General features: G+C 43.7%; 1 protein-coding gene across 1 annotated transcript; it reads right to left on the reverse strand.

Annotated features, from left to right (window-relative positions):
• Positions 1-727: 727 nt before the first annotated feature.
• LOC137561523 (amiloride-sensitive sodium channel subunit beta-like) lies at positions 728-59,855 on the reverse strand. Its single transcript, XM_068272831.1, has 10 exons — positions 59,509-59,855; positions 54,526-54,650; positions 41,891-42,054; positions 35,521-35,625; positions 31,029-31,149; positions 30,872-30,944; positions 24,809-24,866; positions 20,123-20,181; positions 10,510-10,585; positions 728-1,277 (listed from the first exon to the last, which is right to left on the reverse strand). Exons 1-10 carry the CDS (start codon positions 59,853-59,855, stop codon positions 942-944), a joined length of 1,464 nt encoding a protein of 487 aa, XP_068128932.1. The 3' UTR covers positions 728-941.
• Between the last annotated feature and the right edge of the window lie 12,234 nt (positions 59,856-72,089).

The raw sequence follows: 72,089 nt of genomic DNA on the forward strand, positions 1-72,089 counted from the left end.
CTGAAGTAAACAAATGAAAAAATATGCATATGAGTGCAAATTTTAATGTGAAAAAAATGCATGCAAAAAAGTTTTTCTCAATGATGTGAACCTTGCCTTACACAAACTACTTTCAGATGACGCTAATTGAAATCTACGCCCTGTTTTGATGCTGATCTGGCTGGCAGGGCGTAGATTTCAACTCACCACCGCTGTGCGCATCCGCCGGTTTCCTGCTTTCTCCCCGCCGTCTCCAATCGCAGCTCACTCACCCTGCCAGTATCTATGACTGCAGAGCCCTGTGAGCCGGTCAGGAGCCACTTTCATTGGCTTATGGCCGTGTCGATCAACGTAAGCAACTCCCATTGGCTTACATTGAAAGACAGGGTCAGAAGCCAATGAAAGCGGCTCCTGACCAGCTCACAGGAACTCTGCCATCATAGAGACAGCAGACTGGGTGGCCCAGGTTTCCGGCGTGCGGCAGTGACGACGGTTGCAGCGGAAATGTGTGGCGATTCATCAGAATTCTGCATTTTGTGTACCAGCAGTCTCTGGTCCTTAAGTAGGCAGAGACCGCTGGTACTTAAGTGGTTAAAACATACAAACTTTTATGAAGACAAAACAGTTGCTTGCTATTTAATTATCCATTATTCTTATTTTTTTCCCCTTATGATAACAGTAAAGATGCCACTTTTTTAAAATAACTGTTTACTTAATATTTTCCAGTATAATAACCAATATATAGTACTTAGTCTTAGACGACAAGAGCATTTGTCAGTTGATCTGAAAGATCCATGCATACATAAAACAAAATACAGCTTGAAAACCTAAATTATGGAACTTTGCACAAAACTCAAGCTACTGCCAGTATAAAGGCGAAAGTGTTTTGAAAGTTGCCACCTTGTGTTTCCAAAATGTAATCGCTATAAGACCGACCGTGAGGCAAAACAATCCGGAAAGCACTAGACATTATATAAGTAGTAATTTAACGTTTCATAGCTCTGATAGGGGTTGTGCAGGCTTTGATTATCTGTGGTGTGGTTCTTGAGAAGGCTGGAGACATCATCATTGGGATCCCACATAAGGTAGCTATCAGCAGAGAACGTTGGAGAGCATGGATCTGGCTCTGTGTTTGGTAAGGCATACGGGTTCTCTGGTGACTCTTCTTTTTTTGGTATGCGACCAATGACAAAGGTCACTAAATTCAGTATTAGCTCTAGGAATTCAGCCACTGTGCAGACAGACACTCCAATCCAGAGGCCCACAAGACCTCCTATGCTAGAAAACAGGTCCACAAGCTATAGGGCAGATAAATGCATGTGATGAAGCCATGAACATATAAATAAACACATCAAAAGTACAATAAAATCAACATTTTATGTAGAGTCTTGTTTTTGTTAAATACTTCCTCTAAGAACACAATTTCCACTGCTATTATAGTTAAAAAAAAGAGAAAAAGTTTACAAACAAGATAGTCGAATAAATAACAGAAGTCCAGACTAATAGAAGTCAAGACCCTTTTCAGAAGTGAATAGCTTATTGCGATTTACAGCCACTTTCTCTAAATCCATCCAGGACACAGGTCTTCCATCTCTGAATGAAGTGATAATAAACCTTTCCTGTTTGAGTGGTCATTATGTCAGATAACATGATGAAAAAACTATGCACATCAAGCTAAACATTTCAGTAATTCCTGTCTCAAAGAACATGCAGCAGTAGTCTAGCAAGGGAAAAAAAATCTGACAAGATTAGCTTCATGCTTGTTTCAGGTGTGTGATTCAGAGACTACCGATGCAGGACTGCCTGGCAACTGGTATTGTTTAAAAGGAAAAAATAATATGGCAGCCTACATATGCTTCTTGCTTCAGTTTGCCTTCAAACTCTTAAAATAAGCAAGTTAATGAAAACAGGTTATTCTGATTTCAAGTGTTGTATAACTAATCCACAGTATAATTTTGCACAATCGTACTTAAAAATAGTTAATGATATGCTAATGACCCTGAGCTGATAATCATATGTGTATTTAATGCAGCTTGGACTTTATTTGTCAATATGATAATAAAAAGCTATCTTTATCTGGCTTCCATTTTCCATGCACTTCACTACACTAATCCATCAAACAATCTGGACCCTACAGCCCTCTCTAACTACCATTCAGTGTCACTTATTCCCTTTACTTCCAATCTGCTGGTACCACACATCAAATCAGAAAAGGTCTAATAACGTCTTGTTAGACCCCCTCAACTCTGGCTTCTGATCTCACCATTCCACAGAAACAGTCCTCACTAAAGTTACAAATGGCCTCTTTATTGCAAAATCCAAAGGCCAATTTTCTGTACTAATACTCCTCAACCTTTTCTCTCCCTTCGACACGGTCACTCATTCTCTACTTTTCCAGACCCTCTCGTCACTGGGTGTCAAGGGCCAGCAGATTTTTGAATTTGCACCTACATGAGTAAAATGGAAATTAAGATATTTCCTCCTCTGTCTCTGCTCTTCCACCTATAGTTAATGTAGAAAACACCACAATAACCTCACCACCTAAAATTCGCTGTCTGTAGGTAACTCTGGACTCTGAACTCTCATTTAAACTGCATATTAACACATTAACAACATCCTACTACTTCCATCTTAAAAATCTCAAGAATTTTTCCCTTCCTTCCATAAGAAGCTACTAAAATGCTTGTACATGCTCTAATCATTTCCTGTCTTGACTAATGTATCACCCTTCTCCGTAGTCTACCAAAAACAAATTGGCATCTCTCCAATCTCATCCACCTCTCTTCCAGGTCTCCTGATGCTGTCCATCTCTGCCAATCCCTCCATTGGTTGCCACCCAAAGCATCCAGTCCAAACTCCTAACATGATCATACAAATCTCTACATAAGCTATCCCCTACGTACATATCTTCATTAATCCCCTAATAGCATCCCTCCAGGAACCTTTGCTCTTGTTACTTTTGTTGTCCAGCTTGGTTATCTCCTCTCACTCTCACATCCAGGACTTCTCATAAGTGTCATCTCTGCTTTGAAACTCTCTCCCATGGCCTCTCCTTCATGCTCCAAGCCGGAAAATTTTCAAACACCCTCAAGACACCTCATCAGACAACCTTATAACTTGTTATAGCTAGTATTTGAGGCTCACTGGCTCATCTACTAACCCTTTCATCTACTGCCCTAGTGTCTCCACCCCACTACCCTCTAGATTGTGAGCTCTCAAGGACAGGGGCCTCTCCCTAGTGTTTTCTGTTTCTGTTGACCTTCACCAAATGAACATGTACCAGTATTGATGATGTTTTCAAACTTGTACACTTGTTGTACATATTTGTACTTGTGTTGCAAGATGTCCTGATTGTACAGTGTGTTGAACCATTCATGCCTCATTATTGTATGTTTTTTGTACTATGTAGAGCTCTATGGAAGATGTTGATGCCACATAAAAACAAATAATAATCATTTAATAAGTGACTGTAGCAAATAGTTTCCAGTTTTAAACAAGCCTGCAACCCTGAACACGTTCCACTGCCCTATCTGAAAACCTTCCATGGTCCTAAGTAGTTAGGATGCAACAAACTTTACATAAGTGTTTTAGATCTTGTCCTTAATGTATTACTGCTGTTAAAAAATCTCTTGGCCAGGATCCAAGAATTTTAGGAGCAGTCATTCCTCACTTTCTTCAGAAGCTGCTTCCTGACTACTGCTGCTGACTGCACGGATAGATATGGAAGCAGAGCAGACACCATGCTTATGGGTTTGATCCAATTAGCAAAACTGTCAACAATATTTGGGTTTTCTCCACTCACCTTTACAATTCATCCCCAGCTAAAAAAAAAAAAAAAAAGCTATTCAAAAGTAGAGGGGTAGTTGGCAACTATGTGTGACATAGAAAGCTGTTGTGATTTTTTGGGTCAATGTATTTCCATGAAAGTTGTCTTGTGATTTGTTTTAACTCATTATACTCACAAATTATAGTGGATTTGTAAAATAAAACAGTTAGGCTTATTGTGGAACAATTTGTAATTGCAATGCATCTGTTTAGATCCAGAACAAGCAAATGCTATATGTATTATAAAGTACTACTAGACACGGTACAGAGGTCCACGTAATGGATTTGGGGCTTGATTCACAAAGCGGTGCTAACCTACTTAGCATGTCTAAAGTCTTTAGACGTGCTAACCAGGGTGCTAAGTAGGTTAGCACCGGATTTCTCAATCAGGTCGCGCGCAAAGTTTTGCGCGCGCAAATTCTTATGCGCACGCTAAGTCCCATAGGCTTTAATGGGCACTCTGTGCAGTGCGCGCGTAAAGTTTTCCGCGCATAAAGTTTTCCGCGCGAAAAGCTCATTTAGACGTGCTAAGGGGGTTTTCACAGGCGTGCTAACAGTTAGCACCGTTTTGTGAATCAAGCCCCTGGTGTTTTCTTTTAGTAGTATTTTACAGTTGCAGACTTAAAGAGACTCTGAAGCGAGAATAAATCTCGCTTCAGAGCTCATAGTTAGCAGGGGCACGTGTGCCCCTGCTAAACCGCCGCATACGCGCCGCTAAACGGGGGTCCCTTCACCCCCAAACCCCCCACTGCGACACTTGGTCGCAGGCTTGGTCGCTCCTGGAGGCAGGGCTAATGGCTGCAGCCCTGCCTCCATTCGCGTCTATCAGCCGCGCATCGCCGCCTCTCCCCCGCCCCTCTCAGTGAAGGAAGACAGAGGGGCAGGGCAGAGGCAGAGATACGCGCTGACAGATGCACGTGGGGCAGGGCTGCGGCGGTTAGCCCTGCCCCAACCAGGAAGCGCTCCCCCGCATTACAGAGGGGATTTGGGGGGACAGGGACCCTCGTTAAGCCGCGGGATAGCGGCGGCTTAGCAGGGGCACACCTGCCCCTGCTATATATGAGGTCTGAAGCGAGATTTATTCTTGCTTCAGACTCTCTTTAAAGAGGAACTCCAGTGACAATAATGTACTAAAAAAAGTGTTTCATTTTTACAATAATTATGTATAAATGATTTAATCAGTGTTTGCCCATTGTAAAATCTTTCCTCTCCCTTATTTACATTCAGACATTCATCACATGGTGACATTTTTATTGCTGGCAGGTGATGTCACTGGAAGGAGATGCTGCTTGCTTTTTTGACAGTTTGAAACAGCTGTTATTTCCCAAAATGCAACAAGTCTCCCATAGTGCGATGTCAGGACCTCAGAGCTGTGAGGTGCTGACATCACACTGTGGGAGGGGTTTCACCACTAAATCAGCCATACTGAGCCCCCTGATGATTGGTTTGAGAAAAGGAGTAGGTTTCTTATGGGAAAGGCGGTATCAGCTACTGATTGGGATGAAGTTCAATTCTTGGTTATGGTTTATCTTTAAAGCTGTTGAGTCATTGCACCCAGATAACATTGTTAAGCTGCTTTGTGCCCCTGCATATTAGATTTAAAGCGGTATTGTCACCATAAAAATCAGATTTCAACAGCAACTGGTCTGATAAAGATGCTAATCCTGCATTCAAAACTTGCAAAACTTTTTCTGCTGTTATGGTTTGTAGTTATCACATACTTTAGGAGCACTGGCCCTGCCAAACAGTGCCAAAGAGTTGAATGCTGTGAGTTCTTTTTATCTATAATATATTCCTCCCATTTATTTCCCTTCCTAGCTGCTTATCAGAAACACTGTCTGATTACTTGTGCTTACAAGCAAAACTGAGGTGACTCAGTGATTGGATGTGTAAATTAAAAAAAGACAGTGCAGTTGTTAGTATACATCATGCTCAGCAGCCACCTGTACTGCCAGTGTGTAATGATCTGCTCTGCTGTCTGCACAGGCAGACAGCTTTTTGACCATTTTGTAGCTCTGAGCACTGCGGGTCCCTGGAAAAGAGACCTGTCTCCACTCTGCAAGCTGCAGAGTTGCTGTTCTGGGGAGGAATTTGCATCCACTTGTCATGCAAATTGCTTAGCTGCTTCCTCTGATGGCTTGCAGTATAAAAACCATTCCCTCCCAGAATTCCTTGCTGGTCATGATGGTTTGTTCCTGCTAACTTGCCTGGAAGTCTCAGCCCTCTGCTCATAGTAGGCTATTATTGCTAGCTTAGAGTAGTTACCCTTAGGGAGTGCTCCTTGCATTCCTTCTAGCGTAGTCAGGTTGTATTATCTGTTTTGCCTTGTTCTGTCTATTTGTTGCGATTGTCTTGTCGCCAGCGGCGGTCGACAGGAAATCGTTCTGTCTGTTTGGATCGCATTCGCCCTGGCGGTAGTGGCGGTGGTTCCTTATGTATTCTGCCTTAGGGGTGCAAGAGCAGCGGTTGCTACTGGTAGCCCCATCTGTTTGTCTGTCTGGATTGCATTCGCCCTAGCGGTAGTGGCGGTGGTTCCTTCTGTACTCTGTCTGGGAGTGTAGGCCAGAGCTGTGGCTGCTACTGGTTACTCCTTCGGTCTGTCTTGTCTGGAACGAACGCTTGCTGTAGGCTCGGTGAGGTAACCGTTTAGCAAGCATTCACGTTCTCTATTCATTTTCGTGTTACATTGGTTAGTTAGGGTTGTCGTGTTTTGTCTCTGTTGCGATTTTCGTGCAGAGACCGCGCCATTAGCGTGCTTTGTCGCTGTTGCGCTTTTCGTGCGGCGACCGCGCTTAGAGAGTGCGTTTGTTATTTTCCTTGCCGTTCTGATCATTATTACTTGCTGTGTCTTTCTTGCTACACTTGTGCTCTGTCTTACTCGGTCTTGTGTCACTGTTGGCAATCGCCACCCTTGCGATTGCGTTCCCACTTGATTTCCGCTGTTTTGTGTTCACCGTCGCTGGGTGGCGACTAGATTGGTGGACACACATACATTCTGTCTCTGTGCTCACTTTCTCTCTACAGGTGCATTGCACCCAAGCTGGGTTCTGTCATTTTTATACGCTTGTGGAGGACCTCCGCAGTATCAGGGCACATCTTGTGCACTGACCACGGAGATAATTCCGCAATCGATACACAGTGCTCTACCTCCTCCAGTCAGATCAGTGCAGAGGTGTAGCTATGGTGGGGCAAGGAGGGACATATGTCCCCAGCCACAGCACTGTGAGGATGCTCAGCATGGCCATTGCACCCCCACCTGTTTAAGAAGCGGCTCGCTGGCCGCCCAAAGTGCTCCGGCTTCCCTCCCTCCCTCCCTCTGCTGAGTAGTGCGGAAACTTTAACAGCAGAAGACTCAGACATTCCGGCAATGACGTTGTCTCTCCTCAGCAACGTGTCCAACGTCCTCTCCTTGGTAACAGCGACATCATGTGACAAGTGACTCCATTGTTACCAAGGAGAGGACGCTGGGCATGCTCACACCCATTTTTTGCATAGCGGTGGTCTCAAAAACTGTCCTTATCCCCGGGCGCTGAAAACCCTAACTACGTCTCTGGATCAATGTCCCTCTATGGCTTTGGTCCCCACCCAAGCTGGCATAGCAAACTGGTGGAATACAAAAGCAATGACATGCCAGGAGAGAGCACATTTATCAGACAGGAGGAGGGGGGGACGTGCCTGCAGAAGAAATAAGCTAAAAACTGACCATGCTCTGCAGCTGTGTACATTCTGCATTCAGGCAAGCCTAGGTATTCTTGATAGATTCTTGAGGCGCATGGAAACACATGGACTTTGTGTTTTACATCTAGGTTTTGTAAACTGGAAATGCCCAGTCTTGTCAGTTGAGTTGACGTATAAATTCATTTTTAATAAAGACATAAGGGAAAGAGGGGTTTCTCAACTAGTTATGCCAAAGATGTTTTTCAGGGGATTTATGTGAGTCATATGTTGTATAAATTAATATACAATACAACACAAGTAGAGCAAAGGAATACCTCACAGATGTAGGGTACAAATATGTATACGTGCACACATATTCAAAAATACAATACACATAGCAGAAGTGGCTGTAAATAGTTGCGGTGGGTGAAAAGGATGAGGAGCCTTACGGCAGCCTCCGTAGAAGCGCACTAGCGCGAAACTGCTGTAAGGCTCCTCACCCACCGCATCTACTTACAGCCACCTCCGCTATGTGTTTTGTATTTTTGAATATGTATGCATGTATGCAGCACCCTGTCATTTTATGGAATTTGGAATAAAGCAACCGACAGCAGCACCGGCGCTTTTCTTCTCTTTCTGCACATAAATCTATAAGTGTATGGCCACCTTTAGGCTCCCTGCACACTGCAAATCCGTTTTCCGATTCCGATTCCGTTTCCGATTCCGATTCCGTTTTCGATTTTCCTTGAATACATTCAACAGAAAAACGGATCAAAAAACGCAGCATGCAGTTAAGATTAAAAATCTGAATCGGAATCGGATGTAAAAACAGATTAAAGCGGAATCGGAATCTGAAATGCATGCAGTGTGCAAGAGGCCTTAGAGTTGGTGGAAACCTTGACTGTATTGTGCAAAGCTTTGTACCTGTGGAAAGGAGTGGCAGGATTTGCTGGCACTTATTCAGCCGTATTGTACTGTATTGGAAAGCTCTGTAATGTGTTACCAGGCTACCAGCACATGTGTACACAGAGTACCAGATTCCAGGTAATAAATGTTGAGTACCAAATCTCTGTAGAGTTTCAGATCTCAACAAATAATATTCATAAACCAGGTAAAGCACGGTAAGTTTATGAGGCAAGACAGCATTTTCTATACATGTGTTTTTAATTCGTGTTACTATAAAGTGGATCCGAGACAAACTTTTGCTGACTTCATTTTTCTGCCCCTTACATATAGTTTATTGGGCATTCTACCCCCCCCCCCCACATGCTTTTTTAAATGTAATTACCTAATTGCATGTAAATGAATGTATCCACGCCCCAGCTCCTCCAGCACCTAGGCATTCTAATTCACATGCTGCAAGTGCTCATGGGAGCTCAGCCTGGGGAGGAGGCGGCTTTTGCTGAAGCATGCATGAGATTGCAGAGGCAAGAGGGAGGAGAGGGGAGTGGAGTTCTCACAGGCTGAGGGGAGGAGATGCAGAGCAGCTTGCATGTATAATGATGACAAGCACAATATGGCTGCTCTGATTTTATCACAGGAAGAAATAATCATATACTGCTGAAGCTGTTTGCAGCTATCTTTACTGTGTAAACCCTCTAAACTTTAGATAAGATATATAGACAAGTTACTTGCTATAGTTCGTTTTTCATCTCTTTCATATGATTTGTGTAATTCAAACAAAACAGCTGTTCTGGCATACCCTGTTCTTTTAAATTCATGTACATTAAAGCCATCCTGACGTAAAAATAAACTGATAATGTTGTATTTTAAGTCCAGATCCTAAACAGTACTTTCCAGGAATATCATAGTCCTTTTTGTATTTAGAAGTTAATATCTACATTTAATGTTTTGAGCTATTCAGCTCCCATACAGACAAATCTTGAACTACTAAACATGTTATTTGTTCCTTGTACTTTTCTCAGCCACACAGATCTTTACAACCTCTAATTGGTTACCAGCAAGAGTTAGGGTACAGCGGACTGCAGAAAATCTGTAATTTAGAACCCTGACAGTGAGGGGAAAAAGTAGGAAAACATCCTAGTTCTAAGTTTCATTAGGACTGTAGATACACATGTTTATATTATAGGAAGCTAACCCCTAGGCCAACTTTCATGTTTTGTTTCCTATCCTTGTGCAATAGTCCTATTGCTATCCTTGTGCAATAGGGCCCCTCCCATTTCATGTGCAGTTCTCTCTTCTTTGTGTAACAGCAATGCACAGCAGCCAGTCTCTTTCATGCCCAGATGTATCTATAGAAGTGATTATTATGAGCACAGGACCAATATAGAGAGCTAATACTGTAGTTGAGAGATAGCCCTTCGGGGCCCCTCTGGCCCAAGGGCCCCGATGCGGTCGCTACCTCTGCATCCCCTTTTGCTACGCCCCTGGGAAGATGCCAAGACCCCAGTATAGTGTAATATGTACTGTAAATTGGGTATAAAATGTAAGTATAGGTAGGTTATACTCACAAACAAGGGTTACCGTCCAGGTAACCACTATGAAGGCAGGTGAGGAGATTAGACCTGTCCCCACTCAGGATTAAGAAGTCGCTCTCTGTAGATCGTGAATTCCCCTCCACCAGGGGTGGAAACAACTGCAATAGCAGTACAGAGGCGCCAACAGGGTAAAAACAATATTTCTTTAAAATGGATAAAATGAAGTAGGTAGCGGTGGACTTACCCCTCCAAAACAGACAAAAAAAATTGCAGTTTTAAGCAAAATCTGTTTATTTACATACTCCGAACAAGGTGCAACACGTTTCGAGGGTATATCCTACTTCCTCAGGCAATACATAGGAGCATATCACCAATGCGGTCCGGTACGTAGCCTGGGGCCTCTGTCTTTCATGCCCAGCTCCCTTCAGTAGCATTTCTCCTCTATTTGTTGCTCCCCATTTTCAGCCTCCTTTTTTCATGTCCAGCCACGCCTAGAGCAGCTGCCGCCCAAGGTCTGGGCCTTACTAGCCTATCCAAAAAATCCAGCCCTGCCACTAAGGTGAGCGGAGTATTCCTCATATGTGTCTTATGCAGAGCTCAATCATCTTACCTGCATAGATGGCACTTCTTCTATCAGTTCATAATTTAGCTGCTGGTAATACACCACAACCTTTACCACATTGTCCCTAAGGGAGAAAAACAATTATTTAGCATAGTTTCTAGATAATTAAATTCAGGTCATACTACATTTCGTTTGTTAATAGTATGTGTGACACTAACTTTAACTATTTGACCTTGATTGGGCTCACTAGTACAAACACATTCCTACCAGGGGAGCCTAAAAAATACCTTTAGTGTCTGGGAAATGTGCCAGATGTCATTTAGGAGCACATGGAGAGGTCATGTGATGTTTTTGCTCACTCCACAGAAAAAAAACAAAAACAAAAAACTTGCTTAGGGATTCACCTTGACAGCAGTAAAGATGACAAATTTAAGAATGTAAATCAGGGTAAGGTACGAGTTCACAATAGACAAACATTGACTAAATACTTTATAAATGAATATTGAAGCAATTTTATTAATTAGGTTATATATAGTAAAGTCACTGTTTAATGTATGCTCTAAGGCTGGCATCTAATGTTGATGTTGGCGTATGATAAATGGAAGTACTTATGATGACTCAGGAGTAGAAAAGCTGGGGACACTTGCTGAGCTAAGCTTTATGATAGTAACGTAAAAGTTATTGCAATATCTATTTAATTAAAGCAAACCTGACAGGGGCCTGTGCTGTGAGGAAAACACGTTGCTTATTATGAGGAGGAGAGTCAGATGAGCAGGTGAGCAGACACTAACAATAGTGAGGAGGTGGAAGAGACCAGTGGTGTAGCTACAGATCTCTGGACCCCAATGCAGAATTTTTACCTGACTGAGGGCCTGGGTGGGCTAAGGGAACAAACAGGCACTCACAGTGTGTAGTGCGTAGTATGTGTAGTGGAAAAGGCTCTGTATGATAAGGGGGGGGGGGTGAAAAAACAGGGCAATGTGTCCTGTCTTCTGACCTGGCAGCAGCTGAGGAGACGAGGGGGCTTAAAGCTGTACTTACGGGAGGTCTGGGGATGGAGCCCGACACTGTCAGCTTGCAAATATGCTCACACATGCTCACAATCTGATCCCTACCATAGTCATATGTCTATGAATGGTGTTTGTATCATGTTCTAGGTCCAATTTTTTAGGGGTAAGCAAATTAACTTATATGTTTGTTTTGGAATGTGGGAGGAAACCAGAGGGCCCAGAAGAAACCCACACAGACATGGGGAGAACATACAAACTCTGTGCAGATAGTGCCCTGGTTGGGATTCAAACCGAGGAACCAGCAATGCAAAGAGAGAGCGCTAACCACTACGCCACCGTGCTACTTACAATGTTACAGGAGGAGAGGAGACAAGGCTCGATATAAGGGGCGATGCCATAACTTAACCAGGAAGCTTACAGGCTGCCATGACCGGTCACCAGCAAGAGGGGAGGAGGCACAATCATGGTTGCTTATGCATCATGATAGAAGCGAAGCTCACTGTACTGGGGCATCCACCGGGGGAGCCTACACCATTGGGAGGGACCCTTCCCTCAGAAGGCTTAACCTGATTATTAGACATTTTAAAATGGACATTATGGGCAAATTATACATTGGCAAATATGGGGAGGCTGGTGGCTAATATTAAAATAAAAATTTCATCTATAGCACGTAATAAACATGCAATATCAGTGATGTGGCTACAGAGCAATGCTTCGCAGTACAAATTTTACACCCACCCCCGCCCCCTTCCTCTCACAGAACTGCATGTATAATCATCGCATGACGCAGACCTCCAAAACCAGCTTTCCAAGGACAGTTACTGGATGAGAGAGAGGTATAAGCGGAGGTGAAAGGTTAGTTAATGATTACCACTATTCAAAGCACATATAGAGGTGATCATTACTACTACAGCACCAATAGAGAGCTAGTGCAGTAAGTGGGCCCTCAGGTTCAGAGGGCCCAATCCAGTCACAACCTCTGCTCTGCATACACTATTGCTATGCCACTGTTCAACATGTATAGAAAAACATTTCTTTAATTTGGTTAAGAAAGGAGGTAAAAACTACATTTTAAGGTGCTCACCAACGGCACAATTTTTAGCAAAGAATCATCCTAACGATCAGGTAAATGTGATTGACAGAAAATAAGCCTCATTGATGTCCCATATCGTCTGAACAGTACTAAAGGTGGCCGCACACGATACAATAAAATTATCCGATTTTACAGCAATACGATAAAAACAATCATTTGTACAAAAAAAAATTTTTTTTATTTTTATTCGAATAAAAATCCCGATCGGATTTCCAGGTTTTTTATTTTTTTTGTCTTGATAGGGAGTGGCGGAAATTTATCAGCAATTCTTTGCAATATAGTATGGTAGATTGACTATTTCGTAATGTAGAGACGCAACCAATTTTCCAACCATTTTTTTTTTCAAAATTGGGAAAATGTTGAACACCTGTGTGGTACATTTTTCAAATGTTACAATCAGTCAGAAAAACTGATTGTAAAACTTGAATTAAAAATAAATGTACAAAGTTGTATGGTGTGTGGCTACCTTAATGGTGATTGGTAAATCACAATTTAGTTGACCATTTTGATTTACGAGATTGCTTGGGCCATTCGTTGCTGAAAAGTGTACCGTTAGTGGGCACCTATAAGGTGGCCATTAACGATACGATTCTTCGGACGATCAATTATCCGATTCAATTGTAATATCAATCACATCAATCTGTTTTTTGGATAGACACCATTGAATAGCAGCTATGCTTCTGTTAGTGGGCCTGAATTATCGTTTCTGATCGATCGATAGTCCAAAGAATTGCATCGTTAATGGTCACCTTAAGACCATGTACAGACAACTGTTGTACTGTACATTTACAGTTAACATATAATTGCACAAGCAGCTGTAATATAATTATAAGCAGTGTTCTCTACTGCCGCTTGCCTCTCGGCCACATATGATAGATCTACTGCTTCTATTCTAACAAACGTTTGTGTCTCTGTCACCTCAATGTCCCTCTGTTCTATCAACAACTGTCATTTGTCAGTACACAACCTTCTGCATGAGGAGGACTGAGGCTTTCTTGCTATATGACTCCAGTGCAGACAAGATTAATAGTGGCTGGTTATAATAAAAGCCCAATGGAAACATGTATTGTACAATAAATTCATTTCTCAGCCGTTTGTTTCTCTGTCCTTGCCAGATGCCTTTATAAATAAATGTTATTTATCCAAAACACCCCATGGGGAGACAGTCCATAAATCTATCAGCGATTACATTATCCTGTATTTCTCCTGTAAGTGTGCAGCTTACGCTGGTGTCTTTTATTAAATATTTGCTATCCTTGGGGGATTTAGAGGTCACGGTTAACTCATTTCCATATTTTATTGAATTCTGCAGGAGCCTGTTCTTGTTTGTGCTTTGCAGTAAAATAAAAGACCCATGAAGGTATATGTGCAATGTTTTATTTACAATTCTCTTTTTCCTGGAGATCAGGAGGTTTGTAAATGTAAATGAGTAAGATCAGTGTATTGTGAATAACTGCATTATATGTATATTTCTACATGTCATGATCAATGCAGCCTATGTAGCACAGCATGCTTGGATATTGCATGGCTACTAACTAGCCCTATATGCAGGCCTGGATTTACATTCACAGGAGCCTATAGGCACAAATGTCCTGGCACCCTCGACTTCACCCTCCATGAACCTACAAACCCCCTCCGAAGCACAATGCAAGTGTGCTGGCTGTCCCAGCTGTCACTTCTTCCTTACTTTCCTTGCCCATCATAGGTAGCTACAGGTGTCCTTTAGCATTAGGTAGCTAGTGGTGCAGAGGTGCCTCCAAGTATTAGGTAGCCGGAGGTACCCTCAATATGAAGTAGCTAGAGGTGTCCCTGACTTAAGGAAGATCTTATCAGTGGAATGCTGAGAGTCGGGCGAGTGATCTCTCATCTACACTCACTTCAGGGCTCTGCATAGGGAAGAAGGGATGGAGGCACTAGGGTGGGAGTGGGAGCCACCTTTTAATCATCAGGCGCCTGTAGCCACATGCCTACAGTGCCTTATGGTAAATCTGGCCTGCCTATATGTCAGGTGAAATGATGCATGCCACCTTAGATGGAATAATATTTGCTTTTCAATATGCCCTTTTATGTACTGATGCCTAAATATCCTATTGGCATACACCTGACTATACCCCCTTCCCATCTCTTGCTCCTCCTCCACCCAGAACTGTATCCCCTCCGCATTTCGCCCTCCTCCTCCCCTTATCCGAGCCCTATACCTGCGTCTATGCCATTAGCAGCTCATTATACTCTCTTATTTACTGTGTTACTCATTACCTAACTTCTGCTTATTGACCATACCGTCAGCTAAATTTTTTGTTGTTAGCCATATGCTCTGATGTGACTCTCTATGACCTTTAAGGTCATATACATAAGCTCACTTCTCTGTGCGATTTGCTGACAGGAATATTCATAGACGATTTACTGCCAATACTCTTGCTTGTATTGAATGTTGTGTTTGTCTAACTTGAAAATTTCTTGATAAATTCAACGAGTAATGATGCATGCCAGCCACTTCCTCATGCAGGCCATGTCAACATGAATGCTAAAATCTTGGAGGATGGGTTAATGCGGGACAACTATCAGAATCCAAAAAACCTTCGTGGACCCCTTGCAAGGCACACTTTTGGGCTCCTCTTGGACCCTCTTTGCATGATGTAAAGTAAAATATTAGGCCTCTACATTTTGGGCTTTGTACTACTTGTACCCCTTTGATGGCAGCCCTTAGGGGTAGATGTTTCCCATGCAGTTTTCCACACAAACATCTGGCCTAATTTTAAAACTGTATAATTACCATAATCATTCTTGCTATTTTCACAATATTGATGGGTACCGTATTACACTTGAACAATAATTTCCTGCCTCTATCCACCCGATGGGGTATTAATCCACATAGCAGAATGCACTTATGTCAAAGCAGGTAATTTGGGCGTTGAAGGCTTTGGAGGAGTCAGCCATTGACACCCATGTTAATAGCTGTGATTAGCAGCTACAGGTGAAACTCGAAAAAATTGGAATATCGTCCATTTATTTCAGTAATTCAACTTAAAGAGAACCAGAGACGAAGCACCTCATGTATTTTATTACATTTATCAGTGGGAACATGACAGTAAACACCTACCCTGCTTTTAGTTTCATTCTTCTCTGCTTAATCTGTCCTGTTATCAGCTGTGATTAGAATCCCCGACTAAGCATTCAGTCTAGGTTTGACCTGGAATCATTATAGCTGAGTCAGTCTTCTGTGGAGTCTTTTCAAGCCCAAGCCTGCCCCCTCCTGGCTCAGCTTTCCTGCTTTGCATACTCAGAGCTGATGACATGGGAGGGGCTGCTCCTGCAGAAAGAAGCTCTGAAACAGACAAGTGTGGCTGTGTGATCGGTGTGCACTGTGCAGCCAGTCATCATTATTATCTACTGTATGCAGTCTCATTTCTATGAGAGGCACTTCCTACAGGCAGCCACACAGCATGCCAGAATAATAAAGTTAAAAGCACACAGATGAAAGCCTGCAGCAGCGCTGCTTGACTAGTTTCATAGAGTCTAGACAGCACATCCAGAACAGCTCATAACCAGGAAGTAGAAGGGATATGAGCCAGCGGCTATATTGGATTTTTCCTGGAACAATAATGGATAAAAAAAACACTCAAAAAGGCACACCAGAGTGGCGAAATTATCAGGTAGTGCATTTATTCTTTACAAGATATCGACTGATATGTTTATTTTGTGTGATTCGTTAATCTCTGGTTCCCTTTAAGAGGTGAAACTAATATATGAAATACAGGGTGGGCCATTTATATGGATACACCTTAAAGAAATGGGAATGGTTGGTGATATTAACTTTCTGTTTGTGGCACATTAGTATATGTGAGGGGGAAAACTTTTCAAGATGCGTGTTGACCATGGCGGCCATTTTGAAGTCGGCTATTTTTAATCCAACTTTAGTTTTTTTCAATAGGAAGAGGGTCAGGTGACACATCAAACTTATTGGGAAGTTCACAAGAAAAACAATAGTGTGCTTGGTTTTAACGTAACTTTATTCTTTCATGAGTTATTTACAAGTTTATATTTGCTTACAGCCATTGACATGTCACCGAGATTAACACGTGAGGAGTGGATAGAAATTGTGTTGATGTCTGGTGAAAGCAGTAACCGGGTCATTGAAGCAGATTTCAATGCAAGCCACCCTACAAGACCATCCATCTCCCATGCTACAGTTAGCAAACTGCTTGCCAAGTTTCGTGAAACTGGTTCAGTGTTGGTTTTGCCAAAATGTGGATGCATGAAATCTGTCATTCATGAAGAAACATCAGTGGCTGCCCTACCTTCATTCAGCAAGAGCCCACAGCGTAGCACTCGCCGCATGTCACTGGAAAGTGGAATTAGTCAAACATCCCTTTGGCGGATATTCGCTACAAATTGCACCCTTACAAACTCCAGCTACTGCAGCATCTCAACAAAGATTACCCAGATCGGCAAACTGAATTTGCAGAATGGGCAAAACAAAAAATTAGAGCAGGACCCTCAGTTTACGCAGAAGGTTTTGTTCAGTGATGAGGCAAACTTTTATGTGAATGGTGAAGTTAACAAACAAACCCACCGCTATTGGTCTGACACTAACCCACATAGGATAGATCCCACCAAGACTGTTGGAACAAAAAACAATGATGGTATGGTGTGGTATATGGGGTACAAAGATAGTGGGGCCATTCTTCATCAATGGAAACCTCAAGGCCACTGGATATGCAAAATTGCTACATGATGATGTGTTTCCCTCTTTATGCACTGAAGCTGGCACGTTCCCTGAGTTTTTCCAGCAATATGGTGCACCACCACATTATGGGTGTCAGGTCCGAGCATTCCTAGATGAACAGTTTCCTGTAAAGTGGATTGGTCAATGTGGGCCATTTGAATGGCCCGCAAGGTCTCCCGATCTGACCCCCTTAGACTTTTATCTTTGGGGTCATCTGAAGGAAATTGTCTATGCTGTGAAGATACGAGATGTGCAGCACCTGAAACTACGGATACTGGAAGCCTGTGCTAGCATTTCTCCTGTGGTGTTGCTATCAGTGTGTGAAGAGTGGGAGAAGAGGGTTGCATCGACAATCCAACACAATGGGCAACACATTGAACACATTTTATAAGTGGTCAGAAACTTGTAAATAACTCATGAAAGAATAAAGTTATGTTAAAACCAAGCACACAATTGTTTTTCTTGTGAAATTCCCAATAAGTTTGATGTGTCACATGACCTTCTTCATATTGAAAAAGCAAAAGTTGGATTTGAAATGGCCGACTTCAAAATGGCCTCCACGGTCACCACACATCTTGAAAAGTTTCCCCCCTCACATATACTAGTGTGCCACAAACAGGAAATTAATATCACCAACCATTTCCATTTCATTAAGGTGTATCCATATAAATGGCCCACCCTGTAGAATCATTACATGCAAAGCGAGATATTTCAAGCCTTTATTTATTATAATTTTGATAATCATGGCTTACAGCTTATATGAACCCCAAAATCAAAATCTTAGACCATTAGAATATTGTGAAAATGTTCAATATTCTAGATTCAAAGTGTCATACTCTAATCAGCTAATTACTGTAATCCAAAACACCTGAAAAGAGTTCCTATTTTATGTATTAGTTTTACTTTTTACATTGAATTACTGAAATAAATGGACTTTTGCACAATATTCTAATTTCACCTGTATAACTATAAGTTTGGATGCCAGAGGTGCCCAATATACAAACTGCTGCCACAAATAGCGAATACTTGATAAAATAGCAATCGCGGATTGTGCAACTATTTAGCAGTGAAGACTGTGTGGACATTTGTGGACATTTGCGGGGACTGCAGTGGTGGTGTTTGCATACGTATTAGTATGCTGGGGGTGAGTTGGGTGCAGGGAGAACCAAATGACGGCTCTCCCTGCTGCCTCTAAACTCTCCGGCGGCGTTAAATACTATTCCCTCTCCAAGCCGTTGCAACTAGGAGGGAGATGTAATTCAGGGTCAAGCAATAGCTGGAGCCCAGTTTACTGTTATGAGCCCCGCGCAGCATATCATTGATGCTATGGGGTGCCTAGTTTCAGCGCCGCAACTGCCTGCTTCATAGTGTGGGGACGGCACAGGTTGGGATTAGGCATCATTTGGGGGAGCCGGTTAGGGATAGACATAAGTTGGAGGAGTGGTTGGTTAGGGTTGGTGAATGATATAGGGAGGGTTCAAGTGAGAAGGTGGTCAGATTAGGCAAAAGTAAAATATCTGTAAAAATGACCAATAATAGTAGATGTGCCATCTCCAGAGCAAAAATTACCAGGGCCTCTTTTTACATGTACACCACCTATGTACATGATACAATGCACACAGCATAAGGACACAGAGATGTGTAATTCCCCCAGTCTCTGGATCTGAGCACTACATACATACCATATCCACCTCCCTGAGATCCAGTGCTTTATATACAAAGTGCCTTGTATTTACAGGATAGAGGAACAGAGCAAAATTAAAAGGCAGTGAACACATTAAGGATCACCTGGGCCCCCATGATCCTGGGCCCTATTGTACATGCTGTGGCTGCTATGGCTATTGCTATGTCTGTGTTTTTTGCACCATATACAATTTCAAATTCATTGCAGTGACGAGACTGCATGCTGATGTTACTGGCCTATACAGAAAATTAACATTAGGCCCACCTGTAGGGCCCTTTTAAACATACCAGGTTACATCGCCATGCGGTACACTCCACCATCGCAAGGGCAATGAGGGTCTATGGAGACTTTCATACTAACGTGATGAGTTGTGCCGTAAGTAGTTAATTCACTGCAACCCAACTGAAAAGTCATCCGTGCATTACCGCATGATTTGTGCCTACCGCATGGATAATGCAGCAATGCAAATCTATGGTGACATGGTAAGTGTAAACAACGGAGCACGGTGCGATGTACATGCATGGACCTACGGGAATCCCGGTGACGTACTACATGTCCAGCAGGGAGTACGTCACTGAACAGGGGTGGGCCTATGATGTATATGACCCTATCTGCGCACTCTGCCGCAGGTCATATGAAGTGTAGATTCATGGAGTCCAGTGATACCATGGCAGGCACCCCTGCCGTGAGATTACCACGCTGCACATGTATAAAAAGCAGCCTCAGTGATAAGCTGAAATTTCAGGTTTGCGTAATCCCAGCACGAAATTTGCAATTACGACTCAAAATTGTAATTCATAATTTTTGCAAAATTCGTAATCAATTTTGTCATAATTTGTAATTTCTTGTCGTCATTTTGTGTTAAATTGTAACTTTGTGTTTAAATTTCTTGTTAGTAGTAATTTTGTTATTTCATGTAATAAACAAAATTACGAATCCGAATTGTGAAAATAATTGTAATTTCTAAAATTTTGTCACAAAAATGAACGCAATTATGAAAAAATAATCTTATCTATTAAAATTCTTATATAGTGTTAATTACGCTGAATGTTTCACGATTACAAGGTTTGTTATCACGATCGTACTTATAATAATTATGAAAACTTTCATGAAATTGTAATTATCACATTACAATAATCACTACTCACCTTATGGTCTGCACATCCTGATAGTCTTGTCTGCTATGAAGGTACTTTGAAAAGTTGTCCTAATAAAATAAATACATAAAACACATTGGTGGAATGCACACATTTCCAAATGGTCTTTGAAACACAGATTATCATACCCACCCCAAACATTATGCAGATTAATTGGGCATCTCCAAACCATAAGGGCTTAAAGAGAATCTTTACTCTAAAATTCTTACAACAAAAAGCATACCATTCTATTCATTATGTTGTCCTGGGCCCCTCTGTGCTGTTTCTGCCACTCTCTGCTGCAAATCTGGCTTGTAATTGCCAGTTTTAGGCAGTGTTTCCAAACAAACTAACCAGCTTGTGATAGGCTCACATAAGCAGAGTGTGTGAGTCATACAGAGCCTGCGGGGGCCTGGAGAGGGTGTGTATAGCTTCTATCCAATCACAAGCAGCCCTGCACATTCCAGTCTGAGTGCCTCAGCCTGACAGAGCCGACAGAGGAGAGAAGATTAGATCATATAACAGAGATAATACAATCACTGTGCAAGTAGGAAAGGCTGCAGTAAGCCAGACCAAATTAGAACAGGCATAGGAACTTATAGGATAGAAGAAATAAAGATGAACATTTTGTTACAGAGTCTCTTCAATGGAGAATGCAGTCTGCAAACTGTGATGGTTATTTGCTACTGCTGGTGAATACAGTTTTATGTCATGAATAGAATCAGAATCATTTATTTATTTCGCCAAGTACAACGGGGGTTGTACCCGGAATTCTTTTTGGCACATACAGGGTCGGTGATGGTACAGCAAAACACAAGCAGTAATGTACATTACATTTAGTAGTGAGTACACAGTGCATGGGACATAATTAGTTACATAGTTACATAGCGGACGGTCCAGAGGGGACATCCAAGTGCTATGTGAGTGGAGTCGCTACCTTCTCTGCAGCGCTCTCAACAGCTCTGCAGCTATTCGGATGCCCCCCCAGAATGCCTATAGAAAAAGTAGTGTAGAGAGATAGTAGAGAAGAAAGAGGGAGAGAAAAAAGAAAAGAGAAAGAAAATAAAAAGAAAAAGTCCCTGCGGGTTGCGGCAGTGCCGTAGCTGGCTGGTGGCCTAGTTGCTTGTCCCAGTGGCCGGGCATTAGCCATTTCTGTGGCTTAGTCAGTGCAGTCGGTCAGTCTGGCAGTATAAGGTCCAGCAGAGGGGCTGCGGGCACCCAGCTTGATGATGGAGCATATGGCCTCTGGAACCCCTTATGTGCCTTCGGTGTAGAGGCTCTGGTGGCTGCGGACTGGTCCATGGCCTTGGGCTGGAGGCCTAGAGAGCGACAAAGGGCTGTGGGCGCAGGAGACCTGGCATGATGGAGGAACCCGGGCATTCAGTGACTGTGGTGCTGTGGCTCTGGCAGCGGTGGAGGAGAGCACCTGGGGACCATGCTGGGCTATTTGAGACTGGAACCGGTGGGGATCAGTGGCTTACCGTGCCAGAGGTTGGACAGAGGCTGGTACTGAAACAAAATATAGGTAGAAGGCTGCGCATCCCTGACCCAATACTGTACAGTTGAATGGTTAATCGCTGTGGCGCACACCGCCCCCCTTGGACTAAAATGTACACCCGCATCCAAACAATGCAATACTGGTTTATGGAGAAATTTTAGCTTCCATCATAGTTTTGAGGCTGGTACTGGTCCAGATGGAGAGCTGCTTGTGTGCGGCCAGGACTTGCCTGCACTGGTCGGAGCAGCTTCGGGGGGCAGCATCCTGTAGAACTGTGGTCCTGTAGATGGAATAGTGCGTACCTCCGAGAGGCATGTTTCTATGTTCTGTGTATAATAGTGGAGGCTTATTTCACATTTTGGTGCTGGGCAATCTGTAACTCTGGGTATTTCAAGTCCTACCTCATAGAGCCACGTTAATCCATGCCATGCACTGATGAGGAGGACTAGTGATGAGCACACATTTCACATAATCGTAACTTTGCATTGTAATTCACAATTATGATGTGAAATTGTAAAGCAAATTTTGGGTAAAATGTGTAATTAATTTCATATGTAAATGTAATCCATCTGTAATTTCACATTAATAACGTGACATTGTGCGTAACTTTGTGCTGACTTTGGCAATTAATAGGAAAGGCCCCATAAATGCTATTATCTCCAAAATTGCTATGTATGCTAAGTAGAATGAAACCCAGCATTTCTTCTTTGCTCTAAAAAAATATTTACAGCATATTCTATACAACCAGCATTTTTTTTTAACTGGAACAGCATTCAAAGGGTCACACACAGGACTTGAAAGTTCAGTGCAGAGAAATCTGGACACATCCAAAGTGTAGATAATGTTATCTTGTGTTTACTTAATTGTATCAAGTGAGGAATGTGACACATTCTCTGACTGTGCAGAAGCTGCTGGACACAGACAGGAACTCAAAGCATTTCTGCCTTCAATACATAATGAATAAAACCAGTTATGAATAAAATGCAAAGTCAGCTCACAAAGCAAAAAACTGTACTTTTGGGAACATATAATTTCTAAATGAATAATAATACTTATGCACAAATGCAAATAAGATAACCGTATGGCATATAAAAAGTAGGAAAACATATTTTTATTGAATATTATGTCAGGGTTTTATACCGCTTTAAGGAGAATACTGGGAACAAGCCAAACATCTTTTTTTCAAAAACACCTTGTAGTTTTTGAGAAAATCGATTTTAAAAATGCAAAGGAAAAATGTTTTTTAAACTGTAATTTAAAAACCATTTTTCTTTGCATTTTTAAAATTGAAAACTACAAGGTCTTTTTGAAAAAATGTTTTTTTAATTTGTACCCACTACTCTCCTTAACACGTGTATCAGTTTTGGTGTCAATAGCATGTATGGGGGCTTTGCTATTCACTGCTAAAGTCATCACAAATGTACACGAAAATTTCACACAATTACGAATGATGCATACAAACACCAGCAATTAGCTTACATTTTCCAACTTGCCTATCACTATTCAGCCAGCGGTGCCTAGATTTCATGTCTACAGATACCATTTGAAACTTGCTGGCCAGAAAAAAAGCCTTCACCAAAATCTGACACTAAGTTTAAATGTAGGCTTGTTTTTCATTGTTCTTTTAGATGGTAAAATAGTTAGCAAATCCCTGTCTTAATGGAACTAGATGCTGGGCATAGAAATTCCACAAAGCATAATGTGCCAAGATAAGCTCAGTGGTGCCTATCCTGCAGGAACCTGCCTGGTTTGGCTATGCTTAAAGAGAACCTGTACTGAGTAAAAATATTTAAAATAAACACATGAGGTAACTTCAAATGAACATTACAGAGTTACCTTTCCATCAGTTCCTCTCAGAAGCTCACCATTTTCTTCTGACAATAATCCCTTCCAGTTCTGACAATATTTTGTCAGATCTGAAATATATCAGTTGCTGTCAGTAAAATATCAGTTGCTGTCAGTTATAGCTGAGAGGAAAATGGATGTACCAGGTAATGTCCATGTTTCCCTATGGCTCAAGTGGGCGATGTTACAGTTTAACTGTGTGCTGACCAGAAAGCTGTTATGGGTAATGGCTATTTTCAAAATGGAGGACGGAAAATTCCCTTGATCATAGGGAACAAACAGGACGCGGGACAGGAGAAAGACACCGAGGAGTAGACTACATGGAAGGTAAGTATGACTTGTGTATGCTTATTTTGACTTTTATTTTCAGTACAGGTTTTCTTTAAAAACAGGCGTGTGTACTTGTAATGCAATACACTTATAGCAAGCAGGGCTGTGGAGTCAGAGTCGAGGAGTCGGAGTCGGGGCAATTTCGGAGTTGTGGTTTCGTAAACTAAGGAGTCGGAGTCGGATGATTTTTGTACAAAATCCACAGCCCTGTTAAGTATTAAGGTGGCCATACACTGGCCCGATTTGCAGCCGTTTCGACAGCAGATTCGATCCTGGCATCAAATCTGCTGCCAATCGTTCGCGCTAAACGCACCCGCCGATCCGATTTCCTCCTGAAATCGGATCGGTCCGTCGATCGCGCCGTGCGGGAAATTACCCTCGATCGCCCGCGGGTAGGGAGCGCGTCGCTAGCGGCGGCCGATCCGATCAGGTATACATTACCTGACGCTGGCTCCCGGGCGTCTTCTCCGCATCTTCTCCGCAACTTCTCCGCGCTGCACCCGCTCCATCCCGGCGCTTCCTGTCACTGCAGTGACCAGGAAGTTCAAATAGAGGGCGCTCTATTTGAACTTCCTGGTCACGGAGTGACACAGGAAGCGCCGGGATGGAGCGGGTGCAGCGTGGAGGAGATGCGGATAAGATGCCCGGGAGCCAGTGTCAGGTAATGTATGCGCGGGGGGGGACAGGCGGCAGCGGCGGCTCCACAGATTGTGATCGGTTTCAGGCTGAAATCGATTCACAATCTGTTTGCAGTAAAGGCAGCCATACGATCCCTCTCTGATCAGATTCGATCAGATAGGGATCTGTCAGCTGGTCGATCTAATGGCAAATCGACCAGTGTATGGCTACCTTTAGACTAAGGAGTCGGAGTTGAGGAGTCTGAGTCATTCTGGGTACCCGGAGTCGGAGTTGGAGTCGTGATTTCATAAACCGAGGAGTCGGAGTTGGAGTCGAAAGATTTTTGTACCGACTCCACAGCCCCGATAGCAAGTCCATTTAAATATGTTTTAGATAGCTGAACTTACCAAATATGTGCTGCTTGGCCACTGGGATGAAGACAGTGTTAGTTCAAAAATCTCTTCCCTACCAAGAAAAAAAATAAATACATAACTGATGAAATATGTATAAAAGGTGTTATTTATAAAGATACACAATTTTCTTGTACAGATATAAAATTTGATCCAAATTAGGCATATTCACTGGAATGGATATTCTCAAACTTTGGAGGGTTGACATCAAACTCCGTCTAATTATGTTTGGCAGACGCTCTGCCTATTTATGTGAAATGCTGCCTAATTATGTTTGAGCAGACAGGCTGTCTATGGGTTTTTATTTTTTTTTCTACACTGCAGTGTGTTTGTACAGTATTTTGTGGGGATGCCTAATTGTGTGTGGGGTGGAAATTCTGCGTAACCATGTTGACTTGCGCGGACGCAAAACCTAAGTATATTTTTTGAGGTGGGACACTGCTAATTGTGATTACGGTGCACACACTGCTAAATTGTGTGTTTGGGGTACTATGCTGCCAAAGGTCTCGTTTCCATATGCACGCTTTCAGCCGCGCTTATGGAAACACGATCGCAGGGACATCAGAGAGTGCATAGACTGAACTCTGATGTCCATACATGCACTGTGATTCACCACTGAAAGGCAGGGCATGGTTGCCTGCATTTTGGGGCGATTGCACCCGTGATCCCATTCATTATAATGAATGAGATCGCAAGTGCTGCCCTCAGGGGAGTCACATGCAACACAGAGCTGTGCTGATGAATGGCTCCTGCGCTGCACAAATGGTAACGAGCCCTGACTGTTATAATCAGATTATGCCTGCTTAATTACAATCTGAGAAGTGAATGTTATGGAAAATGTCTATTTTGATACATCTCATAAGGCTGTTTGTATGGTAACTAGGGCCTTATTTTTTCATTTAAAGGAACACTATCGACTAACATTTCTTTTTAAATGGGATGGAAATAGTTTGTGACGTGCTCCTAGCTACTGATGTACACATTTCACTGCTTATCTCTTTGTTAACTGTTATCAAATTCCTTTCATACTTCACTGACAGGCCAGGATGACCAGGGTGACAGACCAGTGAATTATGAGGGGAGAGGGAGATCCCTCTCCCTACATTTGTTAACCCTGTGTGTATTTTATACTTTTAGCAGATGTCAGGTCTCACTGGCAGCTGCTTGTGTTTCTGAAAGAGCTGTCTGCACTGAGAGCAGAGGAAATGTATCTTGTTATGTGCAGCATAAACATTTGTAATTATGTATGAAACCTGACACCCAGGCTTTTCATACTAAACTTTTTTTTGCTTTTCATGCTGTAGTCTCATATGCAAAGAATGGCACTGGCTGTGTAACAATGAAGCACAGACTACCTTTTGCTAATGATTTGCTCCAATGCAGCTACAACCTACACACAACCAATTACAGCGTTTGCCTCTGATATTTAACATAAAAAAACAGGAAACGTTTACACAGCTACTTAGACTTTAATTGTACATTGTCATTTTAGAACACTTGGTTATTGATAGTGTTACTTTAACAAGAGGGGGCTTCATCCAAAGGTTTTCTGGGTAGACCCACTGTCTTTAAATTGCACCACTGCTAGGTTTATGTACATTTGATTTAGCTTATGATCAGGATCATGCCCACTTTTTGGCACAGCACATATAGCACAACACACACTGTCTGCTTCTCTGTGACCAGGGATGCCCTGGATCTTTTAGCAATTGCCCTACTTACAAAATAATTATGTATTTAAATTGACTATGTTTATCTCATTATCGCCACAAATTCTTGATGGGAAATTTTGCAGAGTAAATTTTTGACCTCTACTTCTAACATGCCTAGCATAACCAAAGGAGAGTCGATTCAGCAAGCGGATGGAACAAGTACGGGAGCTCAGGAAGGAGTATTTCTCCTCTATCATAAAAAAGCCCATAGTGTGAAATTCAGAGATCACAACATATGTTTTCACTGTGAAACATATCACAGGCTCTGACAATTTGCAGTCAAAGCAGTTTCCTGAGTATTTACTTATCTCTAATTATCTGACATATCATAGAAATAACATTACAAGGCATGTTATCTGTCTGCTATATCCTGTGTTAGGTTTTCTTTTAAGTAAACAGTTCAAGTATATAAGAGACAGATCTGCCTATATACAGTATATAAACACACAACACTAATTTAATTATTAAAAAGAATGTATGGTGATTTTTCTGTAATGTTTGTGGTATTTATTTTTTTATGAATTTAAAGAAAACCTGAGGCCCGAAGCAGGGGAAAAAGTCTAGATTTACTTCTCTGGGCTTCTTCCAGCCCCCAACAGTCTACAGTTTTCCCACCCCTGTCCTCAAGGCCCACAAACACTGCATGTTTTGCGGAAATCCATCATCTCCCGCCTTGACTACTGCAATGCCCTACTATCTGGTCTCCCCTTGAAACACATAGCACCCCTTCAATCAGTCATGAATGCAGCAGCTAGACTCATCCATCTTTCCCACTGCTCTGCTTCCACTTTTCCCCTCTTCGAAGCCGTGCACTGGCTCCCTATCTGCTTCAGGATTCAGGTTCTGTGCCTTACCTACAAATCTGTGCACAAGACCTGCCCAACCTACATTTCTGAGCTAGTCAACAGATATATACCTGCCCGCCCCCTCCGGTCCTCCAATGATCTCTGCCTGATCTTCCCACGCATTTTTCAATCTAATGCACACCTGAGGGGGAGTGGGAGGAAGTTCCATAGGGTGGGGGCAGCTCTCGCTCCTTCCTTCAACACCTTCAAGCAAGCCCTCAAAACACATTTCTTTAAAATGGCCTACCCCACATCTACCACACTCTAACTCTCTCGGTCAACCACCTTTTCCACAACCCTACCTTATGTGTCCCTGCCTCACCCTTTACATTGTTAGCCTTAGTGTGTCCTTAATTTTGCTACCCCAGCAATGACACCCTCCTCATGGACTAACTCTGACTTGATTTGCTGGGTCTCTGTAAAACGCATTTTATACCCTGATTGCATGTATAACCTTGTGCTATGTTGTATAACCGTTTGCTACCTCTCTGTCTGTCACCCCTGGTTACAATGTATGTATCCCTATTTATTGTCCAGCAGTGCGTAATATGTTGGTGCTTTATAAATACAATAAATAATAATAGTTAATTAGATCTTCTGAGACACTAATTACCTCTTCTGTGAATGTTTGTGGTTTCCTGCAAATCATGTACGGTTGGTGGGCCTTGAGGACAGGGTTGGGGAACTTTGGTCTATCAGGTGCCTCTGAGTCTGTCCAGTCCCTTCCATTGTGCCACTGTACAGTTTCATTCTTTGCGAACTGCACTTGGCAAGTTTTCGGAGGGGGGCAGCAGCACAACAGCAGGGACTGGGTGGACTGGAAGAAGCCTCCTTTTTTTCCTCGAGCTTCGAATATCCATTAAGTAGAAAATATTACACATCAAAAATAGTAATGAGGTATTTAACCACCCAACGGCCTAACTGTAAAGCTTTGTAAGTACAAACAAGGCCTATATTGGATAGGTTTACAGAGAACAGGGCCTAGTTATCATGTCTGGGGACTTGTTTTTGTAATGTGTCAGACGTTATCACTGTAATAAAAAGAAATATAAAAATCATGATACCCCTGTTAATGATAAAGATAAATGCATTCCAAGGGGCCACTGAAATATTCAAGCTCCAAATGAGAAGAGAACAAGCAAAAGTAACAAGCAGGGTCACCCTTCACTGACCCGGAGAAAGCATTCACTAACTACTTCAGAAAAGTCTTTGCTGTCATGAATTCATCTGCCCCCCCCCCCCCCCCCTTCACAAACACACCACCACTGTTTGCCTTTGCCAAATCAACAGATAGCCCTGGCTGACTCAGCCCAATAAACTGTACTCTGATGACATTCAAGTTCATCCATCTTAGCTCCTAATCTATCTACACTTATTTCGGATACTTGACTGTCTGTCTGCTGTTTCTGCATTCATGTGATCCTGTTACCTCAACACAGACATTGTGATATTTCCTCCATTTCTCTCTGCTTCCCTACCTATAGTTACAGTTAATATAGAAAATTGCCCAATAACCTCAACTCCTAAAGCTCGCTATCTGCGGATAAGTCTAGACTCCGAGCTGTTATTTCAACCACATATTAGCACATTAACAACCTCCTGCTACTTCCATCTCAAACATTTCTCCAGAATGTGTCCCTTTTTGACATAAGAGGCTACAAAAATGCTTCTAAATCATGTCCCATCTTGATTACTGGAACGCCCTACTCTGTGGCCTACCAAAAAAAACAACAGGCGGGCACCTCTCCATTTCCCACTGAACTATGCTGCTTGTCTGATCCACCTCTCCTCCCTCTACTCTGATGCTGCCCCCTTCTGTCACTCTTTCCATTGGCTGTTACCCAAAGGCAGTGATGATCGTATTCAGCTAATTATGATTACGCAAAATTCTGCGTACATTTTCGCATTTACGCTTAGACGTAATTACGGTTTGTAAATCCAATTGATTTCGTATAGCGATTTGTATTTTCGCTTAAAATTATGTGTAATTTTTGCATAATTTCTTGCCGAATTTGGCAGTGAATTGCAAAGACCCTATACATGGTAGTGACACCAAAATCACTATATATGTTAAGAAGAATAGTGGGTACAAGTCCCAAATTTTTTTTTACAAAAAGACCTTGTAGTTTTTAAGAACATCAATTTTAAAAATGCAAAGAAAAAATGGTTTTTAAACTAAAAAAATGACAATTTAAAAACCATTTTTCTTTGCATATTGGGTTGCTGAAATCGTTGATGGAATATGATTACATCTCTTTGATCTGGACTCTAAACAACATCCTTTACAGCGGCAGCACTCTGGTTCTCTATGGTCAAAGAAATGCAAGACCCACAAGTCAAGAGAAAGAAGTCATGGCCATTTTCTATTCACAAAAGGAAGGTCATTTTATGACTGACAATTTTCAGAAGGACCAATTAGTTCTTTCACAATCCTAAGCTAGATCTATTAAAGCATACTTTGAAAGTAAAATGGTGAGCACAGCTGCAGAAAGGTATTTTCTTTTTGAAGGACAATGTATGTGTGTTCTTTTTTGGTCAGACAATGGATGTTGTGAAGAATTTAGAATTTGAATACTATCGATGAATGAGCACAGTTCTGCATGCCAGCCGCTTCAAATCCCTGCGCCCCCGCCTTGCTTCACCTTGTATGGCCAATTGCGTCTGACGTAGCTCTGCCAATGTAGCTCCGTGAGTGGTCACCCGTGGACCCACCTCTACATATAGCACTTTACTCAAGTTTCCACTTGTGAGTGCACTCTTACGTGCTGTACTTTTAGTTTGTACAATGGTTGATGACTTATATGCAGTCTGGTTAGTTGCATCCCCTGTATGCTGTCAATCCTGCCTCCGGAGATATTAGGAGGTTTGCGGGGTTAGTGCAGACATTGAGGGGGAGTGTCGGAGTGCTCACCTCAGGTGTTGAACTAATATAGTAACCCACTGGAGTTGTTCATAATGAATATGGTGGTGGGACTTCTCTGTTAATTACACAATTACACTATTGGTCTCTTATTTTCCTGTTTTTTTTTACATGTGATGTGTTGGCCTTAAGAGGAACATAAACAGAGGAACCTGTGGAGAGAGGATTCTATTGGTGGACATTGACCAGGTACCAATTGAACTGTTTTGGTCTGATCCTGACACAGGCCCTGAGCGCTGCTTATTATTTATGTATATGTTTGTATCCTGCATCAGGTTGTAAAAGTGTGCGCACCACATATTGTGTAATTTAGCGGATTGGTGTCCAGGAGCGCAATCTAACAAACCTTTTGCATAGAAAACTAGTATTATCCATTAAGGATTCATGGATTAATCAATACACTCCATAATTCTATTAAGAGTGAGTATTCAAATAAAATTACATTAAAAGATGCCTAAAATAATGCTAATTATTTGATATAGATAAAATAATTAATAGTTATGTAATAAATATACAAACAAAAATACTCAAAATGAAAAAGGGAAATAAAAGATGATGCGTTGGTATATCTGCTGATACTCACTCACACTGCAGAGGACAGTGACATTTCAGCTGGTCATGGGACAGTTTATATTCATACATTTCCACACAGTTATCTGACAAGAGAGGACATAAGCACTGGTTACAAGAGACACTTATGTAACCTAAATAGAATATAGATCATTAGAATGTATACGTACTGACAGATGGTTCACTGATGTTACACAGAGGCACATTGCTTCCTGGGGGTGCTGGGAATTCCCACATTCGGCAACCACAGTTCCTTATCATCTTGGTCTGGGCACAGCTTTTCTTGCAGGCCTGAGGTTAAATGTAAAAGTACACAAATGTAATACGCATTTACTGATGGCAGGTTCAGATAAACACAGGGATGTACAAGACTTTATTACTTCCTTCTGCTTTTTTTAGAGCTTTAACAAATGTAATGCTATAACGGCACCAGCACAGCAAACTGTTATTATACAACTGGCTTTCTGCATTCAGCATTTGAGGTATTCATCAAGGGAGGACTAAGGCCTGGGGGACAAACACAACTAGTGGTCCTTGGAGGAAGGTGATGATGAGGATGGAGGAGTGCTGAAAAAAAGTGGGTGGTGCCACAAGTCTCAAATATAGCATGAAAAAGGTCCAGTGCCCCAGTGGTATAACTACAATTCATGGGGCCCCCTAACAAAACTTTAATGGGGACCCACCAATATTCACACCCCTCCCCTTGTCTCTTCTTGGTGCCCTTCACGGCCTTCGGCCCATTTCACAAACGTCATATAACAAGTGTGGCCATCATGATCTTCACACTGATAAAAAGTGTAGCCTTAAAATACAGCTGATCTGAAGTACAGTCCCCTGTATTGGAGGAATATGAAGCCAGGTTAGCACACCAATTTTATGAATGTAGTATTCCGTTTATTGCATCATCAGCACAAGCTTGACAATGTTTTTGTTGCCACGGAGGGTCCCCTTCTTTAGAAAGTGCAGACAAACAATCTCACCATTATGGGCATGATTCACAAAGCTTTTTCACCTGTTTTCCTCTGTTTACACCTCATCCATGTTCCATTTTGGGACCCTTGCCTATCAGCATATCACTGGGTGGACAGCATCATAGTGTGGGCATGCCACATCTCGGCCACTCTGGCTCTCTTCAGGCGGGGAGAACGGAAACCAAGATCGGGGTTGGTCTGGCTGGCGGCATTGTTGCTGGGTTGTTATGACAACCCTATGCAGCGTAATGCCGCACAGGGACTCCCAATATTGTAATTCAAGGTGAAGAGGCATCTTGTGGGGCCCAACTAAGAACTGTTAGGCCTCACTAGGGAGTGTAGGAATCAAGCGGTAATGAGGGGGGATAAACAAATACATTTGCGGTGCTATTAATGGGCTGCTATTGCAACCCACATAGCACATATTACGCAGAGCAGGATCATCCACCAGGCAACCTAGGCAGGTGCCTGGGGCCTAGTGGGTGTCAAGGGGCCCACCTGCTACCTTCTCTGACCTCTCTCCACTTCAGCTTACCAAAAGACCGCAAGGGGGTCCCAAATCTACTACCTTACCTAGGGCCCCATTACATCCTAATCCATCTCTGATATAATGCAACGTACTCCTAAATTAATATGGGTGTAGTGGGGTTTACAATGACTCCCATCCAGCCCAAAAGGTGTTTGTTCATCCCCTGCATTACTGCCCAATTCCAACACTCCCTAGTGAGGCCAAACAGCACTTAGTTGGGCCCCACAAGATTGTGGGCACCGGTGCTCCCTGTAGCTGCAACTTTTTTGTGTCTGGCAGGCGTTTTTCTTTATTGTAACTTCAGGGTCCTCGCTTGATGTCATCAAGCAAGGACCCTGAAGTTAAGATAAAGAAGAATGCAATTTGGACTCATTGTAATACTTATAATTTACAATATCAATCTGCAGGACATGCAGTCTAACCCCAAAGGTTCCTCGAAAGGTGCAATGCTGCATTCCGACAATAGAAGAGGAGAGCAGACGTAATCCCACCACCAGGGCTAGGATTATTAGGAGAGCAGAGAGTATCACAAGCAGTATCTACAGAAGTAGATACAGCATTGATTGCAGACTGGGAGCAATCTGTGAAATGTGTAGCGTGTGTGTGGCCATCATATAGACTGGGAGCCATCTGTGACACGTGTAGTGTGTGTGTGTGTGTGTGTGTGTGTGTGTGTGTGTGTGTGTGTGTGTGTGTGTGTGTGTGGGTGTGTGTGGCCATTGAGTCTCAGTTTGTAGAGCTGTCCCATCCAATGCAGCTGATAATTCTCAGGTAAACAGTGACAGACATTTGTTTGGACCAACTGCTGTTGTAACATCCGACTGTGGTTTATACATGGTACTCTATAGATGCCCTGTGCAACTTCAGGCCCCTTTTACACTTGCCTTGAAAGTGTGCGTTACATTACTGTTTTACAGAAGAGCAACACAATAACAATGCAAGCCAATGGGGCTGAGCGGCATAAGTATTGAAAGTCATTGGGCGACGCATAAATGTTACATTTGTCCAGCAGAGAGTACATCACACAGGTAGTGGCGTGCGGGGGCGGCACTATAAACATGACCTTGGCGGCACACTCTGCCCCATGGTCATATTTTTTTTGCATTGCATAGCATCGCACCGCAAACACAATGGTCAGGTGAAAAACTGGCCCCAGAGAACTCCCAATACTGACCTTTTAATATTCTGACTGTCAAACTCCTCCTATAGCTCCATTGCTTAGTAGGTCAGGGACTCCGCAAGCATTTGGACTGGAAACATCATATTACATAGTGTATAGTCCAACACGTTGGAGCAATGCGGTGATGTAATCTCATATTTGACTGAAGACAGGAATGCCATAATGGCTGTCTGTATCATTTCTCTCACACCTCACACAGTACCAGCATACCACAGCTGTGTCTATATCCAGAATGATCAGTTTAAATCTTACATCACCATTATAAATAAAGCAAGTCAGAGACCCCAACATGATGGAAATCTGACTAATATTTCATTTACTTTAGTGACATGTATAAACACAGTAACACAGTATGTTACTTTCTAGAGTTAGAGCTGTGAAGCACACAGGCCCAGAACTTCCGGGCACTTTGCTTTGCTGTCAGTCAGGTCCAGAAATGTTCAGTAGATCTTAGAAACCATAGTACAATATACAGTAGTGATGAATGATTAATGATCTAAGTGCATTCTTTTGTGAAATGGGTACAACTTTCCTTTTTCAATGACTTATCAAAAAGCTGGCTTATTAAAGGATGCCTGAAGTGAATGGGACATGGAGGCTGCCATAGTTATTTCCTTTTCAACAATACCAGTTGCCTGGCTGCCCTGCTGATCTTTCATGCATCAGTAGTGTCTGACTCATACACCTGAAACATGCATGCAGCTCAGACTTCAGTAACAAACACCTGATCTACATGCTCGTTCAGGGTCTATGGCTCAAAGTATTAGAGGCTGATGATAAGCAGGACAGCCAGGCAATGTGCATTGTTTAAATGGAAATAAATATGGCGGACTCTATATTCTTCTCACTTCAGGTTTCCTTTAAAGTGAACCTTAACTTAGAGCGATATGGAGGTTTCCTTTTAAACAATACCAGTTGCCTGACAGTCCTGCTGATCTCTTTTGCTGCAGTAGTGGATTAATCACACACCTGAAACAAGCATGCAGCTAATCCAGTCTGACTTCTTTATTTATTTATATATTTATACTTTTTTTTTTAATATTGCCGAACAGTATGGCTTTGTAATTCAAATTGTGTATTTGTATTATGTGTCTATCAATTTAAATAACCATTAAATAATTTGTAAATGTTTAGGTATGTCTATTTCCTTGCTTTGTGGCCCCATTTTTTTCTCTCAGAAAATAATAGTAAAAACTGAATTTTGCAGCCTCTGTGGCGGTGTACTAGTATCTATTCGCCGATCAAAGTGCCTGTGATCAATGACCAGCGGCATCAATAAGATGCCGTGGCGTGGCCATTAATAAAATGAAAGTAAAACATACATGCATTACTTCCTGTTAACATACTACCAGGTGCCAGAGGAGGGAGCCAATTCAGGAAGTGAAATGTGTGCTTGCAAATGAAAGCCACTAGCTAGCCATTAATTAGCCTACAGCTGACTAGTGAACACAAATGGCAACTAACTGATTAGCAGCAGGTGGCAGAGCTGGGACAAGGTCCTCCAGCACCCAAGGCTGAGACACCAAAGTGTGCCCCTCCATCCCTCCCACCCCAGCCGCCACACACTGATTGCTATTAGACTAAGAGGCTCCCCAGGACCCCCAACACCTTAATCTCTAGTTATCTGGCTTGCAGTCACTGCCATGTATCCCCTTTCCTTATTCTTATTCTGCTTCAAACACAATAGGGGAATGATAGCGGAGTGAGTTGTGCACCCCCTCCTACACTGCGCCCTGAGGCTGGAGCCTCTCTTGCCTCTGCCTCGGCCTGGCCCTGGCAGGTGGCTTTCCTTTGCTGGCATAATTTTCCTGGATAAATAAATATTTGCATTTTAGGGAAACTTGCTGCTCATCCTGAGCTGTAAAAGTGTTTTCTACAAGTTCTTAGTAACTTGTGATGTGTGCGGTTTTATCAGACAGCATTTCCATATTTGCAGGTGATAGGTCATGTTACAATCCTTCCTCAGTATCCTATAAACTCACCTCTCTACTGTAGTCAGTACCATAAACATCTACATAGTAATTCCTTATGTTCAGCCCACTGCTACATTTACTGCTGTATGGCTCTGTCAGACGTTTGACGTGTACCTGTAACAGAAACCCAATTAATTTTTTTATCAGCTAAGATTTCAATTCCAGAATTTATTCACATGATGTCATTTGTAGGCATGCACATTCATTTTACCTGTAGACAACCTGTGTAACAGACACTAGTAAACAACATTGCTTTAAACAGAGAAATGATGTGGCATTGTGGGAGGTCTCTGATATCAGGTACACCAGAACTTTTTCACCAGGGGATGTGACTATGTGCACAAGTTTCGTCTCGCAACTTTGCACATGCGCAATTGCATTTGTGCTGAAAAGTTAAAAAGCATTATTAAAGAAAACCTATGATGGAAAAAAATGCTTAAAGCCAGTGGTTACCTATTTAAAAATCAAAAAGTCAGATACTCACCTAAGGAGAGGGAAGGCTCGGTCCTAATGAGCCTTTCCTCTCCTCTCCCGGTGCCCTCGGTGCTGCGCTGGCTCCCCCGTTCGCGTCCGCCGCCACAGGGACTTCGGAGGTCTTCGGGAGCACTCGGGCTTCCGAGGAAGGGCCGCTCCATACTACGCACGCGCGAGTGCGTCATAGAGGGCGCTCGCGCATGCGTAGTATGGAGCGGCCCATCTTCGGGAGCCCGAGTGCTCCCGAAGGCTTCCGAAAGCTCCCTTCGGCTGCGGAAGTGGCAGTATTTGACCGAACTGGTCGAATACTGCTATGGGGGATCCTGCGCGGGACCGGGCACCGCGAGAGGAGAGGGAAGGCTCATTAGGACCGAGCCTTCCCTCTCCTTAGGTGAGTATCTGACTTTTTGATTTTTATAATGGTAAACATTCACTTTAAAGTGAACCAGAGACTAAGCATCCTCATATATTTTACCATATATATATATATATATAAGTGGGAACATTAGAAAAAACACCTAACCTCCTCTCTGTTTCATTCTTCACTGCTCAGCCTGCTTGTTATCGGCCCTGATAAAATCCCCAACTGAGCATTCAGTCTGGCTTTGCTCAGGAATCATTATAGCTGAGTCTGTCTTCTCTGAAGGCTTTTCAAGCCCAAGCCTGCCCCCTTCTGGCTCTGCTATAATGACTGAGCTATAATGATTCCTAAGCAAAGCCAAACTGAATGCTCAGTCGGGGATTTTATCAGGGCTGATAGTGATAAGAAGCAGGCTAAGCAGTAAAGAATGAAACAGAGAGCAGGGTAGGTGTTTTCTCTAACATTCCCACTGATATATATTTATATATGTGGTAAAATACATGAGGGTGCTTCGTCTTTTGTTCACTTTAAGTTAAGGTGCATACACACATTCAAATTTGATTGGCCAATAAACATTGGACCCTTAGATAATTAAGAAGAGGGAAGTCTTTCGATGATCCAGAGCAGTGCTGTGCAAATGGCACTCTGTGGACCGCATCTGGTCCGCCAGGCCTTCTGTTGCGGCCTGCCAGCTGTTGTCTCAGCACCAGGTGCATCTTTTCCCCCCTCCACGGTCCCTCAGGGGCGTATCTGATTGACATAGAGCCTATGGCAAACACTGAAAATGTGCCCATCCCCTGGTCAGAGCCCCCTTCCCCTCTATAAACTGCATCCTTTCTCTCATACATGTGTTATGGTTGCCTGTGTTTTTTGGCTGGGATATTTCGGAAGTTACTTTTTTGGAAATCTCTTCTTTTTCCTTCTTTTTTCCCTTTTCTAACACTTATGCTAGGGGTACAGACAATGCAGATTTACTGTCAGATCGATTATTTCCAACATGTCTGATGCGATTTCCAATTGATTTTTTGATTGATTTTCAGTTCATAGTTACATAGTTATTTTGGTTGAAAAAAGACATACGTCCATCGAGTTCAACCAGAGAACAAAGTACAACACCAGCCTACTCCCTCACATATCCCTGTTGATCCAGAGGAAGGCGAAAAAACCCTTACAAGGCATAGTCCAATTAGCCCCAAAAGGGAAAAAAATTCCTCCCCGACTCCAGATGGCAATCAGATAACATCCTTGGATCAACATCATTGGGCATTACCTAGTAATTGTAGCCATGGGGGTCTTTCAACGCAAGGAAAGCATCTAAACCCCCTTTAAATGCAGGTATAGACAGGGCCGGCCCTAGACTTTTTGCCGCCTGAGGAAAATTTATAAAAAAAATAAACGTAGCCAACCCCCCCCCCCCCACCCTGGGGGGCGACCGAGCCGGAGGGGTAGCGGACAGGACGGGGGTATTGGGCCTAGCGGTGGGGAGGGGGGTCAGACCCCCCCTAGATCGCCTGGGTCCCCCGATCTGCTCTCCCCTCCAGCTGTAATAGGAAGCTGCCGATGCCCAATAGTAAGAGGCACGGGCGGGGAGGACTCACCTTATCCGCGTTCCTGCGTGCGCTCCACTGAAGTCACCTCCTGCATCGCCGCCCACTGTATTGTAAGTGGACGGCGATGCAGGAAGTGACATCAGTGGAGCGCACGCTGGAACGCGGATAAGGTGAGTCCTCCCCGCCCATGCCTCTTACGATTGGGCATCGGCTGCTTCCTATTACAGCTGGAGGGTAGCGCAGATCGGGGGACCCAGGCAAGGGAGGGGGGGGTCCGACCCCCCTCCCTACCGCTAGGCCCAATACCCCTATCCTGGCCGCTACCCCTCCGGCTCGGCGTCCGGCCCCCCGCACCCACGGACAGGCGGGTGCCGCCCCTAGAAGTTTGCCGCCTGAGGCAAACGTTTCACCCCGCCTCATGAGCGGGCCGGCCCTGGGTATAGAGTTTGCCATAACGACTTCCTGTGGCAATGCATTCCACATCTTAATCACGCTTACTGTAAAGATCCCTTTCCTAAATAAATGGCTAAAACGTTTTTCCTCCATGCGCAGATCATGTCCTGTAGTCCTCTGAGAAGGCCTAGGGACAAAAAGCTCATCTGCCAAGCTATTATATTGCCCTCTGATGTATTTATACATGTTAATTAGATCCCCTCTAAGGCGTCTTTTCTCTAGACTAAATAAACCCAGTTTATCTAACCTTTCTTGGTAATTGAGACCTTCCATCCCACGTATCAATTTTGTTGCTTGTCTCTGCACCTGCTCTAAAACTGCAATATGTTTCCTGTAATGTAGTGCCCAGAACTGAATTCCATATTCCAGATGTGGCCTTACTAGAGAGTTAAACAGGGGCAATATTATGCTAGCATCTCAAGTTTTTATTTCCCTTTTAATGCATCCCAAAATTTTTCACTTCTATGAAAAATCGGAAATCAGATCGGACATGTTGGAAATAATCAATTTGACAATAAATCTGTCAGAAAATTGCATCGTGTGTACTTAACATTAGCCAAGTGCTCCCTACATACATAAATTAAGTAGCCATTGGAAACAGATAAGAAAACTAATCTGATCTGAGGTCTACATGATGGGGAGGCACGGAGGCAGGCATGGCAGCATAGCACAGTGGCAGGCATGGGGCGCAGCAGAGGAGCGCCCATGATGCTGTGGCACCCATGGCACGAGCCATGCCTGCACCCCTCTAGATACGCCTCTGAGGTCATGGTAGGCAGAGCGACAGCAGAACGATCTTAGCCCACGCTTTGCAGGCTAGAATGAGTGCCAAAATAATGCGTAGTGATACACATTCCAACCAAATCACCCGAAACTCATTACTTGTCGGCTCAGTGTGCAGCGGTAGATTTGCAGCCAGAGCTACTATCCTGAAGAGTGTCGAGGCACATGTTTGCATGTTGTCAGCACACACCACATAGGGAAGGGAGGGTGCATACAGAAGCAGTAGGAGTAAAATGCCTAAACAAATCACACAGTTACTAATTTCTTACCTTTCTGCAACCTTCACTGCCTACCAGTAGTATGATCCATGACACAACTACAAAATCTGACCACATAATTGCAGGCAATATTTGAAAAAAATATAGAGAAACCGAGAGCCCAATATAGTGTAGTATGTTAAAACATAAACGAAGTAAGGCAAATCAGTGAGAAGAATATACTCACAAACGTGGGTTACCACACAGGCAACCACTGTATAAGCAGGTGAGGAGATTAGACCTGTCCTCACTCAGGATTAAGAAGTCGCTCTCTGTAGATGATAAAAAGGGGTAGATCACCCCTCCACCAGGGGTGGACACAATTTTGCAGTAGGAGAACAGAGGCGCCAGCAGAATAAAAGTGGATAAAACCTTTAAAATTTGCTTGGAGGAAGCGGTGGACTTACCTCCATAAAGCAGACACGAAAGACTGTCTGAAAAGTACCAATCACATTTATTATATGGTACCCCAAAAGTGCAACGCGTTTCGCAGGCCGAGCCCGCTTCATCAGGCAATAAAGTGGGGACAAAACAGAATTCCAGCTGAGGCGCTACACCTGCTACTGCTGGAATTCTGTTTTGTCCCCACTTTATTGCCTGATGAAGCGGGCTCGGCCTGCGAAACGCGTTGCACTTTTGGGGTACCATATAATAAATGTGATTGCTACTTTTCAGACAGTCTTTCATAGTTACATAGTTACATAGTTATTTTGGTTGAAAAAAGACATACGTCCATCGAGTTCAACCAGTATAAAGTACAACACCAGCCTGCTCCCTCACATATCCCTGTTGATCCAGAGGAAGGCGAAAAACCCCTTACAAGGCATGGTCCAATTAGCCCCTAAAGGGAAAAATTCCTTCCCGACTCCAGATGGCAATCAGATAAAATCCCTGGATCAACATCATTAGGCATTACCTAGTAATTGTAGCCATGGATGTCTTTCAACGCAAGGAAAGCATCTAAGCCCCCTTTAAATGCAGGTATAGAGTTTGCCATAATGACTTCCTGTGGCAATGCATTCCACATCTTAATCACTCTTACTGTAAAGAACCCTTTCCTAAATAAATGGCTAAAACGTTTTTCCTCCATGCGCAGATCCTTTGAGAAGGCCTAGGGACAAAAAGCTAATCCGCCAAGCTATTATATTGCCCTCTGATGTATTTATACATGTTAATTAGATCCCCTCTAAGGCGTCTTTTCTCTAGACTAAATAAACCCAGTTTATCTAACCTTTCTTGATAAGTGAGACCTTCCATCCCACGTATCAATTTTGTTGCTCGTCTCTGCACCTGCTCTAAAACTGCAATATCTTTTTTGTAATGTGGTGCCCAGAACTGAATTCCATATTCCAGATGTGGCCTTACTAGAGAGTTAAACAGGGGCAATATTATGCTAGCATCTCGAGTTTTTATTTCCCTTTTAATGCATCCCAAAATTTTGTTAGCTTTAGCTGCAGCTGCTTGGCATGGAGTACGATTATTTAACTTGTTGTCAATGAGTACTCCTAAGTCCTTCTCCAAGTTTGATGTCCCCAACTGTATCCCATTTATTTTGTATGGTGCTAGACCATTAGTACGTCCAAAATGCATGACTTTACATTTGTCAACATTGAATTTCATCTGCCATGTATGTGCCCATATAGCCATCCTATCCAGATCCTGTTGCAATATGACACTATCTTCCTGAGAGTTGATGATTCTGCACAATTTTGTATCATCTGCAAAAATAGCAACATTGCTCACTACTGCATCTACTAGGTCACTAATAAATAAATTGAAGAGCACTGGACCCAGAACAGACCCCTGTGGGACCCCACTGCTAACAGTCTCCCATTTTGAGTACGATCCATTGACCACAACTCTTTGTTTTCTGTCCATTAGCCAGTTCCCTATCCATGAACACAGACTCTTCCCCAGTCCTTGCATCCTCAACTTTTGCACCAGTGTCTGCTTTATGGAGGTAAGTCCACCGCTTCCTCCAAGCAAATTTTAAAGGTTTTATCCACTTTTATTCTGCTGGCGCCTCTGTTCTCCTACTGCAAAATATTTGAAAAAAAAACCCAGTCCTTGCTTGCTGGAACACGTATTATAGCCCTGCTGAAGGTGCTTGGGGATCTCTGGACAGGCCTTAGTAAATCAGGCCCTCTGTGTGTAAAGGTGGCCACTTACTGTCCAATTTCTAGTGAAAAATCGTTAAAGCGATTATAAATTCTGATCTGATTGGTTGTAAATAATCTCCATTGATGGCTACAATCGATTATGAAGGATTATATAAATGGTCGTCCGGTTGGATTTTGGTCAAACCAAAATTTGGATTTTCTAGTTGGTTGTGATAGATAGGAAGCAAAGATTGGTGCGTTGATGGTGTAGTGAATTTTCTTCCAATCAGAATTATCCGATTGCTCGAACGATTTTTCGCTAGAAATTGAATCATTAGTTGCCACCTTAATACATTATTCATATAAAGAGAAGCTCTGAGGTTGGAAGAGACCACTGCATACCTTTACTACTCCGATGTCTGACTCCTGTCCAGGAGGAACATTGACCCCCTCATCCTCAGGAAATGGCATCTTGCCTTGTCCATGTAGAACCACTCTTAATCCTGCTGCTGAGCTCAGGCTGCTGATATACTCATTCTGTTCAATGAACAGCTCCATGGTCAGACCTTTCAGTTACACAAAAAGAGTATATTTCTGTATCACCATAGTGTGTGTTAGTTAGTAATATATTTACAACAGAAGCACACATCATAACCTGAAGTCTTACAATGTAACGCTATCACCATTGCGTGGTTCCTATGTCTACAGACAAAAGAATTAAGGGGGTAAGTTGTCAAACACAGGATAACATTGCCACATAATGCACTGGTATGTATGCAGAATAGAAAATAAATGATCTCAGGACTGTTAACTGAACAATCATAAGGACTAAAAGGAATCGCGAGCTGAAAGCTGAAGGCCTTAAAGGAAACATCAGGGAAAATAATGTAAACTAGATTTACTTACCTGGGGCTTCCTCCAGCTCCTGGAAGCTTGTGTCCCTCACAGCAGCTCCGCTCTCAGCGAGACGCCCAGGATCCCCTCCGTAGCAGCTGCTGACCTGGCTGTGGGGCGCATGGTCATGCTCCCGTCGATGGGAGCATACTGCTCCTGCACAGAACGCTCCCACTGAGCGGAGCTGTTCCAAAGGACACAAACTTTCAGGGGTGGAGGAAGACCCAGGTAAGTAAATATAGTTTGCATCATTTTCCCTGATGTTTCCTTTAAAGGGCAGCGAATGGGGCAGGGAAGAGGATGAAATAGGAGGGTGATAGGAGCGAAGACAAGCCTGGCTCTTCTTGCCTGAAAATTTGACTCTAGCCAAAAGTGAATATTTTCAAGGAGCGTCTATGGAGACTGTGGAGACTGAGGGTAACAAGGAAAGGAACAAGGGCAATGCACAGATATGTGGATCAACAACCACCAGGATAGTTGTAGTGGAGTAAGAGGAACTACTACTAGATGTAGTGCCCATCTAAAGTCAAGGTATTTGCAGGTTAACACTTCCACTGGTGCAAGAAGCAAGGCCATAATGCATCACTTTAGGGCAATGTATGGAGGCGTGGACGCAGCTCCTTTCTAGTCTTGTTCGCTAAGCAGGTGTGTTGGTTTGTAGAACACCTACAACTGTTTATTCTACAGTGTAATGTATGTTTCCAATGTAAGGAAGCTGCTTCAAGCTGTTTTAGCCCTCACCACAACATAAAATGGAATAAATAAGCTATGTGATTGGGGCATAGGGGAATGCACAGTTATACTATAGAATTTTTGTACATTACTGTGCTAATGACCATAGAAGCAAATTAGGTTTCGTCGAGTGTTAGATCTCATAAAGGTTTAGGCTAGAAAATGAGAGGAAGGAGAAGACGGACTTCCTCTTTCTTACCAGTAGTGTAATAAATAATTTGCGAACCTGGAATAACCTTAGAAGAACATGGATATATTAAAATTTAATTCCACCTTTCTTAAAAAATAAGAAATCCATTTGGTACAACTCTACCCATTATTAGGATTAACACCACTTATTTCATATTACTTCCTTTTATTTAAAATGTGCAGCTATTTCACACTGATGGTAACTGGCTCTGTGAAGACTGGAAGATTCTGAATTCCTATTGCTGGTAATACACAGTTCATTTCTGGCTCTCCATTCTCCTCTCAATCGTTTTTGCTGCTAGATCCTGCAGTCTCTTATCTTCCACTCGTTTTTTTCTTATCTTTTTCCATTCACTTTTATAAGAAATCGAGCGGCGAAAGGATCAAAATGGAGATGGGACATGTTGGAAATTATCTATCTAACCATCTAATCACCTTAAAAACAAACCGTGTATTCTTAGCATACACTTATGCTGGGAATACACGGGTCGATTCTGGCACTCGATTCTGCGCCCGATCGTTTTGCCCGGTAAGCGATTGAACAGTGATCGGACATGTTGGAAATTATCGAGCCGTCTTATCAACTTAGAATCCAGCCGTGTATTCCCAGCATAACAGGGGGCGTAACTACACTTTTTCCCTTGCCAACCACTGGTGACCCTCACATCCTGGTGGCCCATCTTGCAAGGGTCATAAAACAAGTGTGAACATCATAATCTTCACACCCATAAGAAGTGTAGCCACAGAAACACCTGATCTGAAGGATGGACCCCTTTATCAGAGGGAGTGAAGCAGTAGTTGGGGCCCCCTTACAGCTCTGGACCCCCCTGCAGTTGAACAGGCTGCTTCCCTGTAGTTACGCCCCTAGTCACTTTGTTTGTAAAGTTGTGGAGGATGAGCAACATCTGTTCCTGATCTGTGCAGCTCTATACCTGGGGCGTAGCAATAGGGGTTGCAGAGGTAGCGACCGCATCGGGGCCCTTGGGCTAGAGGGGCCCTCCCTCAACTACAGTTTTAGCTCTCTATTGGTCCTGTGCTCATAATAATCACTTCTATAGATACTATGAATAGTGGTAATCCTTAACAAGCTGTTCCCCCTCCCCTTCTTGCACCTCTGACACTGTGGTTGTCCTTGGCAGGTTTTGGTGCACTGTATCCATTGTTATGTATAGAGTGCTTGGGGCAGGGCCGCCATCAGAAATTTTGGGGCCCCTCACACATCATCAGGCCTGCCCCCCCCTCCCTGTGCCCACCCACTGGTTGCTATGCCCGCCCACTAGCCACCCCACCCCTGTGTCCATGCGCAAGGTGGGTGCGCTGCGACGAAAAATGTGCATGACTTCGACACAGGTGGTGCCCCGCTATAGGTAGCCTGGTATAGTTGCCCCCAGTATAGGTAGCCTGGTATGGGTGGTGCACCAGTATAGGTTGCCCAGGCACAGGTGGTGCCCTCAGTAAAGGTAGCCAAGTATAGGTGGTGCCCCAGTATAGGTAGCCAGGTATAGGTGGTGCACCAGTATAGGTATCCAGGTATAGGTAGTGCCCCAGTATAGGTATCTAGCTATAGGTGGTTCCAGCCCCAGCATAGGTAGCCAGGTATAGGTGGTGGCACCGTATAGGTAGCCTGTAGCCAGATATAGGTGGTGCACCAGTATAAAAAGTCCGCTGTAGCAGGCACACTCATCTACTCCCAATGGTCAAGCGCTGATGTCACTCTTCTCTCAGTGCTGGAACGCGGTGTGCTGCTTAGTGAGCCTCCGTCCCGCAGTCAGCACATGCGGCCCTTCCATCGCTTTAGAGGGGCCCAGGGCCCCCAGAAGCCCTGGGCCCCTCACTGCAGTGTCATTTGTCCCCCCCCTGATGGCTGTCCTGCTTGGGGGGCCCCATTGTAAAACTTGCATCAAGGCCCACTGCTCCTTAGCCATGCCACTTTGCTTGGGGGGCCCCATTGTAAAACTTGCATCAAGGCCCACAGCTCCTTAGCCATGCCACTGCTCAATACTTATGCAGGCAGGAGGTCTGCAAACTAGTGCAGTTATGGCTGTGTAGAATGATAGTAGGGAATAAGTGAAATGGAAACATTTTTTTTTTTACAGACACCACTAAAACACGTGCAAAGCATATTTTAGGAGAGTGGAATTTCAGTTCTAAATCCAGCGTCCTATAACAATTGTATCTGTCGTGCAGCCAAGCAGCACCCACTTAGTTCCCACCATCTAATCCAAGCAGCCTTGCCCAATGTCCTTGTTCTCAGCACATAGGGTGCATATCTCTGTGGGTTCTTTTGTTGGCCTCAGGGGTTACTTGAACTTGGTAAAGACAATTCATTATAGTGAGATGACATTTATAAAACAAGTTAGTACATCTTATATAAACAAACCTTAAGAAGTCATTCATAAAGAGGTACATACTGTAATAGTGTTGAGATGCACTTCCCTAGCCTAGAGCACAGTCATCACAATGGCTAATAAATATAATGAATAAAGTGGCCAGTGGCTTGATCACGATCCACTAGCACCTTTCCACTAATTGTACCACTTTTATTGCTTGAAAATATGCAAGTACCACCAGTGTGCCTGCACAGTAGATTGGATGCGATCGGGCTTGGCTGTTTCTGCTGAAGCCTGAATAGAGAGCAGCTACTGCGCATGCGCACACACCGATGAGAACTATGGGGCTCCCAGCGCTGGATCCCATCTACTGAGGAGGAAGGGTAAGCCTCTTTAGGATACAAAGGCCTCCCCTTCCCTGAGGTAAGTACCCCCCGCGGCACTTTTTTCTTACAAGGTACACTCTTAGAAAAAAAAAGGCATTTGGGAGGGGAAAAGTAGGAGACATTGGTGGGGAAAAAAACTACAATTAGATTGCTAGCCTACATATTGTCAGTATTGGCAATCTAGAGGTAGATTGCCAATATAGGTAGCCATACAGGTTCCACATACCCCCCTCCCCCCCACACACACACACGCTTAAAGGAATGCTTAAGTGGAAAAAAAAATGATCTTTACTCACCCGGGGCATCCCTCAGCCCCAGGTGAGTGAAGAGCATAGAGGGTGTTATAGCGGCTGGGAACGCAGAGAATCACCCACGTTCCCAGCCTGTCGGCGGCTGTCGCTGAACCCGGAAGTAGCCGCCGGCGGGGACAGGACGATCGGAGCGGGGCTGCGAGGGCACCATACAGCTTCAGGGGGCTGAGGGATGCCCCGGGTGAGTAAAGATCATTTTTTTTTCACTTAAGTATTCCTTTAATTATAGGTAGCCTGGCCCCACCACCTGAGAGCTAGGCAGTGACTTACCACAAAGTTCGGCTCCCCCTTGCTCACTTCTTGCTGTGCTGCCCTGCGGAATAGTTCACACCTCAGATCATCGGTAAGCCAGCCGCAGTGAAGAGACAGCCAGGCAAGCGGTGCACAGTGACGGCGCGTATACTTCAAATGAGCAGTGATGTCTGTCAGGAATATAGCAGCTAGTTATGAGGCTGATGATGTAAGGAGTACAGGAGTATATTTCTATCATTTTTCTAATCTGCTGTGTATTATGTCAAAGGTGTAGATATGCCAGGCTAGATTCATGGACTGTTCATGTGATTGTGTGTGTGGTTCAATAGACCTACATTTGCATTGAATTCCCCTGGAAGCAGGGGCCTGGGACATTAGCCTACAGTTCCTCTGGACAGCCAGAAAACAGGTAATTAGGAAACACTTAATCAGACAGTTGCTTTGAAGCCTATACAGGTGGTCCGATCCTGTTGTCTGAATACTGTCGCAGAGGTGTATGGTGCTTGGAAGCAATTGTCACCTGGACTGGCTGCAGTATGCTTTGAAGCAGATCACACCAGCCTGAGCCAGGACTTTACACATGACATCCTGCTGCAATGTGAAAGCCTTAATCAATTGTCACCTTTAACCTGGGGAAATCGGATGTTAAGGAAGTCTTTTGTTGTGTGTGTGCTATAATACACTTTTCACATGTGGATGTTAGATCTCTGGGAATCAAATTATGTCTGAGGATGTAATTAAAAACTAGTTCCCCCCGTCCAAACAGGCTTGCAGCCTCAAGGCAAATATTCCATTATAAAAGCAGGGGACAGATACCTAAAATCAGTCTACTCCTGACGGTAGCTGGAGCCGGACTCCCGGTCTAAGCTAAGTTGGCTCCTGATCCAATCAGAACGGTGTCCGTCCACAGAACCCAAGTCCAAGATTCGTCTATCTTGATCCCTGTTATTGGTAAGCAAATAGCCTTGTGTGTATTTTTGTAACTTTTATCTGGTACTTTTTACTTTGTACTTTTTTACTTTGTTTTTTGTACATGTGTTGTATATATTACTTTCTGCACTGTTCCATGTTTTCCTGGAATATTAAATCGTTATTTAAATAAGTTTGACTTCTGCTGTACTAAACCAACACTCATAGCCTAGAAGAGACTGAAGTGCAACTCTGTATAAATCCATGCCTAATTGTATGTTTGAGTAACCCTACCGTATGAGATTGTAATTGCATTGTGTGTGTGGGGGCGTTTGTCATACGTTGGCCAAAAGCGCGCAGCTGACCCAACGTACGAAAACGCCGGTGCGAGTAGCTCGACAGCAGAGTAGCTAACAGTATCGTTCGGAACGACTGTTAGTGGTTTTGCTTCACTACAGTGTAAGATTGCAACTGTGCGTGTGTGTGCGTGGCGTTCCCGTATTCAGCCTAAAGTGCAAAGCTGACCCGAATACGAAAACGCGGATTGTGAGTGGACGTGTCTAGCAAACCGCTAGTGGTGGCAGTAAGGAGCTTTTGAGGGGTCACAGCCGTGTTTGTAGCTCGAATAAGGCTGCTCCCCGCTTGATCTGGTCAAACCCGAAGTCGGGAACCGTATACGCAGGCGTGTCACGGGCCGGTTCCTGACAATGTCACTTTCTGTATCTGCGCCATCACTGTGCACTGTTCGCCTGGCCGTCTCTTCCCCACTGATCTGAGGTCTGAAGTATGCTGCAGAGCAGCACAGCAAGGAGTGAGGGAGGGGGAGCCAAACTTTGTGGAGGCAGGACAGGACCAGGACCAGGACAAGTGGCAGGTGGACAAAAAAGTGGCAGGCAAATCTGGTGTGTACCACCTAGCCAACAGCAAAGTACCACCGGTGGCAAGCGTACCACAGGTGCAAAGCCCTGGTCTAGAGAGATTAGCCTGTCTAATTAGGCCTTATCAACAAGTAAACAGCAAGTGTAAATTAGGGCTGTCAGGTGTGCCACTCTATGCCATAGTTTGGGCAAATATGTAAACACAGGAGGTTAACCCTTTTGTGCTCCTAGGACACCAGAAAGTAAACACTGCAGTGTTTTTGTAAGATTTCTGTAAGTTGTAACAGAAATGTTTTTCTTTAAAGTTATGATTCTGTTGCTTATCTCCTTAGAGCAGAGAGGAAGCTCTCAGTTTAGGTCCGCTTCAAAAGCTGACAGAACCAACAGGTTATGGACTAGTCCATCTCCTCACGATGGAGTCTTTGTTTTTAAAAGCATTTGCTGAACGGCCATTAAATCTGACTGCCAAAATAGTGTGCAAGTAGGGACACTGGCTGGTCCTATTTTGGCAGTTAGACATAGCAACTGCCATTTAGGAAATTATTTTAAAAAACAAAGAAAATTGTTGTATCCCCAATGAGGAATTCGACTAGTCCAAAACATGTTGGTTCTGAAAGATTTTAACTGCTTACTTTTTCACTATAGTGGTCCTTTAAAATGGTAATTTGATAACAACCGTGAAGGTCAGAATGCACTGCTGCATTGCTGAGCTTATTTCAGTAATATCTCAGACTCTCATGTGCTGTGCAGCAGTGTGTTCTGACAATGAACTGCTGCATGCATTTCTGTGCCAACACAGTGCTGCCTCATTTCAATTAATACTACCATGCAGAGCAACACACGTGCCATACATTTTTGTAAAGATAAGTAAATGGTTGGCACTCCCAAAAAATGGTACAGACAGATCTGTAATTCATTCTGTAATTAAGATGATCCAAAATTCCAAAGCAACAAAGTACCTCTTTATCAAGAAAAAAACAGTGCAAGTTCATCTGAAAAACAACTCAGCAACAATAAATCACCACAATGCATAATAAACAAATACATTTGAAAGAGCCCAAGAAAAAGAAGGTCACCATCGTGAAAGAACACCAGTACCAAGCACTAAGGTAGAGAATGTGTGGACAAGTTTCAAAGGTGGCTAAAAGTGCTGCTAGCCTGGAAAGAGAACCACTATGAAAGTTGAAGCCAATAAATGGGTCATTAGACTGGGAGCAAGATAAGAAGATAAAAAGCCAACAGGCTTTTTCCTCCACTTCCTCTTTACAGTTATCCATATAATAATTCCTTTTTTAGTATAGCGCTTTTCTCCTGTCGGACTCAAAGTGCTTGCGAGGCAGCCACTACAGCGCACTCAGTAGCTGTGTTAGAGTGTCTTGCCCAAATAATTCCTTACGGAATAGGTGCTGGCTTACTGAATAGCAAGAGCCAAGATTTGAACCCAGGTCTCCTACGTCAGAGCCAGAGCCCTTAACCATTGCACTTTCCAGCCATCATATCTGATCTTACACCTGTCACTGTTAGAGATAGCCAGTTTTAAAATTGTGCAAATCGTGATGCAAAACTAGCCCCCAAAACACAAAATGAGGTAGCAAATCAACATTCAACACTGAGGATCTCAAGGCTTGTGTTTGTGAAATAAATAAAATAGGAAAGGAAAAAGGAAACAATTGGAAAAGGATAGTCGAAAAATGGAAGTTGAAAAATGACAGTTGGAAAATAATGGCAGTCGAAAAACAGTTGAAATTTGGCTGTTGGAAAATGACAGTTGAGAAATGGCAGTTTAATAATGACAGTTGAAAAACAATAGTTAAAATTTGACAGTTGAAAAATGACAGTTAGAAAATGGCAGTTGGAAAATAACAGTTGGAAAAAAGCAGTTGAAAAATGACAGTTGGAAAATGGCAGTTGAAAAATGACAGTTGGAAATGGCAGTTAAAATTTGGCAGTTGGAAAATGTCAGTTGGAAAATGGCAGTTAAAACTTGGCAGTTGAAAAAAATGACAGTTAGAAAATGGCAGTTGGAAAATGGCAGTTAGAAAATGGCAGTTAGAAAATGGCAGTTGGAAAATGGCAGTTACAATATGACAGTTGGGAAATGGCAGTTAAAAATCAACAGTTGAAAAATGGCAGTTGGAAAATGGCAGTTGAAAAATGACAGTTGAAAAATGACGTTCAACTTTTAACTGCCATTTTCCAACGGTCATTTTTAACTGCTATTTTCCAACTGTCAAATTTTAGCTGCCATTTTCCAACTGTCATTTTCCAACTGTCATTTTTAAACTGCCATTTTCCAACTGTCATTTTTCAACTGCCATTTTCCAACTGCCATTTTCCAACTGTCATTTTCTGTCATTTTTTTAACTGTCAAATTTTAACTGCCATTTTCCAACTGTCATTTGTCAACTGCCATTTTCCAACTGTCATTTTCCAACTGCCATTTTCTAACTGCCATTTTCTAACTGCCACATTTCAACTGCCCTTTTCTAACTGTCTTATTTAAACTGTAATTTTCCAACTGTCAAATTTTAACTGTTTAGGACCACTACAGTGAAAAAAGTGAGCAGTTGAAGGAGAAATTAAGTGAGAGGCATATTGAGACTGCCATATTTATTTCCTTTTAAGCAATGCCAGTTACCTGGCTATCATGCTGATCCTCTGCCTCTAATACTTTTAGCCACAGCTCCTGAACAAGCACATGCAGATCAGGTGTTTCTGACATTATTGTCAGATCTGACAAGGTTAGCTGCATGCTTGTTTCTGGTGTGATTCAGACACCTCTGCAGAGACATAGATCAGCAGGGCTGCCAGTCAACTCATATAGTTTAAAAGGAAATTAATATAGCAGCCACCGTATTCTTCTCACTTAAAAGGAGTTCTTTTGCATCCTAGGAATCAAACAAGCTGACACTTGGGGCTTCTATTGGCCACCTGCAGCGTTAATGTCCCACGCCGTCCTCTTCCGATGCTCCGTTCCCCGCCACCGTTCCCAGTGTAATCACACGAGTTATTACACTGCGGCTGTGCAGTAAGCTCCCGATGACGCGAGCAGGAGCTAACATTATTTGTCTGTTTAGACGAATATTAAACTGGGACCGGCGGCAGGAAATGAAGCATCGTAGGAGGACGACACGGGACATTACAGCTGCAGGGGGCCGATAGAAGCCCCAGATAAGTGTCAGCCTGTTTGGTTGATTTTTAGAACCCCACAGAACCTCTTTAAAGAAGACCTAAACTCAAGCACTGCAGTCAAGGAAAACAAATACTACTGCGCATGCGCACACACCGACAAGGAGAACTTTGGGGCTCCCAGAGCTGGATCCCTTCTACTGTGGAGGAAGGGGGAAACCTCTTTAGGATACAAAGGCCTCCCCTTCCCTGAGGTAAGTACCACCAAAGCACTTTTTTCTTACAGGTACACTTTAAGAAAAGAAGAGTGCATATGAGAGGGGAAAAGTAGGAGGCATTGGTGGGGAAAATGACTACAATTAGATTACAAGCCTACATATTGTCAGTATTGGCAATCTGTAGGTAGATTGCCAATATAGGTAGCCTTGCAAGTTCCTCGCTTACCCCTCCCCCCCCCCACACACACACGCATACATATGAACTGCCCGCCGGGAGACTTGGGCGCATGATACAGCTGGTATACGGCTATTGCTGGAAGCCGAATTGCAGTGTTTTAAAAGCAACTTCAGCACTGTCTTCTGATGGTGCAGAAGTTACTGACTGTGCACCGCTATAGCCGTAATTCCTATTTTGGCCTATGTTGGCGCCGGCTGCGCCTAAATCTCCTGCACTGTTATTACAGTGCTCACCCCCGCCCCCCCCCCCCCCCCCCTGCATAATTATAGGTAGCCTAGTCCCACCATCAGAGAGCTGAGAACTGGGCAGTGACTTGCCACAAAGTTCGGCTCCCCCCTTGCTCACTCCTTGCAGTGCTGCCCTGCCCTGCAATATAGTTCACACCTCAGATCATCGGTAAACCAGCCACAGTGAAGGTCAGGCAAATGGTGCATGGTGACGGCGCATATACTTCAAATACAGGAAGTGAGCAGTGATGTCCCTTTCTGTATCCGCTCCATTACTGTGCACTATTTTCCTGGCTGTCTCTTCCCCACTGATCTGAGGCGTGAAGTATGCTGCAGAGCATCACAGCAAGGAGCGAGGGAGGAGGAGCCAAACTTTGTGGAGGCAGGACAGGACCAGGACAAGTGGCATGCGGGCAATAAAGTGGCAGGCAAACCTGGTGTGTACAACCTGGCCAACAGCAAAGTACCACCGGTGGTACGTGTACCACAGGTTGAAAAGCCTTGCACTAGCAGACACTACTAACAAGCAGTACAGTGCAGGAAGGCAAAGAAATGGCTAAAAGGGAACTTTACCCCAGGATTTAACTTCATTCCAATCAGTAGCCAATGGCACCTTTCCCATAAGAAATCTTTATCTTTTCTCAAATAGACCATCAGGGACATCTGTATGGCTGATACCGTGTGAAACCCCTCCCATAGTGTGATGTCATGACCATGGTCCTGACAGTTTGCCGTCTGTGAACCTCGTTGCATTGTGGGAAATAAAGGCTTTTTTTCAACTACCAAGCAAGCAGTATCTCCATCTGTGCATAGAGCTCTCAGTATACAAACATTCCATAAAGATCACCTGGCAGAACTAAAAGATGTCACCACCAGTGAAAAATTTCAGAATGCAAATCGGAAAGGAAAGATTTTACTATGGGCAAGCACTGACTAAATATTCTATAAATTAATGTTGTAAAAAAATAAGCAATTGTATTGCTTATTTTTTTACAATATTCATTTATGGATTATAAATCTATTGACTTCCATTGACTCCTTAAAGGAAACCGGAGATGAAGAACATCCCAGGATTCTTACTTACAGTACTTGGGGTTTTCTTCTTCCCCCGTAGTCTATTTGGTCCTTCAGATTCCATCTGGTTCCCCCTACTGTTGCACCACTGTGAGGCCATGTGTGGTCCTGGCCTGCACACCATTCGAACGCCCTTCCATTGCTGGAGCGTTCCACAGAAGTGCAGTTACAGTCTTTCTGAACTGCGCATGCACAGAACGCGTCTGGCCACTGGAGCGTGATAGGGGGTGTGCACAGCCTATGACTGGGTCAGAGAATTTATCTGCCCAGACTGCGAGAGAACGAAGGGGACCAGATGGAATCTGATTGACCAGATGGACTAACGGGGCTGGAGGAATCCCCAGGTAAGTATAAATCCTGAGCTGTTACTCATCTCAGATACACTTTATTTAAAGAGACACTGAAGCAAAAAAAAATATATGATATAATGAATTAGTTGTGTACTATGAATAATTACTAGAAGATTAGCAGCAAAGAAAATATTCTCATACTTTTATTTTCAGGTATATAGTGTTTTTTCTAACATTGCATTATTCTATAATATGTGCAGATTACACAACACTCAGCATTCAAAATGAGTCTTTCAGAGCAGTCTGTGAAGTAATGACCTCTCCTCTGGCAGAGGAAAAGTAAATAGTCCAGGAACAGTTGAGATAATAAAAGTCAGATAACAGCCCTCTCCACGACTAACTTAGTCGGAGAGCTTAATGGCTTGTTTGCATAGAGATAACAACTGGAGTTTCTCAACTCTTCCTGTACTGGAAACAATTAGACTGATGTATCTGATCTTAATGTTTTATTTCTTAGCTGTACTACACATACAAATCATAATATCATAATTTTTTTTTCGCTTCAGTGTCTCTTTAAATATACCCGTCTTTTACTTTGTGTTCTACACAATAACTCTGGTGTAAATAAAGAAGTCCCTGTACTGATAACTGTGTAGGAAGGTTCTTTCTTGGATTCACCATTATAGTGTGTGTTAAAGACCCAAGCACCTGCATTTAATTAAACTTTCATTTATACCTGCCCTTCTGAACACACCCTTGGTATAAATTAAGAATCCCTTGTATTTGTAATTAAAAAACAAAAAACACTGTCGTTATCAGTCTTTCTAGCAATATGGGTCATGACAAGTAAGATATTAAAAATATTAGTCCTTGTTGCACACGCCTAAATGTTAGAATTAAATGATGAATATTTTGTGCGATCTCACTGCTCTTCTTCACACAGCAAACAATTATTATTTACAGCAAACAATTATAATCACCATAGCTAAAGCCAGCCTTGGTGGCATTTAATATATCTGCTTGCTGGATAGTTGATGACTCATGTCTTGGTCCATTAAAGGTGTAGCAGTTTCCGAGCTTAGGGTTCAAGAAAGGTGTAAAGAAGCTAAAACATAAAAAAAAAAAATATGTCACCATTTTACATAACAAATGAAAAGAGTGATTTTTAAACATTTTTGTACTATAATTTTTAAGCCATAGTTCAGCCACCTATTTTTTCAAAGCATATGATAGATAAGCGAACAACTTCGAAAAACTAGGGCCCCTTTGATACATTTTTTGCAGGGGTAGGTTGGAGCAGTGCACAACTGACATTCCTATTGCTTTGTACTGCATTGCGCAGTGCACTAAGAGGCATACTAATGAAAGAGCAGCCCATGCAGCAGCAGCAGGGGTGGCCAGGGAGGCTTCTAACCCCCCCCCCCCTCCAATTCAACGGACCCCTCTCAAGAACAGGTATTGTTGTGGCCACACTTGGTGGTGGGGAAGCCATGGTTGCCACATCGTTATGACGGGGTCATGGTGGCCACACTTGATGTGGAAGGCTGAGCCATTGTGGCCACAATGTTATGGAGGGGGTTAACAAAGAGGAAGGGAGGAGAGCATGTAAACCAAGTACTGCAGTTTGGTTTCTTGATTTTCAGTTATGCCACTGAGTGCAAAACTAGCAGCAGCAATGATCATATTGATACTTCTGACCTCTGAGTGGTGCATAATAGTATCTAGGCATACTATCTGTATAAGATAGTGATCATTTATCTAGTCTGACAGTGGGAATAAGCATTATTGCCAAGAAATATTACGTCCCAATATTAGTGATGGGTAAACATCACAATTTCACATTTGCGTTTGCTGATATCAGGGTGCTGTGGGTGCTCTAGATGCTGGCATGGGTGGGTGCAATAGGTGGGGAGGACAGCGGGAGCTGGCAGCAGTGTCAGGGACACAGCTTCAGGGCTCCCCATTGGTCCATTAAAAGAGATTCCCATTGGTCTGTTAACAGACCAATGGGGAGCTCAGGAAGGACTTTTGAAGATGCTTTCAAGCTCTCAGCTATATTTAGTATAGCTGCTCTCAGCTATACTTAGTATAGCTGAGACGTGTGCGGGAGGGCGTCATGTGTAGTGGCGGATACCTTTAATCAAGGTATCAGAGGATATTAGTGTGGGACCCTTCCGAGGATATTGGCATGGGAACATTAATTAAAGGTAAGTATTTAAGGTTAAAGGACCACTATCCCGAAAATTTTTTAAATACATGTAAATACATACAAATAAGAAGTATGTTTCTGCAAGAGTAAATTGCACTATGAATTACTCTTCTCCTATGTTGCCGCCACTTGCTGTAGTTAGTAGAAGTCTGTCGGGACGGACAGGTTTTTGACAAGTCCATCTCATCATGGGGGATTCGAAGTATTTTATTTATTCTTTACAAAAGCACTCCCTGGAGAGGATCTATAAAAAGGCTTGGCTGCCCCTCTCTTCCAGAGCCCTGGTATACCATGGACCCGCATTGGTATAGCATACGCATACCCGATTGGTATAGCTCAGACTGCAGAGCCCCACGTGGTTTGGGCTCTGCAATCTGGCTATCCTAGCCTGCATGGGGACAAGAGGTGAAAGAGGCTCAAAAGGCTACATGGCTAAATCACCGCTACAATTGCCCGCTACAGGGATTGCTACACAGCCCTAATATGGCTGAATAAGGATACAGTCATATTGTGGCTGTATAGCAATCCTTGGCCAAAGCACTACCAGTTCCACTGGGTTTCCAGGTGGTCATTATGCACTAGGCACCGACCACCTGGAAACCTTGGTATGAAATGCACTTCTTCTTTTGATACTAAAATGTTTTTCCTTGCATAACTTTAACCACTTATTCCACTAGTACAGTATATCTACGTCCTCTGTGGCTTCATCCAAGCCACGAGGACGTAGATATATGATTTGCGCTGGTGGCTTCCCTGTGCACGATCGGGCGCACTCCTGTGCGCGCCCCTGGCACTTTAAGCTGCATCACTAATTGGTCCAAGAGGTAATAAGTCCCTTTAACCAATCAGCGACCCCCTCTCCCCCACGGATGAACGATCACCGCTGTAGCAAACAGCAGTGATCGTTCATCTCACCCCCTCTGTGCAGAGATCTGTAAAAAATAAAGCATGTGCAGCAGGACTGGCTCACCTTTCCTTTTTCCAGCGACGATCCTGCAGTGGCAGCCTCTGTATTCAGTATTACAGCCAGCTCTGTACTGCCGGGACTCGTGTACAGAGCTGGCTGTAATGCTGAATACAGAGGCTGCCGCTGCAGGATTGTCGCTGGAAAAAGGAAAGGTGAGCCAGTCCTGCTGCACATGCTTTACTTTTTACAGATCTCTGCACTAATAGGGGGGGGGGGGGGGGGCGTGTCGGGGCTTGTCGGGGCTTAAAATGTACAAATCGGGGGGGGGGGGGGTCCTAATTAAGGGGGCACAGCTGGCTATCCATACTCAGGGGGACCAAATAAATTAGCTAATCTCACAATTTATAGTGGAGAGGCCACAGGCACGTCTGGCTAGCTTTGCTTTGGGGGAGGGGGGCTAATAACAAGGTCACATCCGGCTATCTATACATGGGGGGGTGTTGATCTAATACCAGGGGCCTCTCTTGCTATATACTAAAGTGGACCCTAATTCCAGGGGCACATCTGGCTATCTATACTGGGAGAACCTAATACCAGGGGCACATCTATCTAGTGGGCCTATATTGGGGGACACATCTGGCTATACTGGGGGGTTGATACTGAGGACACATCTGGCTATCTAGCTGGGGGGGGATAATACTGGTGGCATACTTTTATACACTGTACCACTTTTTATTTTTAAACTGGAATTGGTTAAACTGAGAAGTAATGCAGTTTTCCCCCTTTTTCCCAATTAAAGTGCACAGAAAACATTTTTTTATGGGACACAATACCCCCTGATGAAAGACTAATTTGTCCTGAAAAAAAAACCGATATCTAGATCATTTAGGTGTCTTGAGTGGGGATAAAGTTATGGCTGATTAAATAGGGACATAGCTAAAACGTCAAAATCTTTCTGGTCAATAAGGGGGAAACAAGGTCTGGATGCGAAGTGGTTAAAATCGATTTTCCCCAAAAGGTCTTTGTTTCCCCTTTGTTTCTACTGTTCTACTTAGCAAACATGTTTGGCCCCTCTACCCAGTATACCAGCTTTTCTTAAACTACAAGGGATTTTTATTTTGCATGAGTTTAGGTTACTTGATTGCGAAATAAAACCATATGTCTTATAAGCCACTTTATAATGAATTCCATGAAATTGTTTACCACAACATGAGTTGAGTGATATAGGCACATGGGTATACTGGAGTAAGGAGAGACATAATTAAATGCAGTTGTGATGCAGTTGTCTGCCATAGTAATGCTTGGGATGACTGATTTATCATATACAGTATGGTTTCTCCTGTACAGTAGATGAAATCATTTAGCCTAAAAACAGGAAGAGGAAGCAACCCATGATCAGGTAATCAATTTACAGGTTTCAGCTTGGCTGGTCAAATGTAAACTCTATTTTCTGTTCTACATGGTGTTGAATACAAAAGAAATCATGCAGGTAATATTTTAATAAAAGATTAATTGAGATCCGATACTAGACAATAAATTAATTATAGAAACGTGCACAATACAGAGCTTGTCAGTACAATATAACCTACAATTTAAAGTGGACCTGAACTTAGAACTTTCTCTTTGCTCTAAAAGATAAGCATCAGCATAATAACCTTTACAGAAAAAACATTTGTTTCAGCTGATAAAAATCCTGCAATAAATCTGCAGTGTGTCTACTTCATGCTTTCATAGAATCAGACATAGGGTTAACGTTCTGTGTTTACAAGTTAGCTGTTCTGCCGAGATTCCTGTACTGACACAGCTGAGAGATCAAATTACACTCATGATTAGACACATAAGGGGGAATTAGACAGGCTAAATTTTTTTAAATACATACAGGGTGGATAAATCTGTGTTTTCCTTGTTTCCTGTGCACGAGTTCAAGTCCACTTTTATACTTGTTAGCAAGCAGGTCTAATAATTCCATTGTATCAAGCAGACTCAAAATGACACAAGTGCAATGTATTGCAGTCATAGTAGCTTATATTAATTTGAATTAGAAGATATTCAGGTATGCACAATTTGTTCGGAAGGCATTTTCTAGAACACAGTCATGATGTAAATATTTAAACAGGATCAGAGATTGCCAATGAGAGGATAGAATTCTGGCTTTTGTGGGGACTTGATGCAAATTGTATGTGGTTTGGAAATGGGCCAATCAAATTCATTCTCTGCAAATGCTGATTGGCCCAGTTTCAAACTGCATACCACTTACATGCATTGCTGGAATTGTAGCATCTCATAGAGCATCCCTATCCATCAACATCACAAGTAACCTCAATGTAATAAACCAGATTCAGGGCTGGAACCCACAGGAGCGCTTTTGGCAGCACTGCGATACGCTAGCAGTTTGCCAAAACGCTGGGCTAATGTTAATGGATGGGGCAACTTCCACAGGAGCGTTTGCGTTTCCCAGAAACGCAAACGCAGGACCTGCAGCATTTTGGGAGCGTTAGCGCTTCAATGTAAAGTATTGAAACGCTAGCAGAAACGCTCAGCAAAACCTAAACTGAGCGGTTTTGCTAGCGTTTTGCGGTTCAGCACACTGTAAACAAAATGAAAAATAATTCACAGGACCAATCAGGATAAAAACGCAAAACGCAAAACGCTAGGCAGCCGCTGGGGAAAAAAATACAATGTTGCAAAACACGACCAAAAACGCGCATGAATCCGCTTGCAAACCGCTCAGACAAAACGCTAGCGGTTGCGTTTTGCGTTTGCGGTTTTCAGTGGGTTCCAGGCCTCATAGCCCCTTCATAGGACATTTACTGATCGGTTTCAGGATCCAGCATATAGTTCACTGACCTTTCATTGCAGGGCTCACCATGAAAGACACAGGAGATCAGCATGTCCTTTAGCTGGTGGCCCAGTTCCATCTGATCCTGGGTGCTTAGCTGAGACAGAGCAAAAGCAAAATTTCTTTCGCTTGCAGGGTTGTGCAGCCCGTCTTCTGTTTCACCTTCTGATGGAGCAAACAAGTACTCTTTTAAAGACTGATACTTTGAGGAGTTAAGCTGGGTCCAGCGAGCACGATTAAGGTTACAGAAGGTGATCGCTGGGAAGGGGAGCCTTGCACTGTTCACAAGCGTCACCTTCTCTTGTGTCGGGTATTGCAGATAAGTAGCCGTTAGCTGACTACATTGCCACAACATGCAGCTTAATACCAGCAACACAAACGCTGCCCAACAGCAGCTTCTCCAGCGGTCCTGGGAATGTATAATGTTGGGCACTCCATGCGCACTGGTGTGACGTAGGGTATGCCTGCAAATTGACTGTAGGGAGGTTTTCTGCTGCAAGGGCATGTGTGAGCAATCACAGTCATCAAAGCAATGTCTGCTCAACTTATAGATGTAACAGACTCTGGTGAGTCAGACACTTTGCATCCCCTTTGCCGCTGTTTGATTGCAGAACTTCAGTAGTCAGTGGTAAGAGCGTACTGGCCAGTGAAGTCAGATACACTAATGGTATACTTTATGTAACCCAGCCTGTGTCATGGGACCCATCCCTGGAGATGATGTCTTGCTGTTAATTAGGAGCCAGGTAATTAAAAATAATGAAAGCTGCTTTAAATAAGCTTAAATAGCCCCAGCACAGGGAGCAGGAATCGAGTTGATTCTCAGAAACAGATAATAGTGATGTTTCAATGGTAACAGAAAAAAAGGGCACCGGCTGAGGGTGAACAAAAAGGGCGCCACCATAGAGTAATGCATTTATCGTTAATACGGTGCCCAAAGCAAAAAAAAAGGGCACCCGACAAATATTGTTAAGAACATTAGAACTTTAAAGTTTTTGGAATAGGTTATCGTTTTAGAAGCTTGCAACGTAATAGTTTTTGTCATCTTATTTCAATTGTTTGTACAGATTTTACGTTATCAAAGATATCATTTCTATGTGAAAAAAGGTGTTTCTGTAGGGGGGGGGGGGAGGCAGGGGTGGTTAGGGTCAGGCACCACCCGGGGGGCGGTAAGAGTTAGGCAACACTGGGTGGTGGTGGTTAGGGTTAGACACCACCAGTGAGATGGTTAGGGTTAGGCACCACTAGGGGAGTGGTTAGTTTTAGGCACCACCAGGGGAAGGTTCTGTGTGAGAGTAGGGTTTGGTTAAGCTGTATTGTTGAATTTCGTAACTATTTTTAACGTTAATATATTTTCATTTCAAAACTGTATTTATCGTTAACCAATTTCGTTAACAATGTTTATCGTTATTGAGATTTTATTATCCATCTGTGCCAATTCGTTATCCACCCGGGCCCTTTTTTCCTTGTGCCCTTTTTTCATCCACCCGTTTAACCATTGGATTTGAGGAATAAAATCTAGTAAAACAACTGTAGCTAATTTGTGTACATTACATGGAAAATGAGAAATGAAAAAAACAAACACAAAAACACCCCAATTTACTCAGGTTGAAGAATGCAGGAGAATGATGGAGTGCCTGTGTAAGGGCTTCTTCAGACAAACGGCTAAACAGTGTGTCTAGCGTACCATTTAGCTGAAGATTGCCGGGGTCACGCGCCCTCCGGTTGAAAAAATAATGCAACCCTTTGGGAGCATTAGTAACCACAAGCATGCCAGCGGTCATTAATGCCCGGTAAAGGAACACTGTACGTCTTGTCCAGGGCCAATGCACATGCAGTGATTGCCGCAATTGCTGAACACTTACAGCTGGCTGTAAGCATCTGCACATTAACAGGATCGGATGACAAGCAGTTAAGTGTGTTGCTGTTAGTGCTGCTCGGATACCCCTTTTCAAAATCCGGATCCGATTCGGATCCGGATACCCAGATATCTGATCCGGGTCGGATATCGATTTCAAAATTTTCCAATCCGGATCGGATATCCGACCTCAGTATCCAGGGTATCCGGGCGGATTCAGATATCCGGGTAGAAAAAACGGAAGTGGCCTTTAAATTGGTTTTAAAATGGTTTCCAGGGTAAATGAGGCATGTAGCATCATTATTTTTGTAAAGGGGAACACTAATTGATGATGTGGGGACTTAAAATCCCTCCCCCCCCCCAAAAAAAAAATAGCTGTCAATTAACATCAGGCCAAGGTTCCAGACAGCGGTCGTGCAGCCCAAATTGTGTCCAAAGTCCAACCACGTAACTGGGACATGACAGTTTTCAGCAAAAACACCTCCAAAAAAATGATGCAGCAATTGTGTTTTGGGTTAAATATAGGTGGTTTCAGCACAGCAGCAGTGGCCTGTGGCACCCTGGCGGTGTGAGCAGCACAGGCAGCAGGAGCAGGGCAATGCAGCAGCAGCAGCAGGTGTAACGTGTGCCAGGAGCATGCCGGACGTGTCACTTGGCACGTGTCACTTGCCAAGTGCCACGTGGCAAGTGACACGTGCCACGTGACACCTGCCAAGTGACACGTGCCAAGTGCCCGTCAGACAGCAGAGGAGAAGACACTAGTGCACACTAACTGTCACACTGGCACTGCTCACAGCACAGCAGTTCTGTAGAAAGCTAACACAGTAGTACTACTACTCTAACAACTACTAGCACTGACTGCAGTACTTCAGTACTAACTACACAATAACACAGTAATCCTATCCCCTAATCCCTAACCTAAGCTATACTGTAGCTAGCTAAGGCTAATAGCTGGCCAGCAGGCAGCAGCTGGCCTGGTCTGTGCAAAGCACACAGACACATAGCAGCTGCCTACAGCACAGCACACACTCTGACTGTCACACAATGAAATCAATCAAGCTAATTAACGATTTAAAAATAGTGTAGTGATAGTGAAGGGGTTAATCACTGACCAGCTTTGTTTATAACTGAGTACAGCCCTTGCTAGGCCAGCAGCACTGGAGCACACACTGACTGTCACACAATGACATCAATCAAGCTAATTAACGATTTAACAAGTGTAGTGATAGTGAAGGGTTTATCACTGAACAGCTTTAGGTTTATAACTGTGTACAGCCCTTGCTAGACCAGCAGCACTGGAGCATGTCTCTCAGTGAGCATTCCCAAGCTAAGACGATATGTCTCATCATGGCAGCCCTCCTTATTATACAGGGTGGGGGGAGGGGGCTGGCCAGTGTTTCTTTCTGTGATTGGGTGCCAGGGTTTAGGCTGGGAGCCCTCTGATTGGCTCAATGAGGTCAGGTGGGGCTGGCCAGGGTTCCCCTCTGTGATTGGTTGCTAGGGCTTCTGCTGGGAGCCCTCTGATTGGCTCCAGGATGTCATCTCCTTAGTTACAGTATCTCGGATCCGGATATCCGCAATATCCACGGGTATCCGCGTTATGCGCCCAAATATCCGCAGATAGCTATCCGGATTTCTACAGAAATCCGGAATCCGAATCGGATAGCTGAAAAATGGTTGGATATCCGGGTTAACCGGAAATCCGGAATCTGAATGGGCAGCACTGGTTGCTGTCAGCCGTTCTGAAAGAGCCCTTATCGTGCAAACTAGGAGTATATTAGAAAAAAACAATTGCCCGTAAGTGGCAAAGCTTTGCATTCCTTATTTGGGTCATTTCAGACCAGAGAGAAGATTGGGTTACGATTTAGCTCAAGTGAATTCTTACTACTTAAAGCTTCTTTTCCATGGGCAGCTGCTACCATTCACCGGCCGGGGGCTTGCTAGCGTTCGGCATAGGTGGTGTACAGGCATGGAGTTGTATCCGAGTACATTCTCAGAAGTAACATGAGACGCTATTTTGCTGCCATGTAACACTATTGTTACCTGCCACTATTGTTACACTGCCACTATTTTACAGGGGGTGTTACTAAATGTTGCATTTGGGTGCATGTTGTCAACGAGCAGGCCCGTTTCTAGGGCTGTGCGGCCTGTGCGGGCGCCCTGGGCACCGAAGGAGTTGTGGGCGCTGTAATGGAGGGGGGAGTCATCCTCTCCCTTCCTTCCTCTCTGCGGGCCGCCCTCCGTGCTCCCCCCTCCGAGTCTGACTGCAAGGAAGCGCTGTGTAGGGAGGGCAACTCACCTCCCTGGTTCCAATCGCCGCCGGTCTCCTTTTCTCTTCATAGCCGCTGATACACACACTGCTTCCGGCTAAACAGGAAGCAGTGTGTGTATCAGCGGCTATGAGGAGAAGACAGAAGAGGAGAACGGCGGCGATTGGAACCAGGGAGGTGAGTTGCCCTCCCTACACAGCGCTCCCCTGCAGTCAGACTCGGAGGGGGGAGCACGGAGGGCGGCCTGCGGAGAGGAAGGGAGGGAGAGGTCTGGCTGCCCTCCCCGTGGCTGACTCCCCCCTCCATACTGGGGGAAAGCTATCTAACCTATACTGGGGGGCACCTACCTAATCTAACCTATACTGGGGGGCACCTACCTAATCTAACCACACTGGGGGGGCACCTACCTAATCTAACCTATACTGGGGGGAACCTACATAATCTAACCACACGGGGGGGGGCACCTACCTAATCTAACCACACTGGGGGGGCACCTACCTAATCGAACCACACGGGGGGGGCACCTACCTAATATAACCTATACTGGGGGGCACCTACCTAATCTAACCTATACTGGGGGGCACCTACCTAATCTAACCACACTGGGGGGCACCTACCTAATCTAACCTATACTGGGGGGCACCTACCTAATCTAACCTATACTGGGGGGCACCTACCTAATCTAACCACACTGGGGGGCACCTACCTATTCTAACCACACTGGGGGGCACCTACCTAATCTAACCTATACTGGAGGGCCCCTACCTATCTAACCTGTATTGGTTGAACCTACGTACCTAGCCTATACTGGTGGCCACTATACTGGCTACCAATATTGGAGGCACCTACCTAACTAACCTATACTGGGGGCACCTACCTATCTAACCTAGGCTGGGTGCAACTATTCTGACTCCCTATATTAGAGGCACCCACCTAGCTAACCTGTACTGGCGGGCACCTACCTATCTAACCTATACCGGGGGCACCTGCCTATCTAACCTATACTGGGGGCACCTGCCTATCTAACCTATACTGGGGGCAACTATACCTGCTACCTATACTGGAGGCACCTACCTGGCTAACCTATACTGGGGGCAACTATAATAGGGCACCTACAGTGGGTTGCAAAAGTATTCGGCCCCCTTGAAGTTTTCCACATTTTGTCACATTACTGCCACAAACATGCATCAATTTTATTGGAATTCAACGTGAAAGACCAATACAAAGTGGTGTACATGTGAGAAGTGGATCGAAAATCATACATCATTCCAAACATTTTTTACATAGAAATAAATACAAAGTGGCGTGTGCGTAATTATTCGGCCCCCTGAGTCAATACTTTGTAGAACCACCTTTTGCTGCAATTACAGCTGCCAGTCTTTTAGGGTATGTCTCTACCAGCTTTTTACATCTAGAGACTGAAATCCTTGCCCATTCTTCTTTGCAAAACAGCTCCAGCTCAGTCAGATTAGATGGACAGCTTTTGTGAACAGCAGTTTTCAGATCTTGCCACAGATTATCGATTGGATTTAGATCTGGACTTTCACTGGGCCATTCTAACACATAGGTATGTTTTGTTTTAAACCATTCCATTGTTGCCCTGGCTTTATGTTAAGGGTCATTGTCCTGCTGGAAGGTGAACCTCCACCCCAGTCTCAAGTCTTTTGCAGTCTCCAAGAGGTTTTCTTCCAAGTTTGCCCTGTATTTGGCTCCATCCATCTTCCCATCAACTCTGACCAGCTTCCCTGTCCCTGCTGAAGAGATGCACCCCCCGAGCATGATGCTGCCACCACCATATTTGACAGTGGGGATGGTGTGTTCAGAGTGATGTGCAGTGTTAGTTTTCTGCCACACATAGCGTTTTGCATTTTGGCCAAAAAGTTCCATTTTGGTCTCATCTGACCAGAGCACCTTCTTCCACATGGTTGCTGTGTCCCCCACATGGCTTGTGACAAACTGCAAACGGGACTTCTTATGCTTTCTGTTAACAATGGCTTTCTTCTTGCCACTCTTCCATAAAGGCCAACTTTGTACAGTGCATGAATAATAGTTGTCCTATGGACAGAGTCTTCCACCTGAGCTGTAGATCTCTGCAGCTCGTCCAGAGTCACCATGGGCCTCTTGACTGCATTTCTGATTAGCGCTCTCCTTGTTCGGCCTGTGAGTTTTGGTGGATGGCCTTGTCTTGGTAGGTGTACAGTTGTGCCATACTTCTTCCATTTCTGAATGATCGCTTGAACAGTGCTCCTTCGAATGTTCAAGGCTTTGGAAATCTTTTTGTAGCCTAAGCCTGCTTTAAATTTCTCAATAACTTGATCCCTGACCTGTCTTGTGTGTTCTTTGGACTTCACGGTGTTGTTGCTCCCAATATTCTCTTAGACAACCTCTAAGGCCCTCACAGAGCAGCTGTATTTGTACTGACATTAGATTACACATATGTGCACTCTATTTAGTCATTAGCACTCATCAGGCAATGTCTATAGGCAACTGACTGCACTCAGATCAAAGGGGGCCGAATAATTATGCACACACCACTTTGCAGTTATTTATTTGTAAAAAATGTTTGGAATCATGTATGATTTTCGTTCCACTTCTTACATGTACACCACTTTGTGTTGGTTTTTCATGTGGAATTCCAATAAATCGATTCATGCTTGTGGCAGTAATATGACAAAATGTGGAAAACTTCAAGGAGGCCAAATACTTTTGCAACCCACTTTATGCCTGGCTACCTATACTATGCATGGCTACCTATACTGGGGGACCTATAGCTGGCTACCTATACTGAGTGCAACTAGACCTGGCTAACCTATACTGCGGGCATGTATACCTGGCTCCACGGGGGGGGGGGGGGGGGCGCAATTTTAACACCCTCGCCCGGGGTGCATTTTAGCCTAGAAACTGTCCTGGCAACGAACAGTTCGGCTGCCTGTAGAAAAGAGGCCAAATTGTGAACTGTTCCTCACATGCCCAGTTTGGGTTTGACGAATCGTTTAGAATCTCCAATGTTCTTCATGTAGGAAATGCAGTAAACAAGTCTTGCTATCAGCATAGCAAGAAGTCTCTTTTCTAATGGATTCTGAGCTTTGTTTGTTCTGCATGAGTCTATCCATGCAGAAGTGTCTCACTTATTGTCAAGTAAATCATTAAAAAAATGTTGGGCTTTTTAAAAGACAACCGAGGTGACATGTGACATGATGAGATAGACATGTGTATGTATATTACCAACCACACAAATAACTAAGTTGTGTTCTTTTTTTCTCTCCCTACAAGACTTAAACATCAGGTATGAAAGTTACAGTTTCTGTCCAGGTCAGGACTGGGTCAGACTATAGCACAACTCTCACTGATAAGCAATTACAGCCATAAAATACTTTCCTGTCAAGGCTGATTCACACTCGGCCAGGGTCGGACTGGGACACCAAGGGCCCACCAAGGAAGTTTTAGCCTGGGGCCCACCCCCTCTCCTCCTCCTCCCTCCCCCCCCCCTCCATTTTGGGCTCACATACACATGTACTCTAGAAATTTTGCATGACTTTATGGTAGGGAATAGATTGTGAGCAATTCTGAGGACAGTCTCCAATAGGGATATGTGTAAATGCGGCGCAGCGAATCTAATTGAGTGTCACCACGCACTGGAACATCGGCGTGGTCATGATGAGTCATGGGCAGACTTAAAAAAAAAATACAAAACACAAAATAAGTTGCGGCGTTATTCACAGAGATTAGGTCTGACCAGATACATTTTAGATAAAATATTCAAGTAGTTACATGCCTCATGATAATTCATCAAGTAGTCAAATGGCAGCAGATACCCCCACAAAATGCAATCAGGTTGACGGCAGATACCCCCACACAATGCAATCAGGTTGGTGGCAGATACCCCCACAAAATGCAATCAGGTTGACGGCAGATACCCCCACACAATGCAATCAGGTTGACGGCAGATACCCCCACGAAATGCAATCAGGTTGACGGCAGATACCCCCACAAAATGCAATCAGGTTGACGGCAGATACCCCCACAAAATGCAATCAGTTTGGCTGCAGATACCCCCACATAAATGCAATCAGGTTGGCTGCAGATACCCCCACACAATGCAATCAGGTTGGTGGCAGATACCCCCACACAATGCAATCAGGTTGGCTGCAGATACCCCCAGAAAATGCAATCAGGTAGGCTGCAGATACCAGGGCTGTGGAGTCGGTACAAAAATCTTCCGACTCCAACTTCGACTCCTCAGTTTCTGAAACCACGACTCTGACTCCGTGCCCCGGGTGCCCAAAATTGCCCCGACTCCGACTCCTCGACTCCGACTCCACAGCCCTGGCAGATACCCCCACAGAATGCAATCAGGTTGGCTGCAGATACCCCCACACAATGCAATCAGGTTGGTGGCAGAGATACCCCCACACAATGCAATCAGGTTGGCTGCAGATACCCCCACACAATGCAATCAGGTTGGTGGCAGAGATACCCCCACACAATGCAATCAGGTTGGCGGCAGATACCCCCACACAATGCAATCAGGTTGGTGGCAGAGATACCCCCACACAAGGCAATCAGGTTGGTGGCAGAGATACCCCCACACAATGCAATCAGGTTGGTGGCAGAGATACCCCCACACAATGCAATCAGGTTGGTGGCAGAGATACCCCCACACAATGCAAGTCCCCCCAGCTTGGAAGGGGGGGGCAGAGGGCACAGATCAGCGGGGAAGCCTCCCCCCTCCCTCACCTAGGGCCCCCCCCTTCCGCACACCCCCCTCCTCCTGGGGGCCCCAGAGCTAAGAGGGAGGGGGGCACAGCTTGGAAGGGGGGGAATTGGGCACAGAGCAGCGGGGAGGGGGGGAAGCGTCCCCCCCCCTCCCTCACCTAGGGCTCCCCCCTTCCACGCACAGCCCTCCTCGAGAAGTGCAGCCAGCAGCGAGCGGAGAATAGCTTACCAGCTTCAGATGATGCTATTTCTGCTCCGCTCCACATGCCGCTGCTGCCCTGCTGGTCTCTGTCTCCTGTAGTGACGCTGTCCAATCACGCTCTCGCAGGAAGTACTGCGAGAGCGTGATTGGACAGCGTCACACACTACAGTCAGAGACCAGCAGGGCAGCGGCATGCGGACTCGGAGCGGAGCAGAGATAGCATCATCTCTGTAGCTATTCTCCGCTCGCTGCACTTCTGGAGGAGGGGGGTGCGCGGAAGGGGGGGCCCTAGGTGAGGGAGGGGGGGACGCTTCCCCCACTCCCCGCCGCTCTGTGCCCAATCCCCCCCCCCTTCCAAGCTGTGCCCCCCTCCCTCTTAGCTCTGGGGCCCCCAGGAGGAGGGGCAGTCGGGGCCCACCGATGGGACCATCGGTGGTTCGGCGGCTCTGTCCGAGCCTGCACTCGGCGCTTGGAGCGCCGCTTGCTCCAATTGCGTTCGGCTCTGCAATCGCCATATGTGGGCAAAATCTCGTTATTCAGCGCGATTTGCGCTTGCGATTCCGGTTCAATAGAATTAGAAAACACAGCGCAATCACCACTGAAAAGCTGCATGCAGTGTGTTTGCGATTGATCAAAATTTAAAAAAAACGCTGTGTGAATGTATCCATAGGGATCACTGGTGATCAGCAAAGTGCTGAAAAATCGCCTAGTGTGAACTAGCCCTCAGTAAATGGCTTCTGAGAGCAGGAAAGAGATAAAAAGGGTAAATAATCGATTTGAGCTCTAGCATCCTTCAGTGAAGGTGTCATTGAGCTGACACAACAAAACAGTAAAAAATTAAAAACCAGATTTAATTACAAAATAAAACCGTGGGATATCTAAAAAAAAAGTCATTTTTATGAGACGAAGGATAGATACAATTGTTTTTCTTATCGGTTTATTTTCATCTCGGTTGTCCTTTAAGGACTCCTTAGGACTCAAATAAAAATCTATATGGACCCCTCTTAGCTGGGCTGGATGCTAGTACTGTGCATACGGGCTTCTAGTTCTGACATAAAAAAATTCTGCTGTTGCTTAAAGGACACCTGACCTGAGGCAAAGCTATGTAAGGTACAGTAAGCACAGAGTTATGCTCATGCTGGATCCGCATAGCTCTGTGTTCCTCTCCTAGTTCCTCCCAGTTTTCATAATCAAAATTTTACTTTTGGCTTTTCAGGACAGGTATACTTTAAAGAGAAACTCCGACCAAGAATTGAACTTTATCCTAATCAGTAGGTTATACCCCCTTTTACATGAGAAATCTATTCCTTTTCACAAACAGACTATCAGGGGGCTCTGTATGGCTGATATTGTGGTGAAACCCCTCCCACAAGAAACTCTGCGTACGTACTCCTGGCAGTTCCCTATCTGGGAACCTTGCTGCATTGTGGGAAATAGCTGTTTACAGCTGTTTCCAACTGCCAAAAAAACATGCAGCAGCTACATCACCTGCCAACAGTAAAAATGTCACCATGTAATAAATGTCAGAATGTAAATCAGGGATTTAAAAGTTTTTACAATGGGCAAACACTGACTAAATCATTTATACATAATTATTGTAAAAATGAAGCACTTTTTTATTACATTCTTTTCATTGGAGTGCTTCATTTTTACAATAATTATGTATATATTATTTAGTCAGCGTTTGCCCATTGTAAAATCTTTCCTCTCCCTGATTTACATTCTGACATTTATCACATGGTGACATTTTTACTGCTGGCAGGTAATGTAGCTGCTGCTTGCTGCTTTGGCAGTTGGAAACAGCTATTTCCCACAATGCAACAAGGTTCACAGACAGGAAACTGCCAGGAGTACCATGGTCCTCTGAGTTTCTTGTGGGAGGGGGTTTAACCACAATATCAGCCATACAGAGCCCCCTGATGATCTGTTTGGGAAAAGGAATAGATTTCTCATGTAAAAGGGGGTATCAGCTACTGATTGTGATGAAGTTTAATTCTTGGTCACGGTTTCTCTTTAAGTTGTTATTTCATCACACTAAGCCTTGCACTAATCTACAAATATATTTTGCTATTCCAAATCACAGTTCTGTATTTAGAGACACAATAAAACCTTGGATTGAGAGTAACTTGGTTTTCAAGCACTTTGCAAAACAAGCAGACATTTGTATGAAATTATGACTTGATAAGCAAGCACAGTCTTGATACACAAGCACAGTGTATGGACACGTGCCATGTCAGTGACGTCACCACAGCTGAGTCAGTGGTTCTTCTCTCTGATGCTGCAGGATTGTACTTAGTCTGCGTGTAGGAATTGTACAATGTCATATTTCATCAAAATACTCAAAAGGTGGTAAAAGCAATTGTCATTGGATATGTTCCTTGTTAAAGTCACAAAAAAAAGAAACCGATTTCAGTGAGCTAACAGATAGCAAGGATTTTGTTATGTATAGTGAGTCTTCCTACACAATAACCCTCATCCTCTCGTTTCCACCAGCCACAATTCCTATTAAAAGTAAAGCACAGGTTAATTTGTTTTACTGTATGCATTTTTAATTTATACACTCTTATATTGTTTTAAGGGTGCTTTGGATTACAAGCATGTCTCCATAAAGAATTATGCTCGTAAACCAAGGTTCCACTGTATTAGCGTTTCACTAATGATTTCTTTTTTTCTATGTGATCAGCAATGAATACAGAAATGCTTACTGCTCTACTTTATACTGGGGGAGACACCTTGATAATGCTGGACCTTATTTGATATGCTACTATTTGAAGGCTTAATTGCTGATCTTTTTTTTTTTTTGTCTGTTTGTTTTTTTACAGCTCAACTCCCACAAGCTACAAAAATAATCTGATAAGCAACCAACGCTTACGAATTTCTAGTCAATGTCAAAGTGCCATCAAACCACACATTTTCACAAACAACTGTCATCTTCTTCTTTTTGCTGCTAAAAAGCACCCCCTATAACTCTCACTCCACTGAACATTATTTACAATTCTTGATAGGACAATAGCCACACAATGGGCTCTATTCATAAAACTTCTCATAAAATGACTTATCACCTAGTTGATAAAAATAACCTTTCAGCACATTTACAGGCAAAATAATCACTCAAAGTACCGTAAGTTGTTCCTGATAAACTTCATTTCAATATTTACTTTTCTTACTTTAATTATATTATATTTTGCTCTTTGGAAGCTTAAAAATGTAACATAGATAAAGTGAAAACAGAGGAAAACAGGAGAAAACGCTTTGTGAATCATGCCCAATGCCATAAAATCCGTCCTTTCATGCACATTACTTATGTTAATGTTTTGTACAAAATCTTGTTACTTTTATTGAAATTATCAAACCTTTGAATGCTCAGCCACTTGTGCATAGTTGTTCTCCACTGGAGATGATAAACACTTAAAGGGATACTGTAGGGGGGTCGGGGGAAAATGAGCTGAACTTACCCGGGGCTTCTAATGGCCCCCGCAGACATCCTGTGTTGACGCAGCCACTCACCGATGCTCCGGCCCCGCCTCCAGTTCACTTCTGGAATTT

The sequence above is a fragment of the Hyperolius riggenbachi genome, chromosome 3 (genome assembly GCF_040937935.1).
Source record: "Hyperolius riggenbachi isolate aHypRig1 chromosome 3, aHypRig1.pri, whole genome shotgun sequence".
In the NCBI taxonomy this organism is placed as follows: Eukaryota; Metazoa; Chordata; class Amphibia; order Anura; family Hyperoliidae; genus Hyperolius; species Hyperolius riggenbachi.

Bases quoted from the DNA above. Each gene is read 5' to 3' on its own strand.
- LOC137561523 (XM_068272831.1), bottom strand. From the start codon at position 59,855: ATGTTGTGGCAATGTAGTCAGCTAACGGCTACTTATCTGCAATACCCG. The intron at 30,945-31,028 runs GTACGTATACAT...CTCTCTTGTCAG, and splicing joins CATCAGTGAACCATCTGTCA to ATAACTGTGTGGAAATGTAT. The intron at 24,867-30,871 runs GTGAGTATCAGC...TTTTCTTGGTAG, and splicing joins CACTGTCCTCTGCAGTGTGA to GGAAGAGATTTTTGAACTAA.